The sequence below is a fragment of the Engystomops pustulosus genome, chromosome 1, assembly GCF_040894005.1.
Source record: "Engystomops pustulosus chromosome 1, aEngPut4.maternal, whole genome shotgun sequence".
NCBI lineage: Eukaryota > Metazoa > Chordata > Amphibia > Anura > Leptodactylidae > Engystomops > Engystomops pustulosus.
Window position 1 is genome coordinate 7564528 of NC_092411.1, and position 72089 is coordinate 7636616.

The window sequence follows — 72089 nt, forward strand, 5'->3', positions numbered from 1 at the left end:
TGATTTGAATATCCTCCAGGGATCTCAGTCTTTTAAGGCTAATTCGTTCCTGTGGGGAAAGATTATCATTTGAAACTGAATGAGGTATATTCTCGAACTCTCGTGTGACTGCCTGGACAAAAACATCAAGTGTTGGGCATGATGAAAATGAAGGGAACTTCCTTGATTTAGGTCTAATACTAGTCGGGACTGTGTTGATATTAGATGCCGACGAGGCCTGGTATTCCGGAGAGGAAGGTGGTATTACCTGTATGGGATGGTTCTGCTCTGACATGAGCTCTTCTAGGGTTTGGACTGCTGCGGCGTCCTGTGTGCCTTCCAATTGTAACGGGAGATGGGTATCATCATTATGATTAAAGAAGATACGTTTGAAGAAAAGGTTTCGAGTGAAAAGATGCAGGTCTTTTATTGCTGTGAATAAATGGAAAGGAGAGGAGGGGGCAAAAGTCAAACCTTTTGATAGCACCTCTAGATCTACAGATGACAGTTGGTAAGTAGAAAGATTAATTACCTTCAATCTATTTTGTTGTTCATTTGTTCTATCATATTTCATTCTTGGTTGACGCATCGGACCCATGTCTCTCTTGCGCTTCTGTCTGGGATTATCAGCTTGGAAACGCCCCGAAATATCACTCCTGTTGCTCATGGATGAAGTTGAGGAGATTGAGGAGACCGATGGGGATCGTTCCATACGAACTCCAAATGTATTCCTTTGCCATTTATATGTTTGATTGGTGGACCGATCTTTTTGGTCTCTTTGTAATTTACGTATTTTGAAGTCGTAAATGTCCTTCTCCCATTTGTTGAAAGCAGATTCCATCTCTTCTGAGAACTTCGCAAAATCCTCCACGGAGATGAGTGTCTTCAGTTGTTCTTGTTGAATGTTGATCTCTGAGTCTAATGTACTGATGTTATACGTACCAAGACTGATTAGGAGCTCCAAGAATTTTTTTGAAGCCATGTCGCATGTTGCTTCCCATTGTGTGCGTATGGATTCATCTTCTATTCCAAAAGATGGGAAAACTTGAACTCTCAGACCTCTTGGTATTAATCCTTTAGTCAAGTATTGTTCCAGAAATGCCCGATTCAACCATAGCTTCAATCTGCGATGAGATAGCGATTTAAGTTTGCTCTTACATGTTAAAATGTCGGCTCTTGCATTAGGGCCCATTTCACCCATATCATCCTGAAAAGCCAGTTCCAATTTATTTTTCCATGATTGCTCCCTGGTCTTAAAGTCCATTGTGAACGGTATCTGTGAAGAATGTCACAGTGATAATATGATTATCAAAATATATGTGGCTAGAAAGAAGGGTCAAAGTTTAAAAGTATGTAACAAGGTGACCAAGCACCTATGTCAATATCTGTCAGTGATACGCCAGGAGAGTTGGACTTAATCCCCATGTATAACAATTACAAATCAAACAGCACAAAAATGGGGAACTAAATGAAAGTTCAAGAGCAATAAAATATAAGAATACAAAAAGTTTATTGGTTACAATGTGATTGGATAAAAAACATATATAGAACAATAAAAGGAACACTGGTTACAGGAGACAGAAGATCATACAGACCAGGTATCATGGAATACAGGAACTATATACTGCAGAATGCAGGACATATGAAGGAGACATAGTCAGTGTAAAGCATTATAGCAATAGATGTACCTGCACAAATATCAGTAGTAAAATGGAATCAGCATATGCATCATCAGATGACTAAAATAGTCATTAGTACTTAGCAATTGGCATAGCTGAAAGTTGCCAAAACTGTATCCATAATTACCTGGTCGCTGAATTAGCCCCAACGCGCGTTTCGACCCGCCGGTCTTTCTCAAGGGGTGATGTTAGAAATGCCTGACCCAGAATTTAAACGCTGGCCAACCAATGAAGTGCTTAATGATGATAGCAGTCACCTGTGGAAGTGGCGCATGGCTGTCGGCATGCATCCACGTCACCGGCCGGATCGGGCGCTGACGTCATCGAGGCGGGTCACATGACCGCATCACATGATCACAGCACCACGCCTCCAGGCACGGAAGACATGGACCAGCGGCCGGCCGACATGCGCACTAGGTGAGGAGTGCAGGGTGCAGAGGAAATACCCCCGTGCGGTATTGGTCTATACTCCAACTACAACACCAGATATAATGGGAGGTCTAGTAGGTACTCTCCATCAGAGGATGTACAGGACAATGTTGCAGTCAGCATGCGATTCTCTAAAACGGTGGGAAGCCCAAAGCTGAATCTATACCTCCATCAAAAATAAATAATGAATTAAACATAAAATAGATTATTAGATATCATTGTATAATGATACCCAAGACCAGGCATGTCGGTGGTGTTCGCCAAAAATTGGTCTCAATTCTCTCTGTATAGATATGATATATAGATATGATAATAATACTAAAAGTGGATAAAAGATTTGATTACTATGTATTGTCTCTGGAGTGCTGTGTATTAATGCGAATAGGATTAATTGGATGTGCATCTACGAAATGTGATATAAAGCATTGAGGCATATTTAGTGTGGGGAAGGTGTTCGAGTGAAGTCGAATGCTGTGGATAGTGAGGATAAATGATGAGTGTATGTGTGTGAAGAGAAGAGAATGGATTGGACGAAAACGGTCAGCAGTGATCGTGTGAGGTTGTGCCGTACGTAAAGGCCACATGAAGCCGATTGCAATGTGAAGAGAATGGTGAAGTGTGAATGTAGGAAGTGTGAGGATGAACAAAGATTTGTGAAGCTTAAGGAGGGCATATATAATATCTGTGCCCATGCTGGAGCCAAGTGAGTGAATAAAACTCGGGGGGGAAGGTGAGGAGGTGCAGTGATAAAACCATGACCAAAACGTGTGGGAGTGAGTGCAAGCAGTGACAAACCTGGTGAGGGAGGGTGCAGCAGGTGCAAGCATACTTACATAGTTCGCAAGAATGCAGGATGGATTGTTGGTGGTCAGTACACCTATCTCTGGGATAAAGGTAGCGTGCTTGTAGAGACATCACGTAAACTTAACATGAATCTATAGATATTAAAACTGGGAGGTAATGGTCAACGCATGTTAATCAGCAAGCCTCTCCTAAGGCACTCATTGGGGTCAGATAGCCAACCTGGGCTGGATGGTCTGCCAAACAAAAATTTACAAATACCTGATATTGTGCATAACCTAGAACACTTATATAAAATGGAAAGTTAAAATCAATTAAAAAGTTAGATCATGAACATTCTGAATAGGGTGAAATGGGCCGATGCAGGAAATGCCTCGTTTCGAGCAAATGTTATAGGAATGCAGAGAAGCCAAAATTTTCATTTAAGCCTGCTGGGTGCACTGTATTCAGAGTCCAAATCCATTTGGACTCTGTCTGTAGTAGTTTCTGTTTTAATGCCCCTCCACGCATGTCAAGGTTGACGTGATCAATGCCCCGAATCTGCAAAAGATTTGGATTGCAGGAATGATACTTTTTGAAATGGCGAGGAATCGGTTTCAGTTTGTCACTCTGAGAGAGGTCCATAGTTGTTGCTTTGGAGATATCGTTGACATGTTCCCTGATTCTGACTCGCAACTCCCGAGTCGTCATGCCGATGTAAATTTGAGGGCATGGACAATGTGCAAAATAAATCACACCTCTTGTGTCGCATGTTATTTTGTGCCTAATCTTATACTCGCGTCCACCTTTCAAATTAGAAAAGACCGTTGTTGTTTCCATATTGGGGCAAGCTATACAGCGCCCACATGGTTTACTGCCTGGTTTGGGTGTAGTAGCCCCGAATATCCGTGGTTGAGATTGAGTAGGGGTCAGGTAACTCCTGACCATCAGGTCTCGGAGATTCGGGGCTCTTTTCGGGGCGGTCGCTGGGTATTTAGGCACAATTTGTCTGAGAATTGGGTCAGACCTCAAGACAGGCCAGAATTTCTCTAGGGCATTAATCATCATTTTCCACTGATCATGGTAGGGGGTTATGAACCGTGGTGGCTGAGCAACGGATTTTTGCTGAGATGGTTGTGAATGAAGTAGGGTTGAGCGGTCGGTATGTCTTGCCCGTCTGTAGGCTCTTTTAATGGAACGTCTACTGTACCCTCGATCCAGGAATCTGCGTTGCAGATCAAGAGCTTGCTGTTCGAATTGGGAATCCGTGGAACAAAGCCTCCTAATTCTCAGAAACTGTCCAATCGGGATGGCATTCAGGACCCGCCTCGGGTGTGATGATGAATAATGCAGGTAAGTGTTCACTGAAGTCGCCTTTCTGTAGATGTTCGTATGGATAAATCCATGATGATCTCTAGTTACTGACACATCTAGAAAATTAAGTGAGTTGGTGTTACACTCATAAGTCAGTTTGATGTTACGAGAATTGACATTCAAGCCATCTATGAAGATCTTCAACTCCGTGGGATCACCCCTCCATATGAACAGTATGTCATCGATGTACCGGATCCAGAGAGGGATCCGGCACATCGATGCATCATCAGACAGAAAAAGCTCCCTCTCCCACAGCCCCAGGAACAGGTTGGCATATGAGGGGGCACAAGCTGCCCCCATGGCTGTTCCCTGGAGCTGCAGAAAGAAGGAGCCATTGAATGTAAAGAAATTATGTCCGAGGACAAACTCAAGTAGTGTCAGGATAAATCTCTGTTCAGATTCTGTGTAAACAGTCATCCCTAGAAAGTAGGAGACTGCTTCGATGCCATCCTGGTGCCTGATTGACGTGTATAATGATTCGACGTCACATGTTACAAGGATGTCATCCTGATCAAGCTGGATTCCATCTAACCGCCGGAGGAGATCAGTGGAATCCCTTAAGTAGGATGGGAGATTAGATACCATGGGTTGTAATATGGAATCAATGTATTTACAGATATTATCTGTTAAATTACCTCTTCCCGAAATAATGGGTCTTCCAGGGGGATTTGAGGTGTTCTTATGAATCTTTGGGAGAAGATATAGTGTGGAGATGGTAGGATCTTTCACATAAAGTGCTTCTGCGACTGATCTTGAGATTATATGTTCATCAATAGCTTTTTCCAAGATGTTCAATAATTGAGATCTGAAAGAAGTTAAAGGGTTAAACGTCAATTTTTTATAGCAATTCGTGTCACGCAGTTGTCTCTGGGCCTCCCTGACATACATATCAGTGGGCCACAGTACAATATTGCCCCCTTTATCCGCTGGCTTGATTTGAATATCCTCCAGGGATCTCAGTCTTTTAAGGCTAATTCGTTCCTGTGGGGAAAGATTATCATTTGAAACTGAATGAGGTATATTCTCGAACTCTCGTGTGACTGCCTGGACAAAAACATCAAGTGTTGGGCATGATGAAAATGAAGGGAACTTCCTTGATTTAGGTCTAATACTAGTCGGGACTGTGTTGATATTAGATGCCGACGAGGCCTGGTATTCCGGAGAGGAAGGTGGTATTACCTGTATGGGATGGTTCTGCTCTGACATGAGCTCTTCTAGGGTTTGGACTGCTGCGGCGTCCTGTGTGCCTTCCAATTGTAACGGGAGATGGGTATCATCATTATGATTAAAGAAGATACGTTTGAAGAAAAGGTTTCGAGTGAAAAGATGCAGGTCTTTTATTGCTGTGAATAAATGGAAAGGAGAGGAGGGGGCAAAAGTCAAACCTTTTGATAGCACCTCTAGATCTACAGATGACAGTTGGTAAGTAGAAAGATTAATTACCTTCAATCTATTTTGTTGTTCATTTGTTCTATCATATTTCATTCTTGGTTGACGCATCGGACCCATGTCTCTCTTGCGCTTCTGTCTGGGATTATCAGCTTGGAAACGCCCCGAAATATCACTCCTGTTGCTCATGGATGAAGTTGAGGAGATTGAGGAGACCGATGGGGATCGTTCCATACGAACTCCAAATGTATTCCTTTGCCATTTATATGTTTGATTGGTGGACCGATCTTTTTGGTCTCTTTGTAATTTACGTATTTTGAAGTCGTAAATGTCCTTCTCCCATTTGTTGAAAGCAGATTCCATCTCTTCTGAGAACTTCGCAAAATCCTCCACGGAGATGAGTGTCTTCAGTTGTTCTTGTTGAATGTTGATCTCTGAGTCTAATGTACTGATGTTATACGTACCAAGACTGATTAGGAGCTCCAAGAATTTTTTTGAAGCCATGTCGCATGTTGCTTCCCATTGTGTGCGTATGGATTCATCTTCTATTCCAAAAGATGGGAAAACTTGAACTCTCAGACCTCTTGGTATTAATCCTTTAGTCAAGTATTGTTCCAGAAATGCCCGATTCAACCATAGCTTCAATCTGCGATGAGATAGCGATTTAAGTTTGCTCTTACATGTTAAAATGTCGGCTCTTGCATTAGGGCCCATTTCACCCATATCATCCTGAAAAGCCAGTTCCAATTTATTTTTCCATGATTGCTCCCTGGTCTTAAAGTCCATTGTGAACGGTATCTGTGAAGAATGTCACAGTGATAATATGATTATCAAAATATATGTGGCTAGAAAGAAGGGTCAAAGTTTAAAAGTATGTAACAAGGTGACCAAGCACCTATGTCAATATCTGTCAGTGATACGCCAGGAGAGTTGGACTTAATCCCCATGTATAACAATTACAAATCAAACAGCACAAAAATGGGGAACTAAATGAAAGTTCAAGAGCAATAAAATATAAGAATACAAAAAGTTTATTGGTTACAATGTGATTGGATAAAAAACATATATAGAACAATAAAAGGAACACTGGTTACAGGAGACAGAAGATCATACAGACCAGGTATCATGGAATACAGGAACTATATACTGCAGAATGCAGGACATATGAAGGAGACATAGTCAGTGTAAAGCATTATAGCAATAGATGTACCTGCACAAATATCAGTAGTAAAATGGAATCAGCATATGCATCATCAGATGACTAAAATAGTCATTAGTACTTAGCAATTGGCATAGCTGAAAGTTGCCAAAACTGTATCCATAATTACCTGGTCGCTGAATTAGCCCCAACGCGCGTTTCGACCCGCCGGTCTTTCTCAAGGGGTGATGTTAGAAATGCCTGACCCAGAATTTAAACGCTGGCCAACCAATGAAGTGCTTAATGATGATAGCAGTCACCTGTGGAAGTGGCGCATGGCTGTCGGCATGCATCCACGTCACCGGCCGGATCGGGCGCTGACGTCATCGAGGCGGGTCACATGACCGCATCACATGATCACAGCACCACGCCTCCAGGCACGGAAGACATGGACCAGCGGCCGGCCGACATGCGCACTAGGTGAGGAGTGCAGGGTGCAGAGGAAATACCCCCGTGCGGTATTGGTCTATACTCCAACTACAACACCAGATATAATGGGAGGTCTAGTAGGTACTCTCCATCAGAGGATGTACAGGACAATGTTGCAGTCAGCATGCGATTCTCTAAAACGGTGGGAAGCCCAAAGCTGAATCTATACCTCCATCAAAAATAAATAATGAATTAAACATAAAATAGATTATTAGATATCATTGTATAATGATACCCAAGACCAGGCATGTCGGTGGTGTTCGCCAAAAATTGGTCTCAATTCTCTCTGTATAGATATGATATATAGATATGATAATAATACTAAAAGTGGATAAAAGATTTGATTACTATGTATTGTCTCTGGAGTGCTGTGTATTAATGCGAATAGGATTAATTGGATGTGCATCTACGAAATGTGATATAAAGCATTGAGGCATATTTAGTGTGGGGAAGGTGTTCGAGTGAAGTCGAATGCTGTGGATAGTGAGGATAAATGATGAGTGTATGTGTGTGAAGAGAAGAGAATGGATTGGACGAAAACGGTCAGCAGTGATCGTGTGAGGTTGTGCCGTACGTAAAGGCCACATGAAGCCGATTGCAATGTGAAGAGAATGGTGAAGTGTGAATGTAGGAAGTGTGAGGATGAACAAAGATTTGTGAAGCTTAAGGAGGGCATATATAATATCTGTGCCCATGCTGGAGCCAAGTGAGTGAATAAAACTCGGGGGGGAAGGTGAGGAGGTGCAGTGATAAAACCATGACCAAAACGTGTGGGAGTGAGTGCAAGCAGTGACAAACCTGGTGAGGGAGGGTGCAGCAGGTGCAAGCATACTTACATAGTTCGCAAGAATGCAGGATGGATTGTTGGTGGTCAGTACACCTATCTCTGGGATAAAGGTAGCGTGCTTGTAGAGACATCACGTAAACTTAACATGAATCTATAGATATTAAAACTGGGAGGTAATGGTCAACGCATGTTAATCAGCAAGCCTCTCCTAAGGCACTCATTGGGGTCAGATAGCCAACCTGGGCTGGATGGTCTGCCAAACAAAAATTTACAAATACCTGATATTGTGCATAACCTAGAACACTTATATAAAATGGAAAGTTAAAATCAATTAAAAAGTTAGATCATGAACATTCTGAATAGGGTGAAATGGGCCGATGCAGGAAATGCCTCGTTTCGAGCAAATGTTATAGGAATGCAGAGAAGCCAAAATTTTCATTTAAGCCTGCTGGGTGCACTGTATTCAGAGTCCAAATCCATTTGGACTCTGTCTGTAGTAGTTTCTGTTTTAATGCCCCTCCACGCATGTCAAGGTTGACGTGATCAATGCCCCGAATCTGCAAAAGATTTGGATTGCAGGAATGATACTTTTTGAAATGGCGAGGAATCGGTTTCAGTTTGTCACTCTGAGAGAGGTCCATAGTTGTTGCTTTGGAGATATCGTTGACATGTTCCCTGATTCTGACTCGCAACTCCCGAGTCGTCATGCCGATGTAAATTTGAGGGCATGGACAATGTGCAAAATAAATCACACCTCTTGTGTCGCATGTTATTTTGTGCCTAATCTTATACTCGCGTCCACCTTTCAAATTAGAAAAGACCGTTGTTGTTTCCATATTGGGGCAAGCTATACAGCGCCCACATGGTTTACTGCCTGGTTTGGGTGTAGTAGCCCCGAATATCCGTGGTTGAGATTGAGTAGGGGTCAGGTAACTCCTGACCATCAGGTCTCGGAGATTCGGGGCTCTTTTCGGGGCGGTCGCTGGGTATTTAGGCACAATTTGTCTGAGAATTGGGTCAGACCTCAAGACAGGCCAGAATTTCTCTAGGGCATTAATCATCATTTTCCACTGATCATGGTAGGGGGTTATGAACCGTGGTGGCTGAGCAACGGATTTTTGCTGAGATGGTTGTGAATGAAGTAGGGTTGAGCGGTCGGTATGTCTTGCCCGTCTGTAGGCTCTTTTAATGGAACGTCTACTGTACCCTCGATCCAGGAATCTGCGTTGCAGATCAAGAGCTTGCTGTTCGAATTGGGAATCCGTGGAACAAAGCCTCCTAATTCTCAGAAACTGTCCAATCGGGATGGCATTCAGGACCCGCCTCGGGTGTGATGATGAATAATGCAGGTAAGTGTTCACTGAAGTCGCCTTTCTGTAGATGTTCGTATGGATAAATCCATGATGATCTCTAGTTACTGACACATCTAGAAAATTAAGTGAGTTGGTGTTACACTCATAAGTCAGTTTGATGTTACGAGAATTGACATTCAAGCCATCTATGAAGATCTTCAACTCCGTGGGATCACCCCTCCATATGAACAGTATGTCATCGATGTACCGGATCCAGAGAGGGATCCGGCACATCGATGCATCATCAGACAGAAAAAGCTCCCTCTCCCACAGCCCCAGGAACAGGTTGGCATATGAGGGGGCACAAGCTGCCCCCATGGCTGTTCCCTGGAGCTGCAGAAAGAAGGAGCCATTGAATGTAAAGAAATTATGTCCGAGGACAAACTCAAGTAGTGTCAGGATAAATCTCTGTTCAGATTCTGTGTAAACAGTCATCCCTAGAAAGTAGGAGACTGCTTCGATGCCATCCTGGTGCCTGATTGACGTGTATAATGATTCGACGTCACATGTTACAAGGATGTCATCCTGATCAAGCTGGATTCCATCTAACCGCCGGAGGAGATCAGTGGAATCCCTTAAGTAGGATGGGAGATTAGATACCATGGGTTGTAATATGGAATCAATGTATTTACAGATATTATCTGTTAAATTACCTCTTCCCGAAATAATGGGTCTTCCAGGGGGATTTGAGGTGTTCTTATGAATCTTTGGGAGAAGATATAGTGTGGAGATGGTAGGATCTTTCACATAAAGTGCTTCTGCGACTGATCTTGAGATTATATGTTCATCAATAGCTTTTTCCAAGATGTTCAATAATTGAGATCTGAAAGAAGTTAAAGGGTTAAACGTCAATTTTTTATAGCAATTCGTGTCACGCAGTTGTCTCTGGGCCTCCCTGACATACATATCAGTGGGCCACAGTACAATATTGCCCCCTTTATCCGCTGGCTTGATTTGAATATCCTCCAGGGATCTCAGTCTTTTAAGGCTAATTCGTTCCTGTGGGGAAAGATTATCATTTGAAACTGAATGAGGTATATTCTCGAACTCTCGTGTGACTGCCTGGACAAAAACATCAAGTGTTGGGCATGATGAAAATGAAGGGAACTTCCTTGATTTAGGTCTAATACTAGTCGGGACTGTGTTGATATTAGATGCCGACGAGGCCTGGTATTCCGGAGAGGAAGGTGGTATTACCTGTATGGGATGGTTCTGCTCTGACATGAGCTCTTCTAGGGTTTGGACTGCTGCGGCGTCCTGTGTGCCTTCCAATTGTAACGGGAGATGGGTATCATCATTATGATTAAAGAAGATACGTTTGAAGAAAAGGTTTCGAGTGAAAAGATGCAGGTCTTTTATTGCTGTGAATAAATGGAAAGGAGAGGAGGGGGCAAAAGTCAAACCTTTTGATAGCACCTCTAGATCTACAGATGACAGTTGGTAAGTAGAAAGATTAATTACCTTCAAACGCCCCCTATTTATTGTCCCATGATGCCTAGTGCAGCTGTGCCACAAAGGGGTGAATTGCAACACAAATGTGGTGCGGACACTTCTTAAATACCTGTTCAAGAAGTTTCCATGTAAAATTACGGATCTTAGTAAATGTGTCCCATTGTACTTTGTTTTAGTTGAAAAATTGAAGTGATAAGTTTTGAGTTTCGTTCATGAAAAAAAAAAACATTTGGCAAAAATTCGTAAAAATTTTTGAAGATTGATAGCTAACATTTCCAGAATGTCTGCTTTATGTTGGATGTTTATGCATCCTCTCATTTTTCTAGAATGTTATATTAGAATATAAGATTATAGAACTTTAGGTGCGATTTTTCTCAATTTTATGAAAATCGCCATGACTCGCTTTTTCTTTGACCTCTTGGCTCCGCCAACTTAATTTATGTAAAACTCCACTCTGTTTATTGCAGTCTGTCCTTGACTGTCGGCCCAGGCTTTGACCACATACCGGACCACCTAGGTAGAGCAGATGAGAACCCAATTTGGAGGCTACTAGGACCTAGGGATCTTGCCCAGATGTTGGATGGTGGGCTTCCCATTTTCATTGATGGGCCCACAGATCCCCAGTCCGACACTGGTCCAATGGGACCAATAGTCATCAAGACCAGGAAGCTTGTGTGACAACCTGGAAGCCCACAAGAGATGTTAGTTGTTTCTTTTATCAATTTTTATGTAAAATTGACCCCAAGAACTTTTTGCGATGTGCAAAATACGTCTTTAAATGGAAAATATAATCCCTACATCCTTGATAGCAGATGATGTTCCGCTAAAGATCTTTCCGCACCCTCTACCGTACCTACATCACTGGGTAATCTAACAAAAAATGATTAATGATACCAAAGCTTGAAATTGCAAATCTCCTTAATTGAAAATGGGAAGACTTACAATTTTTTGACACAAATGTCTCTTACAATTTGTACAAGGTGATTATCCAGCAAATGTCCTAAATGCCACTGGAACCGCGAGTGAGAAGAGCCGGTATCCACTGGCTAATGAAAGCCACCATCCGGCCAGGAAAAAGTTGGCTCCTTCCCGTGACTGGATCTGACAAACTGTAACACACAAACCGGCAGCGAAATGAATAATTCCCAGAACTCAATCTTGATGTTGGTCGTGTGGCATCGCCGCAGATGTATTCCATTATTAATGTTTCAAGGCTTCTATGTCTTTGTCTAGAAATCTGTCATATTTTATTATATCAGTCATTTTACTCACTTGCTACTGTAGGTGGTCGATGGCTTTGCATTGTTTATTAAGATTTAGATTTGTAATGTATTCAATTCATCAAAATCCAGGCTTCATATCAAATATATTTATTTTCATTTCACCCTGTCACTAAATAGAATAGCGGAGGCCCAATCGCTCTAGAAACCTGTAAATCAACATATGTTACTCATAGGACAAAGACATTTTCTGTATAATGAAGACATCATTTCATATCTAGCGAAAAAAATTCATATTTATATAATATTTTAAAAAAATTAACTATAAAGATATTAACTTAGAAAAATGTAACAAAGCTGTGATATTTAAATAATATAAAAGCTAAATAAATTAATAAAAACTGTAATAAAATGAAGAATCCAGACACTGAGCTGTAATCTGGCCACAATTTAGTGCATTTTGAGTATTTTTGTATAATTTTTGTATAATTTAGCAAATTTGACATATTGGGGGTCATTTACTACATTTACTCGCGGTTTCCCGACGTGTTACCCGAATATTTCCGATTTGCGCCGATTGTACCTGAATTGCCCCGGGATTTTGGCGCACGCGATCGGATTGTGGCGCATCTATGCGGGCATGCGCGCGATGGAAATCGGGGGGGGGGGGGGCGTGGCCGAACGAAAACCCGACGGATTCGGAAAAACCGCCGCATTTAAGAACGGAAAATGTGTCGCTCGGGACGCGCTTACCTTCACTCAGCCCGAGCTGGTGAACTCCAGCGCGTTCAGATGCTTTTCAGCGCAGCAGCGCCACCTGGTGGACGGTGGAGGAACTACCTTATTAAATCCCGGCCGGACCCAAATCCAGCGCAGAGAACGCGCCGCTGGATCGCGAATGGACCAGGTAAGTAAATCTGCCCCATTTTGTTTTACAATATAACAATAATTGCTCAATGTACAATGAGCTGGAGTAGAAGAGTCGACCATGTTTATAACAAATCTATGGGAAGACTGTACTTAGTAGACTCTCAGTGCACATCGGCAGCAGGTACATGGAGTGGGCTCACAGGCTGAGCCGTTTCCATACAAGGTGGGAGTTTGCTACATATTGCATTATGCTGCAAACACCCACCAGTAACAAACGTGATTGATGCTGGTGACGATCATGGTTGTTACTATTTAAATGCGTCTGACAAAGGTAGTGGAGGCACTGAAATTGCAATGGCGCATGTGCGCCGCCCTCTGGTCTTTTATTACTGCTCCAAAATGACCTCATGGGGTCAGTGACGATCATCTACCATGTCCTGTCATTCTGCCTGATCCCTAAGGGTCGGGCCAGAGTCAGACACTTACATATAAGTAGCAAAACTACCATATACTACAATATATGTGAAGTATGAAATAGAACCACTAGAACCGACATATAAAAATAAATAAAGACAAATCATAAACATGTTACGCATCGCCAAGTCTCAATAGTCCCGATTTATTAAAATATCAAACTCACTGGGGCAGATTTACTTACCCGGGCCATTCGCGATCCAGCGACGCGTTCTCTGAACAGGATTCGGGTCCGGATGGGATTTATGAAGGTAGTTCCTCCGCCGTCCACCAGGTGGCGCTGCTGCGCTGAAAATCATCTGAACGCACCGGAATACACCGAGCTGGACCAGGTGAAGGTAAGCGCTTCACAAGCGACACATTTTCAGTTTTTAAATGCGGCGGTTTTTCCGAATACGTCGGGTTTTAGTTCGGCCACGCCCCCCGATTTCCGTCGCGTGCATGCCAGCGCCGATGCGCCACAATCAGATTGCGTGCGCCAAAATCCCGGGGCAATTCAGGTACAATTGGCGCAAATCGGAAATATTCGGGTAACATGTCGGGAAAACGCGAATCGGGCCCTTAGTAAATGACCCCCATTATCCCCAGCAGTGAACTGAGTAACGGACAATAGCACCAAAGGGGCAGATTTACTTACCCGGTCCGTTCGCGATCCATTCTCTGCGGTGGATTCGGGTCTGGCCGGGATTCACTAAGGTAGTTCCTCCGCCATCCACCAGGTGGCGCTGCTGTGCTGAAGTTCCCAGGAGGCGCGCTGGAATGCCCTGAAATTCACCAGCCAATGCCTAGTGAAGGTAAGTGGAATTTTCGTGACACATTTTTTTTTTAAATGCGGCGGTTTTTCCGAATCCGTCGGGTTTTCGTCCGGCCACGCCCCCTGATTTCCGTTGCGTGCATGCCGGCGCCGATGCGCTACAATCCGATCGCGTGCGCCAAAATCCCGGGGCAATAGAGGGAAAATTGACGCAAATCGGAAATATTCGGGTAACACGTCGGGAAAACGCGAATCGGGCCCCCAAAATGTCCACATTTTCGGCATTTTGCAATTCATAAAAATTGGAATAAAAAGTGATCAAAAAAATATACAGTCTCCAAATGAAAACATCATCACGTATACACATTAAACAGGTCTACATTTTGTAGTATTGGTGTCAGAATATGGCCAAATTAAGATATTTTTTTTACACAAGGTTTATTTTTTTCAAAACACAATACGATGGCGCTTTATTGATCCTACTAAAACCTTTGTACATTTGGTATCCCCATGATTGCACCTAACCAATGAATAAAGTAGAGGTTTTGTTTGCAGCGTACAATGAAAGCCATAAATAGGGAAACCACAAGAAAACCGTCGCAAACACGTTGTTTTTGTATATTTTGCCACAGTGGACCCCCTGGACCACCGCGGGAGATGGTATTAGCCTGGGCCCGGAATCTAAGTGGTACCTGGTCTTCACCAGCGCCCGCCACAAAGCGGGATGGTCTTGCTGCGGCAGGGTGCTACCAGGTCATTCCACGGGTGTGACTAGCCCGCAGTGAGATTGCAGTACAGAAACATGATCCAGGTTCATTGTCAGGAACAGGCACAGAGATGCAAGGTCACAAATCAGGTCCGGGGTCACAACAGGAATACAGGCAGGAAGTTCAGGGAACCAACGCAGGGAACAGGAGGCTTTCACAAAGGCAATAGAGCTCAAAGATCCAGCAGGGAATCCTGGGAACAGCCGGCCTGTTAAGGAAACCCGGAAGTGCCAGTGCCAATGTAGGCAGATCAGTTGATAGGTGGATCTATAGGACGTGCGGACAGACCTTTTAAGGGCTAATCCTCACGTCCCCGCCATTTTTAAATCACTTCTATTCCCCTAGTATGTAAATTTTCTAAAGAGGGTACTGGGGCATGGAGTAGCCGGAGCTGAGGCTACACGGCGCAGCTACTCCACGTCACAGTAGCCTTTTAGATCCTCCTACCCGAAATCTTCGATCCCCAGCTCCGCGTAACTGCGCGCCCTCGTCCAAGAAACCTGCCGCCTGTGCGTTCACTGCTCTGAAGCCGGAGCTTTGCAGACGTGGGACTGCTGTTCTGCGCAAACGCAGGTTCCTTGGATGAGGAAGTGCAGTTACAAGGAGCTGCGTGGCAAAGATTTCGGGTAGGAAGATTGAAGAGGCTACTGGGGTGTGGCGTAGCCGCGCCATGTAAGCCTCAGCTCCGGCTACTCCATGCCACACTGGCCCTTTAGAAAATGTACATATTAGGGGAATAAAAGTTAATAAAAAATTGCGGGGATGTGATGAATAGCCCTTAAAAGGGCTATCCTCGTGTCCAATAGATCCACCTACCACCCAATCTACCTTTATAGGTAGATCCGTAGTGGTAGGTTCCCTTTAAAACACTTTACACATGTTGTATTTAACACGTTAGACTACTAAAGCTAGAATTCACAAGCATTTTTCCTAATTTTGTGTGTTTACAAGAGAAAAATATGTTGTCCTCGTAGCCACATCCCTAAGATCTAACCTTGAGATGGCAAATTAAAATATAAAAAAATTCAATAACAGTGATCCTAAAATTCCGCCCGTCTCGTGTCTCCAAACTCTAAAATTCTTTTATAATATAAAATTGTATCCACATTATTGACCAATGTTTTATGTATTCTGATACAACGTGGCGCTGTCTCGTGGCGCCACTAATGTGATTTACACTACTTCTGTTTCATCCAACGCGTCCTCCGTCACTCCTCTGCATACACAGACGCAATTTTTTTACCCGTCTCATTAAGATCCAAGATCTCAATTTTCACCGGGCTTATCTCCGGCGCACAGAAAACGGTGTCAGATACTGTACTCTTTGGAGCGCTTCAAAGACGATCTCCTTTTATTTTTGTTGATTTTTGTTCAACATAAATGGAACGAGAAAGGGCAGGCGGTTTTCATTAGCATTTAAAATGTTGTCAATTTTTAATGAAAGCCTAACCTCCGAGCCATTAACTTCTCACAAGTAGAGAAAAGGTTTCTTGTGTATTTATTAACACCTTCATATTCCACCGTCATGAATAAGAAGGAGCATTTCACGGCACTGATGACATTTCCATGTAATCACGCGATTCATATAAAATTATCATTTTAAAATTTAAAATTACTAGTGATCTCTACTCAAATGTTAGATTCAGGTAAGGACACAGCCCATTTTGTCCTTAAAGGGGTTGACCACTTTTCATTGCGTCTTTTTTATTTTTTTCTATTTTTATTTATAAGTTTTAATGTACAACTAAATTCACATATTTTACATTACAAAAAAGTATATATTTCACAAAATACAATAACCCACAATACAACAGGGACTGTGCCACATTGTACCTTTTTTTTTTAAATGCGGCGGTTTTTCCGAATCCGTCAGGTTTTTGTACGGCCACGCCCCCCGATTTCCGTCACGTGCATGCCGGCGCCGATGCAACACAATCCGATCGCGTGCAATACAGGGCAATACAGGGAAAATCGGCAAAAAACGGAAAAATTCGAGTAACCCGCCGTAAAAACGTGAATCGGGCCCTTAGTAAATGACCCCCATAATCTGGCTAGGAACAATAATTTTTTTGCTACATGTTTCCCCTTACCCCAACCCACATCCCCTTGTCATGTACCCAAAACACAGATCCCAAAATCCAAAGGGATGTGCATGTCAGAACATCTCTCAATTACCTTTACAATATGACAAACCTGACAAATGGAGTTTCAAAATTTTTTGCTGTAATGGGACCGAGGATTATCCATAAAGCTTCATTACAGACACCTTACAGCTGATCATTGCAGCCTGGGACTATAGTAAAGCACCCAGAGAGGTCACCAGAGGTCACAGAGGGGTCCGTCTGTAACTAGGGGTCATCTGTCAGTCAGGTGTCCTTAAGTAGGGGACCGCCTGTATATTTAATATTGTAACACACTCCCCAACCCCCAATATCCTAGCTGGTAAATCTGCCAACGAAACATCGTCCCATGTCAAAATGTATTTTATTTGTGCCAGTAAAAAGTGAACTTTCATGTCTGGGAGACCATATCCTCCCTTATCATGCGGGAGCATTATAATCTGCAACTTAATTCGAGGTTGTCTACCCCTTCACACCAATTCCCTAAAAATACTCTCCGTAATTCTGAAGATCCTCAATGGAACCCATATTGGGGATGGAGCTAATACATAGAGAATTTTTGGGAGTAACTGCATTTTAATCAAAGCAATTCTACCCATCAAATTGATGGATAGTTTTTTCCAAGTTTTAATCTTACTCCGAATGTAGCCCAATACTAGTGTTATGTTGAGTTTAATATGCCTGTTTATGTCAGCTGTGATCTTTATCCCTAAATAATCTGCATAACTGTCCGCTCCGATAACCTTAATATCTCCGGGTACATATCCATTCAATGGATCCACTGGGAGACATGCAGATTTCTGCCAGTTAATAGTCAACCCAGACCTCTTCCCAAACTCGTCAAAAATTGAGAATACTTTTTCAATGTGTCTTTACCTCATTTGAAAGTTTAAGCCTTTCCCTGTTCTCAGCATGCACCCCTCTGCATACACACACAGCTGCAGTCTCTGCCCCTGCTCCAGGAGATACATGTGATGTCACCTTATCCCTCTTTCCTCACAGTCCACACTGATAGAAATGAGGAGAGGGAGGCAGCAGGAAGAGTCATACTCTCCTGCTTAATCTCCACCTATTCAGCAAAGCTCAAAGATGTAAAGAAAGAAGCAAGAAGAGTCTGCACACAGTACAAAAGTAAGTAGCAGGACTGCTGAATCACTTGATGAACTGTAGAGGTCCCTATTCAGTACTGAAGTAACATGGTTCCATTTTTCATGGTTTTTATCTTTCAGATCACATTAAGCTGAGCTACAAAGTCGGAAAATGGCTTGAGAAGAAGATAACCCATGACTTTTGGTGTAAATTATACCAGATGTATGTAGCCTTTGTAAACAGTGAATAACCACTGACTGTGCTCTTTGGTTTGTAGAGAGAAAATTGATTATGTTCCTACTGTGTCATTTTGCATATTTGTGCACTCACCCCCTTCCCCATTTCATTGTAGAACCTTTTTTCTTTCTACCTTAGGTGGGTTGCTTCCACACAAGATCCTAGCCCTGAATTACAATTTGTCATTGGATTCGATTTCTTAACTTTAAGTTTTTTTAAACTACACATCAAATTTCCAGTATACTGTGTCTGTTATTCATGAAATTAATGCAAAATTTAAAAACAAAAAGTTACTTCCAGGAGCCCGGGCTTGGAGAGTGCGGAGTGCGAACTCTTTCCAAGCTATTGGCAGGCGGCCTGCAGAAATCGAAACACGGAGGCGCTGAGAGGCGCTTAGGTGACGTGAGCCTGAGCACCTCCTGCTAATCTATGTAGTTTTAAAAACCTCTTTTTTTGAATATTGTGCCTTCCCTGAACATAATAAGAATGGCTGCCTGTTCATCTGCCCGATCATCTCGGGGTGTGACAGGAGTACATCGTGGATATGTGGATAGGGTCTAGCTTGTTATGTTGGGACAACCCCGTTAAGTTTCCACCCAATAGCTTTAAGTTAGTTTGGAATTCTTAGAAATAAACTGAAGATTACAAATCACATAATTCCCAGATTAACTGCCCAGATTCCCAGATTAACTGTCATTCCATGTAGGATTTTCTCTTTTTTTCTCTTATTTTTGTGACATTTTTGGCACTTGTGTAAATTTGTTTTTCCACTCACCTACCGAAATTAGCCTTGCAAGAATTTTTCAGTGCTGCGTCTGAAATATCCTGATGTAGACGGATGAAAGACTTTTGTGTGACTTTTTAATAAATAGTTGCAAAACCCCCACATACTCAGCTGCCTGATATATCAACCTCTAAGTCCAAAACCCGGAATAACCAACCAAAAAAGGGCACACACAAATGTCCTGAGTAAAGACAAATTACCCATATTGTTACTAGTGATGAGCAAACTCCGTGAGGTTCAGGCTTATCTGAGTTCTGTTGAACCCGAACTTGAAGATTATGTTCAGAGTTGGGTCCGTTGACCGAACCCAAACCCCCTCGGGGAGCGACAACCTCCTGGAAAATGGCGGCACACACACACCATCTGCATTTAACTGCCCTGGAAGCTTTTCTGAGGACCTTTAAAAAGTTTACACTTGCGTTCAGTGCCGGCACCAATTGTGGGTGTTAAAGGAAACCTACCACCACGAATCTACCTGTAAAGGTAGATCGGGTGGTAGGTGGATCAATAGGACGTGAGGATAGCCCTTTTAAGGGCTAATCCTCACGTCCCCGCAATGTTTTGAACAGTTTTATTGCCCCAATATTCAAATTTCCTTATGCAGCTACTGGGTCGTGGAGTAGCCGCATCTTACGTTACACGGGGCAGCTACTCCACGCCCCGGTAGCCTCTTTTCTTCTCCTAACGAAAATCTTTGGCGCGCAGCTACGAGGAGCTGCGCGCCCTCGTCCGACGAATCTGCTGTCTGCGCATGCGCAGAACAGCAGGCCCCTGCCTGTGCAGCTCCGGCTTCGGAGCAGTGACCGTGCAAGCTACGAGGAGCTGCGCACCGAAGATTTTCGGTAGGAGGAGAAAAGAGGCTACCGGGGCGTGGAGTAGCCGCGGTAGCCGCATAAGGAAATTTGAATATTGGGGCAATAAAACTTTTCAAAACATTGCAGGGACGTGAGGATTAGCCCTTAAAAGGGCTATACTCACATCCTATTGATCCACCTACCACCCGATCTACCTTTATAGGTAGATTCGTGGTGGCAGGTTCCCTTTAACTTCACACACTCAGCTACCTGATATATCAAGTCCAAAACCCAGAATAACCAACCAAAAAAAAGGCACACACAAATGTCCTGAGTAAAGATAAATTACCCATACTGTTACTAGTGATGAGCAGACTCAGAGAGGTTCAGGCTTATCTGAGTTCGGTTGAACCTGAACTTGAAGATTGTAGTCACAGTTGGGTCCGAATCAAACCTCCTGGAAAATGGGAGCGACAACCTCATGGAAAATGGTGGCACACACGCTCCATCTGCATTTAACTGCCCTGGAAGCTTTTCTGAGGACATTTAAAGAGTTTACACTTGCGATCAGCGCCCCCACCAATTGTGGGTGTTAAATGTTCAGTCCGGGCTTGGATATTCCGGATTTGGGTTCGCTCATCACTAATTGTTACTCCTCATCAATACACAATGTAATACAGATTTCTGCAAAGCTTTAACTGAACGTTCCCTCAAGGCCTTGGGTTATGCTCCTGATAATATCCAAAACTGGACTTTAGCATCAGGTCTACCCAAACTATTTAAAGGTTACTACAAGGACACGGATAAAGAGAAAAACGATACATTTCTTGACAAGATAGAATTCATCTCCTCAACAAATACATTAGAGAGCGCTATGTTACTTCCCGAGAAGGATATGAAGGGTGGTTGAGTTTGTTTATCGTGTTCCAGGACCTAAATGAGTTGATGCCCTCTTTTATGAACAATCTGTCACAGGGGCTTCAGTTTTCCTTGAACGGCTCGCCAATCTAAGTTTCGTTAGTTCTACTTTCCTTCCAGGTAGCTCTCAATGTCATTTTAAAGTTACAGCATTTCTCAGAGACCTTTCCATGAGACACACTTCTGCATTTCTTAATGCCATCTCACAAACACTGTCTCTCCAGACGTTTCCTCAAGGCAACTCTAAATTCTGTAATCAGGCGCCTGAAAGCCGTATTTCCCGGCGCCTTTCTCAGTTTGATATTTCAACAACAGACCGAGTGCAAAACGCTTCCCACAGCAGTTTACACAAAAAAATATGGGCAAATCCCGGAGGAGGAATTGAACCTCCAAAACCTCTTCTAAATCCAAACAATTTTTGCATGAAAATGTTTAAACTGGTGATTTATCTCCCGAAAAAGTAAAACACAAGTTCTTTATTGTTTGAAAGAATAAACTCAGAGAGCGGTCAAAAATAAACAACCCTGGGATTTACAACGGCAGAAACTTTCATTCTTAAGATTTTATGATAAATAAAGCATCTACTGAATTATTCAATAAAATAAAGTTTTGCTCTTGCTGGTGCAGTCAATTAGAGATGAGCGAGCATACTCGTCCGAGCTTGATGCTTGTTCGAGCATTAGCGTACTCGCAACTGTATTTCGCCCGCTCGAGAAAATGTCATTTCACGGCGTTTAGATTTTTGGCAGCCAGAAACAGAGCCAATCACAAGCCAGGAGACTCTGCACTCCACCCAGCATGACGTGGTACCCTTACACGTCGATAGCAGTGGTTGGCTGGCCAGATCAGGTGACCCTGGGATAGACTAGCCCCTGCCCGCGCTGCTCGGATCATTCTGTGTCTGGATGCCGCTAGGGAGAGAGCTGCTTCTGGTCAGGGAAAGCGTTAGGGTGTTCTATTAGAATAGTGTTAGGCAGGAGTGATTCTACAAGAACCTTACTGTTAGGCCAGCATGCTGTGTTATCGACTAAATATACCGTCAACCTTTTGTTCACATAGGAAATCATTTCAGCGCTTCTTGCTCACCTCCTTTGGTTCCTCTCTGCTGCCATAACCAGGCCAAATACTGATACGTACAGTGCTACACGTTATCCTCGCCAAAAGGAATTTTTAAAATTGGTTTGAAGCCTGAGTCCATTTGGGGTATGTCGCCATGACACTCTCTAGCCTGCCGCTGCTGCCGCTGCCTCTGCATGCCGTCCCCTATAGTGTCAGGGTCAATTATTGGATGTTTTAGATGCTATCTAGCTTCATTCTGTCACTCTGTCATGGCCATGCTGTTGCCCATAATTTTGGCATAATGGTGCGATTAAGCAGCCTCAGAGGCATCCATGCATGCTGCCCCTGCTGTTTCCTGTCCATTTCCGTGGTGTTTCCATCCTTTTCTGAGGTTCCCAGGTGTTTGGCCAAGCTTCCCTGTGCAGAGCCTTGGTCCCCTTGAAAAATGCTCGAGTCTCCCATTGACTTCAATGGGGCTCGTTATTCGAGACGAGCACTCGAGCATCGGGAAAAGTTCGTCTCGAATAACGATCACCCGAGCATTTTAGTGCTCGCTCATCTCTACAGTCAATGTATCGGGCTCTTGTAATTTGATATTGTTGTTTTAGCGCAGTTTTATGCAGTAATGAATGAATGGAGAGGACACGTCTTTTTTTACTTTCACTGATGAGAATGGATTAAACTGGAAGTTAATTGAAAAGAAGAATGGCAATGACCGTTTCGCGCATGTGGCGCTTCACCGGTTCGCTTGTCAGTCACAAACAAACCAGTGAAAGCGCTATATCAGCGTAACAGCCATCATTTTTGTCTTCATGTGATGTCCTGCACTCCCATCTTCCTCCACTAGGGAACGGACCATTTAAAGCTCTACTATTGTTCAATTGAAGCTCTTAAAAAATGCTGTTGGTTAAATATGCCTCATTGTAATTCCGTATCTCTGATACTGGAGGTAGAAGCTTGGCATATAATTGCATTTATTTGCTGTTTTTGGGTTCAACTTGCCTGAAGCTATAGCTCCCTGTAGCTCTATGACCTGTGAGTATTTAAGAAAATTTCCTTTTATAAGTACAGCTCCAGCTAAGTTGAAGTTAGGACTGCCGAGGGGGTAAATCCTTCTGCTGCCATAAGGTCCGCTGCAGCATTTGACCTTTGGTGAAAACTGCAACTTTTTTGGTGAAACCAGGCTGCAAACAAATATTATAGACTTAAAGGGGTATTCCTCCCATGAAGAAAGGATTATTTAATTTACTCAGGATCACAAAATAACATTCATCTGTAATTCACTGTTATTATCACAAATACAGCATTTCACAGATATAATTCTAGCCTGTCTGTATCAGTCCTGGTATATACAATTTCGGTTGCACTAGGATTTGACCGTAAATTTACTGATTTCTATGGTCGGGCAGGACAAATTTTTCTCATGAATAGCTTCCACTGTCTGCAGAATGCAGTGTGATATCTGCCCCTCCCCCACTTCATTACAAGACCAGCTCACACATGGACACACACAGACACTTCCTGCACAGATTTACTCTACAAGCTACAGGCAAGATAAGATCATTATAGCAGGGGAAGGAGGCATGTAGCAGAACGGACTGTGTGTGTGTTATAGGTGAGTTAGCAGAGAGTCATTTTGTGTTATATGCATCTCATGAATCCCATTATCTTTCATCTCTCATCTGTCTCATCTCTCTTTCTATGTGTCAGATACTAGTAGAATGTTCAGAAGCTAAATAATAAATGTGTATATAAACCCTGTACCCTGATAATCTAAGCACATTGTCAGCACACAGCATCTCATAGCACAGAGGGATCATATAGTGTCTGCTTAGTGAGTCCTCGCTCACACTCTGGAATCTTACACTGACCATCACTGAGAGATAGGAGCTAAAACAGCAGATTAAAATGGTGAAGTAAGGAGTTTAAAATAATCTTTATTGTGTTAACATCACTAGGGGGTAGAAATTTCTGAATTTTCTTTCATGGACAATCCCCTTTAAGTGAAACTTTGCTGCGTCTGTATCTACATACAGGATGAATAATCCTCAGCCTTGTGTTTATACTTCAAGCGTTTATTTTCCGATCTATGTAGAGCAGCGATGGAGCTGCAGGTAACGTCTGGAGCCGGGATCTGCTACAACTTTTATAAAGTAACAGTTGATATAATTAAATCTGATGTGTGTGTATCACCGCAGAGGCGCTGCATAAAAATAAAACTCCTTCCAGGCTTGATACTGGAGGTGCATTACCGGAGCCCATTACATTACCGCTCACTTCTGCAGCAGGTCATTTAGGATTTTTTTTTTTTTCGCGAGATGTCATAAAACGCAATAGACGACCTGACATCTCTGCGGGTGTATTACTCACTAAATGGCATTGCTCAACTTTTCCATATTATCCATTTGTGTAGAATGAATGTGGATGTGAATGTTTGGGACAGTCGTACAGATTTCCTTTTCATGAAATACAAATAAACATGAGCCACTTTTCAATCATGAGCATTGCGCAATAAGAAACGGGGGCAATTTCTCGAATTGCGAGGAAGCGATGCACAGCCCAAGTCTATAAGAAGTGTAGGAATACATGAAGGAGGCCTGTGAAAGAAATGGAATTATGATTATTATTATTATTATTATTATTATTGTGTTGTTATTATTATCTAAATATTGTGTTTATTTTAAGTAAGATGTATTATTGTCATACTGATAGTAATTGTCAGGCTCCAGGAGTAGTGGATCCTCGGAACCACTGCGGACGATGACGTAAGCCAACACCTAGAACCAGAATCTAAGTGGTACCTGCCACAAAGTGGGTTGGACTCGCTGTGGCGAGGTACCACCAGATCGTTCTACAGGTGCGACTTTGTCCGCGGTGGCGGCCAAAGCGAGGTGCAAAGACGTTGAGCAGAATCGTAGTCAGGGACAGGCAGGAGGACAGGATGGGCAGATCGGAATCAGAGTCGGGGATGTAGCAAAAGGTCAAGGCAGACAGAACAGGATCAAGACTTTATAACGAAAGTTAAGTACAGTGGTATCAGCAATGTTCAATATATATGGGCACAGCACAGTACTACTACTCCTATCCTGTATATATGGGCACAGCACAGTGCTACTACTCCTATCCTGTATATATGGGCACAGCACAGTACTACTACTCCTATCCTGTATATATGGGCACAGCACGGTACTACTACTCCTATCCTGTATATATGGGCACAGCACAGTACTACTACTCCTATCCTGTATATATGGGCACAGTACTACTACTCCTATCCTGTATATATGGGCACAGCACAGTACTACTACTCCTATCCTGTATATATGGGCACAGCACAGTACTACTACTCCTATCCTGTATATATGGACACAGCACATTACTACTACTCCTATCCTGTATATATGTGCAGATCACAGTTACTACTACTCCTATCCTGTATATATGTGACAAGCACGGTACTACTACTCCTATCCTGTATATATGGGCAGAGCAGAGTACTACTACTCCTATCCTGTATATATGGGAACAGCACAGTACTACTACTCCTATCCTGTATATATGAGCACAGTACTACTACTCCTATCCTGTATATATGGGCAGAGCAGAGTACTACTACTCCTATCCTGTATATATGGGCACAGTACTACTACTCCTATCCTGTATATACGGGCACAGCACAGTACTACTACTCCTATCCTGTATATATGGGCACAGTACTACTACTCCTATCCTGTACATATAAGCACAGCACTACTACTCCTATCCTGTATATATGGACACAGCACAGTACTGCTACTCGTATCCTGTATATATGGGCACAGCACAGTACTACTACTCCTATCCTGTATATATGGGCACGGCACAGTACTACTACTCCTATCCTGTATATATGGGCACAGTACTACTACTCCTATCCTGTATATATGGGCACTGCACAGTACTACTACTCCTATCCTGTATATATGGGCACAGCACAGTACTACTACTCCTATCCTGTATATATGGGCACAGTACTACTACTCCTATCCTGTATATATGGGCACAGTGCAGTACTACTACTCCTATCCTGTATATATGGGCACAGTACTACTACTCCTTTCCTCCATATACGGGCACAGCACAGTACTACTACTCCTATCCTGTATATATAGGCACAGCACAACTTCTTCTATCCTGTATATATGGTGACAGCACAGTACTACTACTCCTATCCTGTATATATGAGCACAGCACAGTACTACTACTCCTATCCTGTATATATGGGCACAGCACAGTACTACTGCTCCTATCCTGTATATATGAGCACAGCACAGTACTACTACTCCTATCCTGTATATATGGGCACAGTACAGTACTACTACTCCTATCCTGTATATATGGGTACAGCACAGTAGTACTACTCCTACCCTTTATATACATACACAGCAGAGTACTACTACTCCTATCCTGTATATATATGGGCACAGCACAGTACTACTACTCCTATGCTTTATATATGGGCACAGTACTACTACTCCTTTCCTGTATATACGGGCACAGCACAGTACTACTACTCCTATCCTGTATATATGGGCATAGTACTACTACTCCTTTCCTGTATAAACGGGCACAGCACAGTACTACTACTCCTATCCTGTATATATAGGCACAGCACGACTTCTTCTATCCTGTATATATGGTGACAGCTCATCACTACTAATTCTATCCTGTATATGTGAGCACAGCACAGCACTACTACTCCTATCCTGTATATATGGGAAAAGCACAGTACTAATACTCCTATCCTGTATATATGGGCACAGCACTACTACTCCTATCCTGTATATATGGGCACAGCACAGTACTACTACTCCTATCCTGTATATATGTGCACAGCACTACTACTCCTATACTGTATATATGGGCACAGCACAGTACTACTCCTCCTATCCTGTATATATAGGCACAGTACAGTACTACTACTCCTATCCTGTATATATAGGCACAGCAGAGTACTACTACTCCTATCCTGTATATATGAGCACAGCACAGTACTACTACTCCTATTCTGTATATATGGACACAGCACAGTACTACTCCTCCTATCCTGTATATATGGGCACAGCACAGTACTACTACTTCTATCCTGTATATATGAGCAAAGCACAGTACTACTACTCCTATCCTGTATATATGGGCACAGCACAGTACTACTACTCCTATCCTGTATATATGGGCACAGCACAGTACTACTACTCCTATCTTGTATATTTATGGGCACAGCACAGTACTACTACTCCCATCCTGTATATATGGGCATGGCACAGTACTACTACTCCTATCCTGTATATGTGGGCACGGCACAGTACTACTACTCCTATCCTGTATATATGGGCACAGTACTACTACTCCTATCCTGTATATATGGGCACTGCACAGTACTACTACTCCTATCCTGTATATATGGGCACAGCACAGTACTACTACTCCTATCCTGTATATATGGGCACAGTACTACTACTCCTATCCTGTATATATGGGCACAGTGCAGTACTACTACTCCTATCCTGTATATATGGGCACAGTACTACTACTCCTTTCCTCCATATACGGGCACAGCACAGTACTACTACTCCTATCCTGTATATATAGGCACAGCACAACTTCTTCTATCCTGTATATATGGTGACAGCACAGTACTACTACTCCTATCCTGTATATATGAGCACAGCACAGTACTACTACTCCTATCCTGTATATATGGGCACAGCACAGTACTACTGCTCCTATCCTGTATATATGAGCACAGCACAGTACTACTACTCCTATCCTGTATATATGGGCACAGTACAGTACTACTACTCCTATCCTGTATATATGAGTACAGCACAGTAGTACTACTCCTACCCTTTATATACATACACAGCAGAGTACTACTACTCCTATCCTGTATATATATGGGCACAGCACAGTACTACTACTCCTATGCTTTATATATGGGCACAGTACTACTACTCCTTTCCTGTATATACGGGCACAGCACAGTACTACTACTCCTATCCTGTATATATGGGCATAGTACTACTACTCCTTTCCTGTATAAACGGGCACAGCACAGTACTACTACTCCTATCCTGTATATATAGGCACAGCACGACTTCTTCTATCCTGTATATATGGTGACAGCTCATCACTACTAATTCTATCCTGTATATGTGAGCACAGCACAGCACTACTACTCCTATCCTGTATATATGGGAAAAGCACAGTACTAATACTCCTATCCTGTATATATGGGCACAGCACTACTACTCCTATCCTGTATATATGGGCACAGCACAGTACTACTACTCCTATCCTGTATATATGTGCACAGCACTACTACTCCTATACTGTATATATGGGCACAGCACAGTACTACTCCTCCTATCCTGTATATATAGGCACAGTACAGTACTACTACTCCTATCCTGTATATATAGGCACAGCAGAGTACTACTACTCCTATTCTGTATATATGGACACAGCACAGTACTACTCCTCCTATCCTGTATATATGGGCACAGCACAGTACTACTACTTCTATCCTGTATATATGAGCAAAGCACAGCACTACTACTCCTATCCTGTATATATGGGCACAGCACAGTACTACTACTCCTATCTTGTATATTTATGGGCACAGCACAGTACTACTACTCCCATCCTGTATATATGGGCATGGCACAGTACTACTACTTCTGTCCTGTATATAAGGGAACAGCACAGTACTACTATTCCTATCTTGTTTATTTATGGGCACAGCACAGTACTACTACTCCTATCCTGTATATATGGGCATGGCACAGTACTACTACTCCTATTCTGTATATATGGGCCCAGCGCAGTACTACTACTCCTATCCTGTATATATGTGCAGATCACAGTTACTACTACTCCTATCCTGTATATATGGGTACAGCACAGTACTACTACTCCTATCCTGTATATATGGGCACAGCACAGTACTACTACTCCTATCCTGTATATATGGGCACAGCACAGTACTACTACTCCTATCCTGTATATATGGGAACGGCACAGTACTACTACACCTATCCTGTATATATGGGCACAGCACAGTACTACCACTCCTATCCTGTATATATGTGTACAGCACAGTACTACTACTCCTATCCTGTATATATGGGCACAGCACCGTACTACTACTCCTATCCTGTATATATGGACACAGCACAGTACTACTACTCCTATCCTGTATATATGGGCACAGCACAGTACTACTACTCCTATTATGTATATATGGGCACAGCACTGTACTACTACTCCTATCCTGTATATATGGGCACAGCACAGTACTACTACTCCTATCCTGTATATATGGACACAGCACAGTACTACTACTCCTATCCTGTATATATGGACACAGCACAGTACTACTACTCCTATTCTGTATATATGGGCACAGCACAGTACTACTACTCCTATCCTGTATATATGTGACAAGCACAGTACTACTACTCCTATCCTGTATATATGGGCACAGCACAGTACTACTACTACTATCCTGTATATATGGGCACAACACTAGTACTCCTATCGTGTATATATGGGCACAGCACCATACTACTACTCCTATCCTGTATATATGGGCGCAGCACAGTACTACTACTCCTATCCTTTGTATAAGAGCACAGCACAGTACTACTACTCCTATACTGTATATATGGGAACAGCACAGTACTACTACTCCTATCCCGTATATATGGGCACAGCACAGTACTACTACTCCTACCCTTTATATACAGGCACAGCAGAGAACTACTACTCCTATCCTGTATATATGGACACAGCACAGTACTACTATCCTATCCTGTATATATGAGCACAGCACAGTACTACTACTCCTATCCTGTATATATGGGCACAGCACAGTACTACTGCTCCTATCCTGTATATATGGGCACAGCACAGTACTACTACTCCTATCCTGTAAATATGGGCACAGCACAGTACTACTACTCCTATCCTGTATATATGGGCACAGCAGAGTACTACTATTCCTATCTTGTATAAATATGGACACAGCACAGTACTACTACTCCTATCCTGTATATAAGTGCACAGTACTACTACTCCTGTCCTGTATATATGGGCACAGCACAGTACTACTACTTCTATCCTGTATATAAGTGCACAGTACTACTACTCCTGTCCTGTATATATGGGCACAGCACAGTACTACTACTCCTCTCCTGTATATATGGGTACATCACAGTACTACTACTCCTATCCTGTATATATGGGCACAGCACAGTACTACTACTCCTACCCTGTATAGATGGGCACAGCACAGCACTACTACTCCTATCCTGTATATATGGGCACAGCACAGTACTACTACTCCAATCCTGTATATATGGGAACATCACAGTACTACTACTCCTATCCTGTATGTATGGGTACAGCACAGTACTACTACTCCTACCCTTTATATACAGGCACAGCAGAGTACTACTACTACTACCCTTTATATACAGGCACAGCAGAGTACTACTACTCCTATCCTGTATATATGGACACAGCACAGTACTACTACTCCTATCCTGTATATATGGGTACAGCACAGTACTACTACTCCTATCCTGTATATATGGGTACAGCACAGTACTACTACTCCTACCCTTTAAATACAGGAACAGCAGAGTACTACTACTCCTATCCTGTATATATGGACACAGCACAGTACTACTCCTATCCTGTATATATGGGCACAGTGCTACTACTCCTTTCCTGTATATTCGGGCATAGCACAGTACTACTACTCCTTTCCTGTATATACAGGCACAGCACAGTACTACTACTTCTATCCTGTATATATAGGCACTACTTCTTCTATCCTGTATATATGGTGACAGCTCATCACTACTACTCCTATCCTGTATATATGGGCACAGCACAGTACTACTACTCCTATCCTGTATATATAGGCACAGCACAGTACTACTACTCCTATCCTTTATATATGAGCACAGCACAGAATTACTACTCCTATCCTGTCTATATGGGCACAGCACAGTACTACTACTCCTATCCTGTACATATGGGCACAGCACAGTACTACTACTCCTATCCTGTATATATGGGAACAGCACAGTACTACTACTCCTATCCTGTATGTATGGGCACAGTACTACTACTCCTATCCTGTATATATGGGCGCAGCACAGTACTACTACTCCTACCCTGTATATATGGGCACAGCACAGCACTACTGCTCCTATCCTGTATATATGGGCACAGCACAGTACTACTACTCCTATCCTGTATATATGGGAACATCACAGTACTACTACTCCTATCCTGTATGTATGGGTACAGCACAGTACTACTACTCCTACCCTTTATATACAGGCACAGCAGAGTACTACTACTACTACCCTTTATATACAGGCACAGCAGAGTACTACTACTCCTATCCTGTATATATGGACACAGCACAGTACTACTACTCCTATCCTGTATATATGGGTACAGCACAGTACTACTACTTCTATCCTGTATATATGGGTACAGCACAGTACTACTACTCCAACCCTTTAAATACAGGCACAGCAGAGTACTACTACTCCTATCCTGTATATATGGACACAGCACAGTACTACTCCTATCCTGTATATATGGGCACAGTACTACTACTCCTTTCCTGTATATACAGGCACAGCACAGTACAACTACTTCTATCCTGTAAATATAGGCACTACTTCTTCTATCCTGTATATATGGTGACAGCTCATCACTACTACTCCTATCCTGTATATATGGGCACAGCATAGTACTACTACTCCTATCCTGTATATATGGGCACAGCACAGTAATACTACTCCTATCCTGTATATATAGGCACAGCACAGTACTACTACTCCTATCCTTTATATATGAGCACATCACAGAATTACTACTCCTATCCTGTCTATATGGGCACAGCACAGTACTACTACTCCTATCCTGTATATATGGGCACAGCAGAGTACTACTATTCCTATCTTGTATATATATGGGCACAGCACAGTACTACTACTCCTGTCCTGTATATATGTGTACAGCACAGTACTAGTACTCCCATCCTGTATATATGGGTGCAGCACAGTACTACTACTCCTATCCTGTATATATGGGTACAGCACAGTACTACTACTCCTATCCTGTATATATGGGCACAGCACAGTACTACTACTCCTATCCTGTATATATAGGCGCATTACAGTACTACTACTCCTATCCTGTATATATGGGCACAGCACAGTACTACTACTCTTATCCTGTATATATGGGCACAGCACAGTACTACTACTCCTATCCTGTATATATGGTCACAGCACAGTACTACTACTCCTATCCTGTATATATGGGCACAGCACAGTACTACTACTCCTATCCTGTATACTACTACTCCTTTCCTGTATATATGGGCACAGTACTACTACTCCTATCCTGTATATATGGGCGCAGCACAGTACTACTACTCCTACCCTGTATATATGGGCACAGCACAGCACTACTGCTCCTATCCTGTATATATGGGCACAGCACAGTACTACTACTCCTATCCTGTATATATGGGAACATCACAGTACTACTACTCCTATCCTGTATGTATGGGTACAGCACAGTACTACTACTCCTACCCTTTATATACAGGCACAGCAGAGTACTACTACTACTACCCTTTATATACAGGCACAGCAGAGTACTACTACTCCTATCCTGTATATATGGACACAGCACAGTACTACTACTTCTATCCTGTATATATGGACACAGCACAGTACTACTACTCCTATCCTGTATATATGGGTACAGCACAGTACTACTACTTCTATCCTGTATATATGGGTACAGCACAGTACTACTACTACAACCCTTTAAATACAGGCACAGCAGAGTACTACTACTCCTATCCTGTATATATGGACACAGCACAGTACTACTCCTATCCTGTATATATGGGCACAGTACTACTACTCCTTTCCTGTATATTCGGGCATAGCACAGTACTACTACTCCTATCCTGTATATATGGGCACAGTACTACTACTCCTTTCCTGTATATACAGGCACAGCACAGTACTACTACTTCTATCCTGTATATATAGGCACTACTTCTTTTATCCTGTATATATGGTGACAGCTCATCACTACTACTCCTATCCTGTATATATGGGCACAGCATAGTACTACTACTCCTATCTTGTATATATAGGCACAGCACAGTACTACTACTCCTATCCTTTATATATGAGCACATCACAGAATTACTACTCCTATCCTGTCTATATGGGCACAGCACAGTACTACTACTCCTATCCTGTATATATGGGCACAGCAGAGTACTACTATTCCTATCTTGTATATATATGGGCACAGCACAGTACTACTACTCCTGTCCTGTATATATGGGCATGGCATAGTACTACTACTCCTGTCCTGTATATATGTGTACAGCACAGTACTAGTACTCCCATCCTGTATATATGGGTGCAGCACAGTACTACTACTCCTATCCTGTATATATGGGTACAGCACAGTACTACTACTTCTATCCTGTATATATGGGCACAGCACAGTACTACTACTCCTATCCTGTATATATAGGCGCATTACAGTACTACTACTCCTATCCTGTATATATGGGCACAGCACAGTACTACTACTCTTATCCTGTATATATGGGCACAGCACAGTACTACTACTCCTATCCTGTATATATGGTCACAGCACAGTACTACTACTCCTATCCTGTATATATGGGCACAGCACAGTACTACTACTCCTATCCTGTATACTACTACTCCTATCCTGTATATATGGGCACAGTACTACTACTCCTATCCTGTATATATGAGCACAGCACAGTACTACTACTCCTATCCTGTATATATGGGCACAGCACAGTACTACTACTACTATCCTGTACATATAAGCATAGCACAGAACTACTACTCCTATCCTGTATATATGGGCACAGCACAGTACTACTACTCATATCCTGTATATATGGGCACAGCACGGTACTACTACTCCTATCCTGTATATATGGGCACAGCACAGTACTACTACTCCTATCCTGTATATATGGGCACAGCACAGTACTACTACTCCTATCCTGTATACTACTACTCCTATCCTGTATATATGGGCACAGTACTACTACTCCTATCCTGTATATATGAGCACAGCACAGTACTACTACTCCTATCCTGTATATATGGGCACAGCACAGTACTACTACTACTATCCTGTACATATAAGCATAGCACAGTACTACTACTCCTATCCTGTATATATGAGCACAGCACAGTACTACTACTCCTATCCTGTATATATGGGCACAGCACAGTACTACTACTCATATCCTGTATATATGGGCACAGCACGGTACTACTACTCCCATCCTGTATATATGGGCACAGCACAGTACTACTACTCCCATCCTGTATATATGGGCACAGCACGGTACTACTACTCCCATCCTGTATATATGGGCACAGCACAGTACTACTGCTCCTATCCTGTATATATGGGCACAGCACGGTACTACTACTCCCATCCTGTATATATGGGCACAGCACAGCACTACTACTCCTATCCTGTATATATGGGCACAGCACGGTACTACTACTCCCATCCTGTATATATGGGCACAGCACAGTACTGTATATATTTGCTCCGGATGGACAGAATTCCCTGCACATTTCTTACACGGAGAGTGAATGTTTTTGGTTAGAAGTCATTTCCCTGTCGCTGTATTGTCATTTATTGTAGAGTTTTGGAGCAGATTAAGTAACTAAACTTCTGCAACAAACCCACAAAGTCACTTACAGAGAGATGAGAGATTCTACTCCAGATCCCGACAAAGGCGAAGCTCCGAGCCTCCTATAGTGTATAGTGCATGGTACTGCACAGGTAGCGTGCGGCCACTGTGATGGTTGGGGGCCCATGGCCATTATCTCATCGGCTCTCCGTCCAATCCGGTAATAATTAGAGCATGTGTCTTCAGGGTCGGATTAAGGGTGGTGGGGGCCCCTGGGCGCAAACTGGTGGGGGCCCTTCCAACAATGTTTTTGGAAGTATATAGCCTGCCAGCCTTCTGTAGTATATAGCCTGCCATCCCTCTGTAGTATATAGCCTGCCAGACCCTGTAGTATATAGCCTGCCAGACCCTGTAGTATATAGCCTGCAGCCCCCTGTAGTATATAGCTTGACAGCCCCCTGTAGTATACAGCCACAAGCCCCCTGTAGTATATAGCCTGACAGCTCCCTGTAGTATACAGCCTGCCAGACCCTGTAGTTTATATCCTGCAGCCCCCTGTAGTGTACAGCCACCAGCCCCCTGTAGTATACAGCCACCAGCCCCCTGTAGTGTATGGCCTGCCAGCCCCTGTAGTATACAGCCACAAGCCCCCTGTAGAATTTAGCTGCCAGTCCCCTGTAGAAAATGGCCACAAAATAATAAACTTCATACTTACCCTCACCTTCCCTTCCAGTGATCCCATGATGCTGCAGGCTCTTCCTCGCTCTTCAGGCAGCCGCCGGCCACTGAAGACACAGTTGCCATCGCTGGGGGACATCGCCGATGCACTGTTTTGGCAGCAGCATGTAGTGATCGGATGCTGACAGCGTGACATCATCACTCGCCGCCGGCGTCCCATCACAACCTGCTGCCGACAAAACAGTGCATCAGTGAACTCCGCCAGTGATGGCAGCTGTGTCTCACTGACACAGTTGACATCCTAGACCCCTACGTGTGATGGGGGCGGCCACAGGCCGCTGTGCATTGCACACAGAGACAGTCCGCTGAGTCGCTGACTGTCGGAAACTGGTGGGGGCCCCTTAAAAAGTGAAAGTGGTGGGGGCCCCGGGGCTAGAGCCCCAGGAGCCCCTCCTTTAATCCGGCCCTGTGTGTCTTAGTCATTTAAAGGTCATTTAGGTTTTTAAAGGAAAAACCACAGATCTACCTATTAGGTGCCTCTATTGGACGGGAGGATTAGCCCTTTTAAGGCCGTACCTCACGTCCCCGGAATCTTTTTATAACTTTTATTTCCCTAATATGCTAATTTTCTAAAAAGGCTACTGGGGCGGGGAGTAGCCGGAGCTGAGGCTACACGGAGCGGCTACTCCACGCCCCAGTATCGTCTTTGATCCTCCCACCAGATGTCTTAGGCTCGCAGCTCCTCGTAGCCCTCGTTCCCAAAGGACGCAGGCGCGCTGCTGTACTGCTCCGAAGCTCCGGCTACTCCACGCCCCAGTAGCCTTTTAAGAAAATTAGCATATTAGGGAAATAAAAGTTATAAAAAGATACAGGGGGCGTGAGGACTTGCCCTTAAGAGGGCTATCCTCATGTCCAATAGAGGCACCTTCCACCAGATCTACCTTAATATCCGTGGTGGTGGGTTTCCTTTAAAGATCACTCATAGGTTATAGATTATAAGGATCCACATAAAATGGATTACTTAACGTCTATTTTTCATGGCCGATTTTGCACAGGTTCATGTGCAGGTAGCCCAATGTCCCTAGGCCAGGGTAAGGCCACCTCCTGTTAATGGAAATCTACCATCAAAATCCATAATGAGAAACCAGTGACATTACTCATAGATCCTGGCACCGGGACAGTGGTAATATTCTTATATTTCTTATCCATGGCCTCCTTACTTCCTAAAATCTACTTTTAGAATTATGCTAATGAGTCAGAAGGGCTCTATAGAGTGTTATCAGCCCCTCTCTAAGCTGTAGCTTTATAGGCTGTTACACTGTGCAGGAGAACTTCCCCCTCCCATTGTGTAAGCTTAAAACAGGAAGAGGGAGGAGGCATGTGCTGAGGGTATAGATGGAGGAGGGAAGTCCTTATTATGCAGGGGAGAGGGGAAGACAGTGTAACAGCCTGTGGAGCTACAGCATGGAGGAGCTCTGTTAACGCCCCCAGAGCCCTTCTGACTCATTAACATAATTTTAAACCCTGATTTTAGAAGAAAGGAGGCCAAGGATAACAAATATATGAGGGCGGTTCAATAAGTCCCCGTGTTTGACTACAGTGGGCGTTCCTGAGGGAAGTTGGTGTTATCATCGTGTGCTGTCAACTAGCAAATGACGGCAAAACAAATTTCAGACTGATTGATTGGTTAGTTTGGATTTGGCAGCCATCTGAGTAAGACGTGTTTTGTGATTTTCGCTATGATGGAAGAAGAGCGCTATCGTTCGGTAATTCGCTTTTTATTTTTGGATGGGAAAAATGCGAGGAGATGATAGCAAAGTTGGATGCTGTGTATGTGGACACTTCACCATCTATGACCACAGTTAGATATTGGTTCAACAAATTTAAACGTGGGCGAACATCCGTTTTTGATGAGGAGCGACCCGGACGCCCTGCAGACGAGGTTACCGAGGAAATTATTCAAAAAGTCCATGACATGATACTTGCTGATCGCCGAACGAAAGTGCGCGAAGTAGCAGAGGCCGTAGGTGTGTCGCCCGGAACGGCCATTAATATTTTACATGATAAGTTGGCAAAGAAAAAATTGTTGGCCCAATGGGTGCTGCGATTGCTCACGGTGGACAACAAGCGGATGCGGCTGTAACTTGGAAGCAGTGTTTGAAGCAATTTAAGCGAGATCCGAAGGAGTTTTGGCGTCGAGTTGTCACCGTTCATGACACCTGGATTCATCATTACGCACCAGAAACTAAGCAACAATCAAAACAATGGATTTCTACCGGTGAATCTGCTCCAAAGAAGGCAAAGACGGTCCCATTGGCGGAAAAGGTCATGGCGACGATTTCTTTGGATGCGAACGGCTTCATCCACGTGGATTTTTTAGAAAAAGGAAGAACGATCACTGGACAATACTACAGTAAGTTATTGAACCACTTCAACAAAAAATTGAAGGAGACATGGCCGCATTTGGCGAAAAAGAAGGTGCTGTTTCACCACGATAACGCACAAGCACATCCATCCGGAGTTGTCAACGACAAACTGCATAAATTGCGTTATGAATTGCTGCTGCACCCCCCGTATTCACCCGATCTCGCTCCCTGTGACTTTTTCGCAGTGGCTTGCGGGAAAGATTTTTAGCTCAAACGAGGAAGTCATTGCCGAGACAGAGGCGTATTTTGGAGAGTTTCACAAATCTTATTTTTGGAGGGGTTAAAAAAAGGCAGGAACGGGGGGCGTGGCTTAGCTGCTGAGCTGAATGGACGCCTGAGCTCTGAGCTCCGCTAATCCCAGCATAAAGCGACTACAGAAAGCAACTGAGCACGCTTCCAAAGCTCTCCTTTGGGTGCTCACTGATGTCCCAGCCGCCCATGACGAGATACCGGGCAAAAAGAAAGCTGCAAAAGCAGGGTAAACTTGAATTTTACTTTGACAAGGAGCGCGGCAAAGATGGCGCCGACACTCCAACGCACGCGGCCTCGCGGCACTCCGGCAGTACACTCACCTCCTCACCGGCCTCACAAGGTTGTAGTGGCGCAAGCAACAATTCCACTCCGGTCCGACCTTCCCGGGGAGTCCCTCTCAGCACACGTGCACACAAGGTTCCACGGAGAAGAGAAGCAACGGCAAACCGCCATCCCCGGAGACCAGGAGTCCGGCAAAGCAGCGTCAGAAAATTCACCACACGGAGAAACAGCAAGTAAGTGAGGCCCCCCTGCAGCCCCCAGGCACAACCCAAATATCTGAGGCCTTCTCGGGCTTTCACACATCTGACGAGCCAGCATCGGGGAACCTCCTAAGAGAAATGCTCTTAACGCTGGGCGCCACAATGCAGCTCAATCTTACTAGCTTAATAACACCCATACGGGTGGAAATCAAAGAAATGGATGCCAGGGTCTCCCATGTGGAATATAAAATGAGTGACTTTGCCACTACTTTTAATCAATTAGCTGATGCTCACAATGAGTTAACAGAAGAGTTTGAAGCCCTGAAAGCTAAGATCACAGACCTGGAAGACCGCTCCAGGCCCAATAACTTAAAATTCAGGGGTATTCCGGAAGACGTCCAAGCACAAGACCTACTTAACTATATTCAAGGGTTAATGAAAATTCTTCTTCCGGAGTGCACAGCGTCAGACTTGGTCATCGATAGAGCGCACAGGGTCCCGCGCCCACCGTATCTTCCTGACACAACCCCCAGAGACACTCTGGTCCGGATTCATTTCTTTCAGGTCAAAGAGAAAATTATGGCAGCCATCAGGAAAACAGGGACTCTACCGCCTCCGTATCAACAACTTAAAGTGTTTACTGACCTGTCCGCGGCCACACTTCGCCAAAGAAGAGAACTCCTACCAATTACGCTCGCACTGAGGGACCACAAAATCCCATATAGATGGGGATTTCCTGTGAAAATTATCATTCAATGGGAGGGTCTCACCCACACTCTCAACTCAATGGAAGAAGGTCAGCGCCTCCTAAAAGATTGGAATATCACCCTCCACCATCCAGATAATCCAGGCCTCCGCTCAAACATCCCGCCGCAAAACTGGAAGACAGTAACTTCCAAGCGTGCCACCAAGCACTGAACCACAAGAAGCTGGGTTTTGCGGAACATTTGTGTTTCTCCCAGCTCCGGCTATATCCTTTTTCTTCCCCCCCACAAGCGGTCAGCTATATTAGCTCTCCTGTTTCCCCTGTGAAGGGGTGTTGGTTCACTAATTGTGATAATGTTGTTTTTCTTTGCTATTTCTATGTTTGTGTTATGTTATAGGGCATCCTTCTTACTAAATTCCACCAACCATCTCATGGCTGGACGGAAAGGGGTGGAGAGTGGGGAGAGGACCATTGAGCCACACCATACGGTAAGCTTTCATAAAATTCGCCATAGCAACATAGCTACACAATTACACTATACCTATGGTGCTTAAATTTGTCACTTTGAACGTGAAGGGACTTAACAATCCCTGCAAAAGAGCATTTATGTGGAAAGAGGCAATTTCTCTAAAATGTGATGTATTTTGTGCCCAGGAAACCCATTTTCTTGAGAAAGATGCCCAGAGAATTAAACATCCGCTATTTCCACACATATTTCATAGCCACCACAACAAAAAACAACGTGGAGTACTATTAGCTATTAGAGACTCTGTGGCCTTCTCCCTAATCTCATGCAAAACAGACACAACGGGCAGATATATTGGGGCAAATTTACTTACCCGGCCCATTCGCGATCCAGCGGCGCGTTCTCTGCTCTGGATTCGGGGCCGGCCGGGATTTAAGAAGGTAGTTCTTCCGCCGTCCACCAGGTGGCGCTGCTGCGCTGAAAGTCATCTCATCGCGCCGGAATGCACCACCTCGGACCAGGTGAAGGTAAGCGCTCCCTAAGCGACACTTTTTCGGTTTTTAAATGCGGCGGTTTTTCCGAATACGTCGGGTTTTCGTTCGGCCACGCCCCCCGATTTCCGTCACGCGCATGCCGGCGCTGATGCGCCACAATCCGATCGCGTGCGCCACAATCCCGGGGCAATTCAGGTACAATCGGCGCAAATCGGAAATATTCGGGTAACACGTCGGGAAAACGCGAATCGGGCCCTTAGTAAATGACCCCCATTGTGTTAAGATGCTTGATAAATGATGTTGAATATACACTAATAGGGGTATACGCACCTAACAAACGTCCTTTAAGATTCTTCCACAAACTCCTCCGCATAGCAGACACATCCTAAGGCAGCCATGTGGAGACTTCAATTCGGTACCTGATCCGGCAATGGACTCTTCCGCTCCCAATAGAGCACCATCCCAGTCCCTTAACAAAACATTATTTGAACATGACCTATTTGACAGCTGGAGATTGTTACACGACACAGAAAGAGACTTTTCATTCTTTTCCAGCAAACATAATTCGTACTCCCGCATAGATCTATTCTTGACATCTAGATCACTTATCTACCTGACCAAAAATTGCGAGATAGACATCATAAAATGGTCGGACCATGCCGCTGTCTCACTAGTAATTGATGAATCCCACAACCATACTGACTGTCGCATTTGGAGATGTAATGATTATGTCCTTACGAACCCAACCACAGTAGAGAAATTTACTAACGCATTACAGGAATATTTTCACCTTACAAAGAAAGTAGTGAATGACCCCTTCCTAACGTGGAACGGACATAAAGTTTTCATCAGAGGTCTCTTCATGCAACTAGGCAGTAGATTAAGAAGGGAAAGGGAAAAGAAAATGGACACGCTTCTCTCACAAATAAAGAATTTAGAAGCCACTAACAAATCCCAACCCACAGCGACCATCTCAGCCCAATTAGTTGAAAAAAGAACTAAGAAACTGCCTTTTATACATATATGTAACAAACCTCCAGAAAGCAAAAGCCCTCTATTACTCCCAAAACAACAAAGCAGGGAAACTATTAGCCAGTAAAGTCAAACAAACTGAAGCCAGATCCAGGGGACCCCTTAGCCAAAATACGAGACCCCAAAAAAATAGCCAACCAATTCAGGGACTATTGGTTACAACCTGAACTCCGACAAGAACACCCCCCAACCTTCTAGGGAAGATATAAAAAACTTCTTGGCCACGATACAATTGCCATCACTAACAGAGGAAAAGTTGACCCAACTAAACAAAGCACCCACACAAGATGAAATAGAGAAAATAATAAACTCACTCCCTCCTAGGAAAGCCCCAGGGCCTGATGGCTTTACGAACCAATATTTTAAAACCTTCTAGGACACCCTCCTCCCACACTTCGAGGCAGTCTTCTCGGAGGCAGCTAAAGTGGGATCTTTCCCCAAAAACATGTTACAAGCAACCATTGTCACCATCCCCAAACCCGGGAAGCCCCCCACCTCTCCCCAAAACTTTCGCCCGATCTCTCTGCTTAACATAGATCTAAAGATTTATGCAAAGATTTTCGCTTTCCTATTAGCATCTGTTATCCCCTCATTAATAAACCTAGACCAATCGGGATTTGTACAAGGTAGACAAATAACCGATAACTCCAGAAGACTTATAAACATTATCGATCACCTCAACAGAACTGGGGAGGAGGCCGTAGTGGTCACATTGGATGCCGAGAAGGCGTTTGACCGAATTAACTGGTCTTTCGCCTTCTCGGTGTTAGAAAAACTAGGCTTCTCAGGTCTCATCCTACAGGCAATTAAAGCCCTATACTCCTGCCCATGGGCTAAGGTCTTTACCAATAAAACCCTATCTGATGATTTAATATTAACAAATGGAACCAGACAGGGTTGTCCCCTTCCCCCCCTGATATTTATACTATCTATTGAACCCCTTGCCCAACTTTTACGTTCCCATGATGACATCTCAGGGGTCAGAATAGGTGACAGGGAACATTTAATTTCCCTCTATGCAGATGATATTGTCCTAACCCTATCCAACCCTTCCACCTCCCTAGATAATGCCTTAACACAAATCTCAAAATACGGCGCAATCTCATATTACAAGCTAAATATACAAAAATCCCAAATCATGCCCATCAACATCCCTCCGACTTCCATACATACACTAAAAGAAAAATTTCAATTAGACTGGCAAACCCACCAGGTAAAATATCTAGGGATCAACATTACTTCTAAAGTATCCAACCTGTATAAAACAAATTTCCCCAGCTCCTTAAAGGCAATGGAAGACGAACTACAAAAATTTTCAAAAGCAGACTCCTCATGGGTAGGTCGCATGGCCACATTCCAAATGATGACCCTTCCCAAACTCCTATATCTTTTTCGTATCCTTCCTATCTACGCTCTTCTGTCCTTTTTTAGAGAGGCCCAAGCCTTAGTAATGAAATACATTTGGGGAAAGAACAGACCTAGAATAGCAAGATCTATTATGTACTCACCCCGTCTCCTAGGAGGACTGGGTGTCCCCTACTTGTATGACTACTATATCGCCACGCAAATCAAACAATTAAGAGAATGGTGGTTGGGGAAATACACCAAACATTGGACTCACATTGAGAGTCACCTGACCCCAAAGAGAAATCTTCGAGCCCTCTTATTAGATGCCTTGAACCCAAAGCCTGCCCCTCCCCCAGCTTCTACCATGATCTCAACTTCTATAGCCATATGGAAGAAGTTCCATCAAGGATGCAAAAAGGAGTCCTTATCCTTAGAAAAAGTATACCCTCTGGTTGCTCTAGAAAATCTTACACATGACCTAAACTTGTCACCTTGGACAGAGAAGGGCGTTGTCTCTGTGGGTGATCTCTTACAGGGGGACTCCTTGATACCCTTTTCCGAAATTGTCCAAAAATATAACATATCCCACAAAGATTACAAATACCTCAGAATCAGGCATGCACTACAGCAACACAGAATATACAGAGTAGAAGCCAATAGACGCATACTTGAATTATGGGCCTACCCAGAAACTCCCCAATCGGAACTTCGAACCATTTATAGAGCCTTAGGGTCTAAAGACACCCTTAATAAATCGACTCCTTTACTAACCTGGGAAAAGGAATTAGGGGCTACTTTTACTCCACTAGAGTGGAAAAGAGCATTCCGGCTCATAAACTCGACTTTTAAATGCATGTCCTTTTACGAAGCAGCCATGAAAACAACCTTGAGGTGGTATCTTACCCCTGAGAGACTGAGTGTAATGTTTCCGGGTACATCGCATTCATGCTGGAGAAAATGTGGAGGTAGAGGATCCCTATATCATATTCTGTGGCAATGCCCTCTCATAACGGGATACTGGAAGAGAGTCTTTTCCCTACTGAATACCATTATAAATATTCCTACAACTCCTTCCCCAGCTCAAGCCCTTCTTTTCCTAGACCTAGATCAACTCCCCACAAAACATAGGCCCATTACAGCCTTTTTGTTTATATCAGCCAAACTGGTCCTCTCCAGATATTGGAAATCTGTGACCATCCCTCAGATGGAGGAGGTAGTATCACTAATGCACCAAACCTGCATATTTGAACAAATGTGGGCGAAAAAGAGTCATACCCTTAAAACTTTTGAGAGAGACCGGTGCAAATGGCTAGAATTGCATCCAAACCGCTCCCGCCCACCCTGAAGTGAGGATGCCTGAGCAGCACCCCCCCTCCTCCCCCCCTACTGAATCCCTTCACGATACCCAAAGGTTGCCCCTCCCTGCAACAACCCCCCCCCCCCCCTACATCCCCGGCCAAAGAATCCTGATCATATACAAAGTTAGTGTCTTAAGAATGGATGCCTTTTCCAACCAAGTTTATTTAGTTCATTTAGTTGCACTTGGGTGATACTTGAGGATGTAAACTGGAATCAATTCCGAATCATACCCAACAAGACGGTTCTAGAAACATTTCTCCCTTTTAACTTATGTAAATCAACAACGCCTTTGTCTTGTTTGTATGTTATATCCCTAATACAGCAATGTCATACTTGAAGTTAAACAGACAGTAACATTAGGATGGTTATATATACCCTTCTGACTGTAATATGTGAAATGTCAACATCGCAATACCTGTCTTGTTATGATTTTATCTTAGATTGACTTTGTACGTGTTCAAATTTTAAAAATTCTTCAATAAAAATTATTGGAATTAAAAAAAGGCAGGAACGTTGGGAGAAATGAATCTTTCCAAAAGGGGACTATGTTAAAAAATACAAAAATTTAGGAAAAAATGATGTCTTCATTTCTAACACGGGTACTTATCTTACCGCCCTTGTAAGAAGATTACTAAAGTCACGGCACCTGGGTAAGTGTCCCTGAAGTGTCCCAGAAATAGCATGATGGATTTTGATGGTAGATTTTTCTTACGCCCCGGGTTACAGAATAGTTCAGGGGGATGGAGCAAACTAAATGGGACAGATTTACTTACACGGTCCATTCGCGATCCAGCGGCGCGTTCTCTGCAGTGGATTCGGGTCTTCCGGCGATTCACTAAGGCAGTTCCTCCGACGTCCACCAGGTGTTGCTGCTGCGCTGAAGTCCGCCGAGGTCCGCCGGAGTTCACGATCCATTACTGGGTGCAGGTAAGCGCGTGTCCAGCGACACTTTTTTTTTTTTAAATGCGGTGGTTTCTCTGAATCCGTCGGGTTTTCGTTCGGCCATGCCCCCCGATTTACGTTGCGTGCATGCCGATGCGCCACAATCCGATCGTGTGCGCCAATTCAGGAAAAATTCTGGAAAAATCGGTGCAAATCGGAAATATTCGGGTAGGATGTCTGGAAAACGCGAATCGGGCCCTTAGTAAATGACCCCCTATGTGTTCAAAAGTGTCCAGTTTTGTCGTTGTTATTGCAGTTACAATGTTCCGATGAAAGAAATTGTCATCTCCGACCCGATGGCAAAAAAGTTTTATCGTTTCCTCCATCGTCTTTTGTCTTTCCCATAACAAAGCTTTTTTTTTGGGGATGGGGGAACAAAGTCAAATAAACATCTTATTTCACAAGATTGATCTCCGTAAACTTCTGGGTCCAATTGTTGCCGCTTTGCAGGAAGCATAATTCTTTATGATTGTATCATAGAAACGCAGCTAAAAAACCCAGAGTTCTGCACATTAGAACAATTGCACAGTTAATCGTCGTGAGCATAAAACAGCACGCGAACAAACGCGACAAGACAAATGTGGCGCCATAAACATGCAGAACGTCAGACACTTCCACCGGCAGATGCTTAAGTTGTCACCGGTTGAGCTTCGCCTGGTGACAATAAAACAACATTTCAAACAGGAAGTCGCCATTTTTATTATGATGTTTGACAAATGGATCCACCCGGCTGCTTTTAGGTTGATTTGCATTCACCTCTTGGCGAGATACAGAACCAGACAGATTGATAGTAATACAGGTTTCCCAGATGATTGCTTACGATGTTTCCTTTTTAAACCCCCCCCCCCCTCTCCGTCTTCTCTCTTTTTGAGCGTGTGTGGCGCAGCATGTGTCTGCCATCGGATAAGTAATGTAACAAAGGAAGAAGGAAAGGACACTCAAGGTTCTTGTGAATGTGCCGGAATCATTAGTATCCGATTATTGGAACTTGTGAGATGGATCATTGACATGTCCAGTGGTTATACTGTAGATTTACTCGTCTTTATCAATTCATAAAAAAACCTTGCAAAAGTGAAGTCTGAACAAAGCCGGACCAGAACTTCCCCAGAAACGCATTCACAACCACGCGCGGAGGATTATCTGCGGACAAAGCTATCGCTAACATAATAATAAAAATTCTTTATTTATATAGCGCACACATATGCTGCAGCGCTGCACAAAGCAAGACACAATCTAAACAACCTACCAGTATGTTTTGGAGTGTTGGAGGAAACCGGAGGACCCGGAGGAAACCCATGCAAACACGGAGAGAACATACAAACTCTTTGCAGATATCACAGATATCTGTGATATCTCCAGACAACAGAAGCCATTAAGGGTTAACATGTAGAGATGAGCGAACATACTCGTCCGAGCTTGATGCTCGTTCGAGCATTAGCGTACTCGAAACTGCTCGTTGCTCGGACGAATACTTCGCCCGCTCGAGAAAATGGCAGCTCCCGCCGTTTTGCTTTTTGGCGGCCAGAAACAGAGCCAATCACAAGCCAGGAGACTCTGCACTCCACCCAGCATGACGTGGTACCCTTAAGGGCTGATCTTTACAGAAAGATGGTGAGGGAGTACCTAGCTGACCATACCATCGTCCTAAATGATCACACAGCTCCCTACAACTACTGGGTTTCAAAGCTGGACATGTGGCACGAACTGGCGCTGTACGCCTTGGAGGTTCTTGCCTGCCCTGCAGCTAGCGTCTTGTCCGAGCGGGTTTTCAGTGCAGCTGGTGGCATCATCACCGATAAGCGTACACGCCTGTCGACTGACAGCGCTGACAGGCTGACGCTTATCAAGATGAATAAAGCCTGGATTTCTCCTAATTTCCAATCTCCACCAGGTGAAGGAAGCTCAACCTGAATAATTTATCCACTCCTCCTCCTCCTCATTTTCCTCCTTCTCCTCCTCTTTGTACAGTAAAGCAGAGGAAACTGGCTATTTTTTGACAGGGCCCACTGGCTCTAGGTATAGTACTTTATGCATTTAATTTTTCTGGAGGGCCACCGACCCGGTCCTCTGTTTTAAACAATTTTTGGGAGTGCCACATACAGGCACTCAATCTATTTCATTTTTCTGGAGGGCCACCTACCTGCTCCTCTGGTTTGAAAACTTTTTTGGACTGCCACATACAGGCACTCAATCTATTTCATTTTTCTGGAGGGCCACCTACCTGCTCCTCTGGTTTGAAGACTTTTTTGGACTGCCACATACAGGCACTCAATCTATTTCATTTTTCTGGAGGGCCACCTACCTGCTCCTCTGGTTTGAAAACTTTTTTGGACTGCCACATACAGGCACTATCCAAATTAAATTGTCTCCATAGCATCCTCCACACGTTGTCTCCATTGCTACCTCCAAAAGTCGTCCATATAGCTGCCTCCATACATCGTCCCCTTATCAAACGAGGTGTGTCAGGCAGAAATTTGGGTTGTTTTCATGGATTCCACATCAAAGTTGTTAACTTTGTCGCCACCCTGCTGTGTTATCCACAAAATATACTGGCAAACTTTTATCATTTACCAATATTATTTCAACGCTTCTTGCGCATCTGTTTACATTCCCCTCACCCGCCATATCCTAAACTTATAAGAACGCTACTACACTTGATCTTATACAAAAGGTTCTCTTAGAAGTGCTGTTTGGGGAGTAGCCTAGAGACAGGGGCTTGGATTGGCGAAAGCTCGCCTGGCAGCGGAGCGCCAGCTCCATGCGCATCATGCGCTTCTTGCGCATCTGTTTACATTCCCCTCACCCGCCATATCCCAAACTTATAAGAACGCTACTACACTTAACTTGGTGCAGGCTGGGACCGAGTCTGACCCTGGGGCTGGTCATATACTGCCGACGCAGAGGATTGCGGGGCCTACCTCGGTCCAGGTCTCAAAGGCCTACTATACCTCCTCCTCCTCCCACCCCTCCTCCACCTCCTCCTCCTCCGAATTACCATCCGTGGCCATGGCGCCATCAGTCGGTAGCTCTAGGCACAGCAGCAGTGCCGTCGCTAAGCGACAGCAGGCGGTGCTCAAACTGCTGAGCCTAGGCGATAAAAGGCACACCGACCAAGAGCTATTACAGGGCATTCCACATCAAACTTGTTAACTTTGTCGCCACCGTGCTGTGTAATCCACAAAATATACTGGCAAACTTTTATCATTTACTGATATTATTTCAGCGCTTCTTGCGCAGATGTTTACATTCCCCTCACCCGCCATATCCCAAACTTATAAGAACGCTACTACACTTGATCTTATACAAAAGGTTCTTAGAAGTGCTGTTTGGGGAGTAGCCTAGAGACAGGGGCTTGGATTGGCGAAAGCTCGCCTGGCAGCGGAGCGCCAGCTCCATGCCAAGATCCAACTAACATAGTTTTAACTGCAGCACCTTTAATCTACTACTAGTTCACTGCCTCCATACATGGTCCCCTTATCAAACGAGCTGTGTCAGGCAGAATTTTGGGTTGTTTTCATGGCTTCCATGTTAACTTTGTCGCCACCCTGCTGTGTAATCCACAAAATATACTGGCAAACTTTTATCATGTACCGATATTATTTCAGCGCTTCTTGCTCACCTCCTTTGGTTCCTCTCTGCCACCCATTGGTTTGAAGCCTGAGTCCATTTAGGGTATGTCGCCATGCCACTCGCTAGCCTGCCGCTGCTGCCGCTGCCTCTGCATGCCGTCCCCTATAGTGTCAGGGTCAATTATTGCATGTTTTACATGCTATCTAGCTTCATTCGGTCACTCTGTCATGGCCATGCTGTTGCCCATAATTTTGGCATAATGGTGTGATTAAGCAGCCTCAGAGGCATCCATGCATGCTGCCCCTGCTGTTTCCTGTCCATTTCCGTGGTGTTTCCATGCTTTTCTGAGGTTCCCAGGTGTTTGGCCAAGCTTCCCTGTGCAGAGCCTTGGTCCCCTTGAAAAATGCTCGAGTCTCCCATTGACTTCAATGGGGCTCGTTATTCGAGACGAGCACTCGAGCATCGGGAAAAGTTCGTCTCGAATAACGAGTACCCGAGCATTTTAGTGCTCGCTCATCTCTATTAACATGCAGTGCCATAGAGTCATGTCAAAGGGAACCTGTCTGCAGATTTCACCCCATTAAACTACTAACATCCCCCGGTCGGGTATAATAATTCTTTATAATAATTCCTTTATTTATATAGCGCACACAGATTCCGCAGCGCTGCACAAAGCATGGCAAATCAGTCCCTGTCCCCATGGGGCTCACAATCTAAACAACCTACCAGTATGTTTTGGAGTGTGGGAGGAAACCAGAGGACCCGGAGGAAACCCACGCAAACATGGAGAGAACATGCAAACTCTTTGCAGATGTTGACCTGGATGGGACTTGAACACAAGTGTGACATATCCTTTCAAGTAGAGATGAGTTATATTTTGCTTGAGATGAGTCAAGCTTAGAGGCTGTAGGCTGAGTGTCAGTTCCGATGTCCCTATGTTCTGTCCTGTACTACCTAGATCCATGTTTTTGCTGTCATGTAAAAAGTAAAAAGGGGGTGGGGAAGTCCTACTCTGCTCATTGTAACAGCCTGTGAAGCTAGAGCACTTAGGGACTCTGTAAACACCCCCCAGAGCCCTACTGAATTATAAACATAATGTTAGAAGTTGGTTTTAGAAGGAAGGAGGCTATGGAAAACAAATATAAGCAGATCCCACAGTCCCAGTTCCTGGATCTATGAGTAATGTCCCTGGTTTATCAGGATGGATTCTGGTGGTAATATTTTCTGGGAAAGTATGCAAAGTTTTCCAGGATAGTGTACCGGTTTGGTTTTAATCCCGCATCATGTTATTAGGCTTCCTGAAGGTCATGCTTGATGTCAAGGTAACTGCCAGGGTAGCTAAAAGAGGCGTGGTTTTCCTTATCCCATCCTGGAAAACTTTGCATAATTTCCCTAGCTACACTGATGCAGAAACATATCTTGTTTAATCTCTTAACTGAATATTTTTGCTGAAAAAACTGTTATAAAATTATGATAATGAGGCTCTGTTACTCATGTGGCTGCCCCGGGACCTTCTTCTCTTACCCTAAGTATGCTCCAGCCTTGTCCTGCCCAGCACAAGCTGAGAATATGTCATCACTGTGTTGTCCCTGACAGGCAGAAGTAATCAATTGCTGCACCACCCCCAGCTGCTGTGTATGAGTCATCCAGCTGACAGGTTGATTAGTCCTGTCTGGACAGTTCAGGAAGCTCCGTGTAATGTGTTTATGTAGGCACTCAGCTTTCCTAAGGTCCTGAATTTTATAACTGTTTTTTGAGCAGAACCACTCGGATCTGGGATTATACAAGATATGTTTCTGCATCAGTGTAGCTACAGCATTAGCAAGGTATGTTCGGTTCACAATGCATAAAAACAAATGTTAAATTTCCTTTAACAGTAGAGTTGGGCAGACCCAAAATCAGTGAGAAGTTGAGGTTTTAGTCTTGGTTCGGCCCAGCAGCCTCACCAATAACACCGGCTCCGGTCCTGGTAGCGATCACTGGTGTTAAGTCTATAAACGTCTGTAGAATTTAAATCATTGTAGCAAATTAAGAAACCGTCTTTTTGGGGAGGGTCATAGCTGCCCTATGCTCTATGTCAGTGATGGCTAACCTATGACACGCGTGTCAGTGCTGACACACGTAGCCATTTTCACTGACACGCGGCTGCCTGAGAGTTAAGTTTCATCCTACATGACCAGGTGCAGTAGCCAGGAGGCTGAGAGATTGCACTGAGCTTCCAGCACCCTCCTCCTCCTCCTCCCCGGGCCAACTTCTCCCCATGTGTGAGCTGTGCCTAGTGTCTCCAGTCAGCACAGGTATCAGCATGGGGCACAGCAGGAGAGGTGACCCGGCCATACACCCAGGAGGCTCCTCTGCAGCTCCTGATAGTTGTGGTGGGGGGAGGATGGCAGCAAGTCAGAGGTCACATCGCTGCTGCCTTGTGTGATGTCCCAGCAGCTCCCACCTCTACACTGACCATGTCCACAGCAGGGGCAAGGGAGGACAACCACTCTCATCATATAGTAAGTAAGGTCAGTGCACTGTATGATAGAAGACAGTCATCAGGGCTTGTGTGTCAGTTTTGTGACGTACAAGCCCTGAAATAATCGCAACGCCTTGCAAATCGCCAGACATTGCGATTATTTTGCTCCTCACACCTTCTCCATGCCAAGAGGGCATAAGGGAGATGCAGACAGCGGCACCTGCGCCCTTGCTATAACCTGTGAAGTTTCATGACTGAAAGTTCACAGGTTACTAAGCATTTCCACACTGATTGTAACCGATTTATTACAATGTGTGATTTGCACATAGTAATAGATGATTGGGAAAATCCCCATATACTGCCATACTGTAGAATGGCAGTACATGGTAGGATCAATCAGACAACCTACAGTTAAAGTACCCTAGAAGTTAAATAGTATACAGATTTATTATTTAAACTATAAATATCACAAAATTATATTTTTTTGTCATGGTGACACACCACCCGAGTTATGCTCGTTTTTTTGGCGAATTTTGACACACCAAGCTCAAAAGGTTGCCCATCACTGCTCTATGTCATAAGGAGCAACGATCCATACAGTACTATGGCACTACATGGTAGGATCAATCAGACAACCTAGAGTTAATGTACCCTTCAAAGAGAATGCGCCGCTGGATCGCGAATGGACCGGGTAAGTAAATCTGCCCCATTAGGTATTTCTGCTTCCGAAAATGCCCGATCTTTCAAAATATGACAATGGTTTTTCACGTTCTTGAACCCCGTAATGGAAAATAGCACCCAAAGTTGAAAGTGGCCCTTTTTTGACATTTTTAAAAATATTAAAAATTCTATAAAAAGTGATCAAAAGGCCGTACATTCCTAACAATGGTAGCAATAAAAACCTCATCAAAAGTCGCAAAAATGACACCACCCACAGCTCCGTACACCAACGTATGAAAAAGTAATTAGCGCCAGAAGATGGCAAAATAAAATAAACACATTTATTTTTTTATATATATTTTTTTTTGTTTTAATTCTTGTAAATGTATGAAAACATTATAAAACCTACACAAGTTTGGTGTCCCTGTGATCGTACTGACCCAAAAAATAAAGTAGTGTCATTCGGGGCGCAGAGTGAAAGGCATAAAATCCAAGCCCACAAGAATATGGCGCAAATGCGTTTTTTCACCAATTTCATTGCATTTGGAATTTTTTTCCCGCTTCCCAGTACACAACACGGAATATTCAATATCATCACTATGAAGTGAAATTTGTTACACAGAAAACAAGCCATCACAGAACTCTTTACGTGCAAAAATAAAAAAGTTATCGAATTTTGATGGTTAGGATTGAAAAATGAAAACACAAAAACGAAAAAGGGCCTCAACGTTAAAGGGTTAATGGGGGTCATTTACTAAGGGCCCGAATCGTCGGGTTTCCAGAATTTTTCCGATTTGCGCTGAATTGCCCCGGGTTTTTGGCGCACGCGATAGGATTGTGATGCATCGGCACCAGCTTGCACGCAACAGAAATCAGGGGCGAGGCTGTTGGAAAACAAACAAACAAATTCGGAAAAACCGCAGAATTTTTTTTTAAAAAAGTGTCGCTTGACACGCGCTTACCTGCACCCAGCAATGGATGATGAACTCCAGTGAACTCCACCGGACTTCAGCACAGCAGCGACACCTGGTGGACATCGGGCGCACAACAAGCAGAACCCCAATCCTCGACAGAAAACGCACCGCTTGATCGCGACAGGACCGGGTAAGTAAATCTGCCCCAATATGCGCAAAACAAACTTTGTCTCAAGGTTTGGCTGAACAAAGCGAATCCGAATCTGAACTGGTCCCCTCATCACTGATCTTGTATGATTTTTTAAATACTTTTTTAAAAATACTAAGTAGTAACGCTATGGTCACAACAAAAAGCCAAAAAACGGGACGAAAAAGTCTCGAGTACAAATACAAACCCCCGATTCTGCCTTCAAACTTTAACTAAACAGACAATAAAACAGGCAAAATCCCACGGACCTGGAACGGCAAATGAAGTGAGTAAAATGTTATGGATTTTTTCCCATGCTGAGCGCGCCCAGCGTCGTCCATCTTCCCGCCTAACGCGACTCCCCCCGTCCCGCTATCAGCGAGACTAATAGGGCGAATGAAAATTTGATGAAAAATGGGAAATCTGCATTTAGTTTGGATTGTGTAAAGTGAAAATGAATAAAAAGCCGATGTGCGAGGCATTAACGGCCGACGGGAGGAGACGGCGTCCGATGGCGGGAATTTTTTCTCGAAAAAAAGGAGCCGTAATTATGATATCTGAACGTCATTATCGTTAGGCTGATGGATTATTGGGATGGTGGGTGAACAAGGCGACGCATCCTCGGAGTGTTCATGCATTGCAGTTGTAATCGGGAAGCGAAAGTCAGATGTTTTCGGCAGCTTGCGGTATTAATCACGCGGACGCGGCTCGGATGTGGTCGCTTATTATCTCTCTTTGCAAGGTCAAAGCTTTAAACTAACATTCATACTAGAAAGTGAAGTATCTCCAAATAATGAATCATCTTCCAAGTACCGATAGCAAAAAATGTTTCCCTCTAGTTGAAATGGATTACGGATTCACCTCCTAATAAAGATGTTATTCCGGCGCAGGCGGAGGATTAGATTTTTCTTTCTGTGTTCAGATAACACAACAAAAACAAAATGTTTGTTGGGAAGAGAAGAAACAATTCAAGTTAAAACGTAGATGGTAGAAAACTGGTTTATTTGAAGGAATCAAAGACTTCTCAAAAATACCAAGTGCAAGACTTAAAGGACATCTACCACCAGGATGAAGGATTGTAAACCAAGCACACTGACATACTGGTGTGTGCCAACTCCGGCAGAAGCTGCTCTTCTTGCAGCTTCTTATGCCTTTGTTTTTAAAATTTATGCAGATGAGCCTTCAGGGCTCCAAGCTCCATTGACATCTATAGAGTCTGGAGCCCCGGAGGCTCATTTGCATAACTTGTGAAACCTTTTTATTGTAAAAACAAGTTCCTAAGAAGCTAAAAGAAAAGCAGAACCTACCAGAGGGGGGCACTCACCAGTATGTCAGTATGCTTGCTTTACAAGTCTTTATTCTGGTGGTAGATTTCCTCTAAAGGGATCGTCCACTTTTGGCAAATAAATGTTATTGTTTGCATAATAAAAAGTTATGCAATTTCCCAATATACTTTCTTCATCAAATGCTCAAGGTTTTCTAGATCTCTGCCTTCTGCCTTGAGAATGAAGCTTAACTTATTAACTTCCAGTGTCTAAAATTCTATTTATGTCATGTGATGTCACACAAGTGCACGGCTCAAAAGGATCGCATTGAGCAATCAGAGCTTTGTCTTAGAAGGAGCCACGGATCTGTGTGACATCACATGACCACGAGTCACGCTGAGTGGCTGGAGGAGGAGCATCAATATAGATGCTTCTATTGTGGGCTCCTGGGACCAATCTTCTGGTGTCATTTTCAAGTTAAGAAACTCAACTTTCAAAATGAATTTGACTGTACCACACCGATCACCCACAGGAGTACATAAACTTGTATCACAGTTGCTAATAACAAGTATAGAGATTCCTGCCACACAGTTTATCTTTCCTGACAACATACTTAGGATCACAGTGCAACTGCAGCTACCAGAGATGGTTCTGTCTGGTCACGTGGCAAGCAATTAAAGGGCATCTACCACCAGGATGTAGGATTGTGAACCAAGCGCTTTTACATATTAGTGTGTACCCCTTGTGGCAGGAAACATTCCTCTTTTAGCTACGTTTTTACAAAAAAAAAGTAGAAAATTATGAAAATGAACCAGAGGGTCTCCAGGCACTGACAGCTATGGAAGCCAGAACCCATCAGATTAATTTGCATAATTTTAAAATTATTCCACAATTTTCAATCATATCAGCCAACAGAGGCCACCAATACAGTTGAAAGAAAGAGTATTAATTTATATAAATACATGAATGGTCCATACAAAAAATATGGTGAAAAGTTGTTTCAGATTAAATCAAATCAAAAGACGAGGGGGCACTGCCGCCGTCTGGAGAAAACAAGGTTTAATCACCAGAGGGGACAGGGCTTTTTTACTATGAAAACTGACAATCTGTGGAATAGCCTGCCTCAGGAGCTGGTCACAGCAGAGACAGCAGAGAGCTCAGGTGCTGGTCACAGCAGGGACAGCAGAGAGCTTAGGCCCTGGGGACAGCAGAGAGCTCAGGCGCTGGTCACAGCAGGGACAGCAGAGAGCTCAGGTGCTGATCACAGCAGGGACAGCAGAGAGCTCAGGTGCTGGTCACAGCAGGGACAGCAGAGAGCTCAGGCGCTGGTCACAGCAGGGACAGCAGAGAGCTCAGGTGCTGATCACAGCAGGGACAGCAGAGAGCTCAGGTGCTGGTCACAGCAGGGACAGCAGAGAGCTCAGGAGGAGAGCACAGCAGGGACAGCAGAGTGCTCAGGCACTGGTCACCACAGGGACAGCAGAGAGCTCAGGCACTGGTCACAGCAGGGACAGCAGAGAGCTCAGGTGCTGATCACAGCAGGGACAGCAGAGAGCTCAGGTGCTGGTCACAGCAGGGACAGCAGAGAGCTCAGGAGGAGAGCACAGCAGGGACAGCAGAGTGCTCAGGCACTGGTCACCACAGGGACAGCAGAGAGCTCAGGCACTGGTCACAGCAGGGACAGCAGAGAGCTCAGGCACTGGTCACAGCAGGGACAGCAGGGGCTTAGGCGCTGGTCACAGCAGGGACAGCAGAGAGCTCAGGCGCTGGTCACAGCAGGGACAGCAGAGAGCTCAGGCACTGGTCACAGCAGGGACAGCAGAGAGCTCAGGTGCTGGTAACAGCAGGGACAGCAGAGAGCTCGGGAGGAGAGCACAGCAGGGACAGCAGAGAGCTCAGGCGCTGGTCACAACGGGGACAGCAGAGAGCTCAGGTGCTAGTCACAGCAGGGACAGCAGAGAGCTCAGGCCCTGGGGACAGAAGAGAGCTCAGGCCCTGGGGACAGCAGAGAGCTCAGGTGCTGGTCACAGCAGGGACAGCAGAGAGCTCAGGCCCTGGGGACAGAAGAGAGCTCAGGCCCTGGGGACAGCAGAGAGCTCAGGCGCTGGTCACAGCAGGGACAGCAGAGAGCTCAGGCGCTGGTCACAGCAGGGACAGCAGAGAGCTCAGGCACTGGTAACCACAGGGACAGCAGAGAGCTCAGGCACCGGTCACAGCAGGGACAGCAGAGAGCTCAGGCACTGGTCACAGCAGGGACAGCAGAGAGCTCAGGAGGAGAGCACAGCAGGGACAGCAGAGAGCTCAGGAGGAGAGCACAGCAGGGACAGCAGAGAGCTCAGGCGCTGGTCACCACAGGGACAGCAGAGAGCTCAGGCACCGGTCACAGCAGGGACAGCAGAGAGCTCAGGCGCTGGTCACAGCAGGGACAGCAGAGAGCTCAGGCCATGGGGACAGAAGAGAGCTCAGGCCCTGGGGACAGCAGAGAGCTCAGGTGCTGGTCACAGCAGGGACAGCAGAGAGCTCAGGTGCTGGTCACAGCAGGGACAGCAGAGAGCTCAGGCGCTGGTCACAGCAGGGACAGCAGAGAGCTCAGGTGCTGGTCACAGCAGGGACATGCAGAGAGCTCAGGAGGAGAGCACAGCAGGGACAGCAGAGAGCTTCAAGAAGGGTCTAGATGCCTTTTTACACCTAAATAACATTGCTGGTTATGTTACATAGAATTGTTTCCCCCAAATCCCTTGCTCATCCAATCCCTTCCTTGGTTGAACTTGATGGACAAGTGTCTTTTATCAACCATATAAACTCTAATACTATGATACTAAAATCAGACTGTAGCTTCTCTCCAGGGTCCTTCTACAGGAAGAATCTTGGGGTCTGCAGAAGGACCCCCAAAATAATGCAGACATTTCCACACCTTCTTACTCTTCTGCAGTCCCAAGCCAGTATGCGTCACTTTAAAATAGTGCCGAGATCAGCATTATGGGACGGCAGGAAGGTCCTGCCTGCTGAACTCTGTGCTGGGGTGATGACCTGGGTGCCCAAAGGAGGGGGCTTCCTCTGGCATCAGGTTCGCCACCATTGTTATAGTGGGTGCAGGAGGACAAAGACCAGAGATCTTGTGTGTTTAGAAGATGCAGATCTTTGGATGATATTGTCGTAACTGATTATACTAAGTATAAATTGAATGTTGTGGAGGTAATTTACTAAAACACAAATTATCTGTTACTGTTGACGCAAAATATTGTTTTCTTTTACTACAGTTTTTAGCTCCATCCAAATAGAATTCCTCATTTACTATGACAATACATATTATTGTCTGTTATTATTTATACTATTTAATTGTCCATTGTCATCCTGTCTTTATGTCTCTTCATACAGTATATTAATTATTAAAAAAAAAAATCTCAACTTTTGCCATTATCCTATTATGATACATTGTTACGGAACTTAGAATGGTTTCCTTTGATGTATTTATTGTATCATATTAATCCGATGATATTTTATTTATACGATGATCCATCATCCATCCAAACAAAGGGATTAATTGCGGCTTCTGATGAGAATTTCTGTAATTTTATTGATATAATTAGTCCCTGCGCATGCAGATAGATCTGATTTATACTGTATATCATATCGGAGCTTGTATTAGAAATAAATCTGCTCGGGGGGGGGAGACGAATTGAAAACCAATATGTTGGAGAAGCTGCTGGATGAGACAAAAAATACACAATAAATCTCCTAATTATCTGCCTCTTTCTTGTAATACATGCTGATTGGCTCATTGCCCGGCTTGTTAAATTGTATGTATAAAAGATAAGCGCGCTGATTATATTGATCATGGAGACATAAATCTCTGATGGCTGAAAAGAGTCACGAATCCCCAATATTTATTGTCCAAAATGTTCTATTCATTTGTGGTTGTGCATAAAAGCCGCAGTAATCGTCATAAGAGACACGACGTTTAACAATATGATACATTTATAATTGGAGCTCTCAGGTTTAATGAGATATATCCTTAAACTCCCCAAAAAAGAGACAAGGAACTAAACAATGACATGGAAAATAAATTGTAACAATAGATAAATATTGTATAAATAGATAAATAGACAATGGATTAGAAGACATTTTTTAAGAGTTTCAGAAGCAACAACAAACTAAAAGATTACATACAGTATATTACAGACGACCCCTAGTTACAAACAGACCTCTGGATGTAGATAAGTTACTGTGCTTTACCCTTAGGCTACAATAATAAGCTGTAACAGGTATCACAGGTGTCTGTAATGAAGCTTTAGTGTTAATTCTGGTTCTTATGACAACCCAACATTTTTAAAATCCAATTGTCACAAAGACCAAAAGAAATTTTGACCACAGACCACAGAATATGGACTACTGGACACGGACCACAGGATACGGACCACTGGACATGGACCACAGAATACGGACCACTGGACACGGACCACAGGATATGGACCACCGGACACGAACCACAAGATACGTCTGGAAACACACAGGAACACGGAGGTGTCTGAGAATGCACAGGAAACGGGACCTCGGGAAACACACAGGAACAGGACCTCGGGAAACACACGGGAACGGGACCTCGGGATACATACAGGAAGCTCACTTCAGTTCGCAGACTTGAAGGTGTGGAGTGAAGGGAGCCGATGGAAATGATGCTGGCCCTTTAAGTTCAGAGAAGTCAGCGTGTGCGCCCTAGCAGCGGAAGAGCGCAGCCTGGAAGGCAGGAGGCGTGCGGCCTGCATGCCGGGACCCAGAGCACAGCCAGGAGCCAGGAGAGGTAAGTGCGGGCAGGGGGACTGGGACAGGCAGCCAGTGGAGCATGGGTGTACTCAAGATCCGCGTCATGGATTGCCTATCAACCCAGCTTGGGTCTGTCACCTCATCATCCTCCGATCCCTCAGTCTGCTCCCCCTCGGACTTCCTGCCCTGACAACAACTTCAACACTGTCTGACAACCGTGTCTCCTCATCGTCCAACACCTCTTTACACACTTCTTCCACTACAATGTCATCATGACCCACAGACTGCGACCCGTGGAAAACCTGGGCATCGGGAAAGAGCTCAGCAGCAACTGGACAAGTGGTTTGTGACTGTGGGAAGGGTCCAGAAAACAGTTCCTCAGAGTATGCCGACTCAAATGCCAAATTTTCCGGGGAGGGGGCAGACTGGGGGGAAGGAGGCTGAGGTGCAGGAGCTGGAGGAGTGCTGATTTCGGTGACATGGGTGGACTGCCTGGAAGACTGACTGGTGGACAAATTAGTTGAAGCATTGTCCGCAATCCACGACATCACCTCTTCGCACTGTTCTGGCCTCAACAGTGCTCTACCACGAGTCCCAGTAACTTGAGACATGAAGCTACGGAGTGTAGCTCTGCGGCGTTCCCCTGCTCCCTCATCAGCAGGTGGTGTCTAACCCTGCCCAGGACCACGGCCTCTGACCCCTGCAGTAATTGGATGCCCACGCCCTCATCCCCTACCCCTAGCCCTCGGGTTCAACATTTTGAAAATTAAAGCAAAAAAAAAAAAAAAAATCTATATAAATATATATATAAAACGTTATTGTAGCCCTAAGAAGGGCTGTTGGGTTCTTGTAGAATCACTCCTGCCTAATACTATTCTAATAGAACACCCTAACGCTTTCCCTGACCAGCAGCAGCTCTCTCCCTAGCGGCATCCAGACACAGAATGATCCGAGCAGCGCAGGCACGGGCTAGTCTATCCCAGGGTCACCTGATCTGGCCAGCCAACCACTGCTATCGACGTGTAAGGGTACCACGTCATGCTGGGTGGAGTGCAGAGTCTCCTGGCTTGTGATTGGCTCTGTTTCTGGCCGCCAAAAAGCAAAACGGCGGGAGCTGCCATTTTCTCGAGCGGGCGAAGTATTTGTCCGAGCAACGAGCAGTTTCGAGTACGCTAATGCTCCAACCAGCATCAAGCTCGGACGAGTGTGTTCGCTCATCTGTAGGTCTAACATTCTTTTGGTGCAGAGGATTAAACTTTGATCAACTTCATCCATAGTCAAACGTCCTCTTAGTTTCAGCATTCAGCAAGCATATGAAAAATTTAAAAATAAAAACATTTTCATTAAACATATAGCAATACTTCACACAAACAATTGAAAGGAAGTGCTGATTTTTTTTTCCTTTATTCATCACTTCCTTTCCATTTGTTTTTTTTTGTTTGTTTTTTTTTTATTCATCATTTCCTTTCAATTGTTTGTATATAAACCCACCATTATCAGTTTGTGTTCAAAAAGCTGAGAAAGAGCCCTGCACGGAAATGAGAAAGTGAGAATACCCCTTTAAGATTTGTTTTTGTCCAGTGTTGGGCGTTTATTAATAATGAATAATAAATAAATTCCAAAAAGGCTGCTCTATTAAGATGCTTATTAAAAAATTTCACTGGTAATTATTTTTTATTTATTTCGGTTTTTTTTATATTTTTTCTTAGATTTTCATCTAATTCATTCATTTATTAGAACTCAAGAAGACTTGAAACTAAAGATCCAATTAATAACGGTCGACATCTAAACCCAACCATAAATTTTCCACCAGAAAAAAAAAAACTTGAAGAGCTGAAAACTCTTTCATTTCCACTTCTCCGATGAACACAGTGTAAAGCTCATTACCGAGTCAAGTGGCATTTTTCACTCACCCTCCTTATCCATGGGACACTTGTTATTTTTTTCCCATAAAATTTAACTTTTTTTTTTCTTATTTTTTTTAACGATCAGGAAAATAATGAAATCTTTTGTTCGGTGTCATTTCAAATTATGTAAAGCAATAAATGTGTCATATCGTAGGCTGGGATACATCTATAACAGGAAGATTTTATTTCTTTTAATTAGTTCATGTTGATCGTAACAGGAAATAACGAGTGTTCTTTCTTTTACAACTTTTGAAATGAGTGATGCCCTCGAAACTCGAGAGAAGGTAAACAGAATGTTATGTAATGCTAATGTGTTTCTGCTTCTTTACATATTTTATGGCGTCTAAGTTTGATTGGAAACTTCTTCAGCGTGAATTTATGGAGTGGCAAGAAGAAAAAAAAAAAAAATCACAAACCAATTAAAGAACTAGAAATAGTTTCCAACCGACACAATGGAGATAGATAGGTTACAACGTAATAATCTCAGGCCAGCTTGTCACAACTCACGACAATGCTTACATATCTAGAGGTATAATGAGCTCAAGGTTCAACACCTTTTAGTGTGTAGGTTTATGAATAAAACAAGAATTGTCTGCTGTTTGTATTCGGTATTGTTATTGATAGATACAGAACATGAGATAAACAAATAGAAGGATAAAATAGATGATAGATAGAGATGAAGATAAATAGATAGATTGATCAATTGATCACACATAGGAAAAAAATTCGAGAGTAGGAAAAAAAAGTCAAGAAAAACCGAAGAGTTAAATAAAAAAAATAAAAGGAAGACAATGGGGTTCAGGCTAGGCCAGTTTTGTGGAGTAATGTATTTACTCGACACAAAAAACTGGAAAAAAAACCTATTGACTTGAGTATAAGCCTAGAGCGGGAAATGCATTGGTCACAGCTTCCGCAGTATATAGCCTGCAAGATTAGGCCCCCAGTATAAAGCTAGCATACCCCTAGTACATAGCCAGCGCCTGCCCCCTAATATATAGCCAGTAGCCCCCTGCCCCCAGTATATAGCCAGCAACACATGTCCCCCAGTATATAGCCAGCAGCCCCCTAGTATATAGCCAGCCGCTGCCCCCTAGTATATAGCCAGCCCCTAGTATATATCCAGCAGCCACCTAGTACATGGCTAGATAGCCAGCACTCCCTCATATATAGCCAGTCTCTTCCCACTTGTATGTGACCAGCAGCCCCCTTGTATATAGCCAGCAGTCCCCTGCATCCAGTATGTAGCCAGCAGCCCCTTTGTATATAGCAATTTCCTGTCCCCAGTATATAGCCTGTGCCTGCACCCCCAGTATATGGCCAGTGCCTGCCCCCTTGTATATAGCCAGCAGCCCCCTGCCCAGCCTAAAAAAAACCCTCAGAAACCTTTGTACTCACCTTTCTAATTAAGAACATTGTGGCCCCCAGTAAATTGAGGAAGGTAGAGACGGACCTGGATACAAAGAACATGAGGAAAGGGGTAAGAAAGTGTGGACACCCTAAGTGCCTCTGTTGTGCGAACATCAATGCTGGGGCAAAAACCTTGACATCAAAATCTACTGGTGAAAGATTCATGATTAAACAAAGAACTGTCGAGTGGCTCAGATTTCATCATATATGTGTGATAGACTGTAGATGCGGCCTCCAGTATGTGGGGAGAACAGTACAATCCCTCCGTGTTCATTTAAACGGACATAGACACAGAGGAAAAAAATTGTTTTTTGCAACATAACCTCTCTAAACCTCTACTTTTGGAAAAAGGATGTTTTTTTGATTCCCTAACTGTAACCCCCCCTAGAACAGATCCCCATGTCCCAACACTATAGGATAAAAACCCTAGATAAAAAGAAGAGAATCTTTTTGGATCTATAAATTAAAGGAAACCTACCACTTATAGTGGCAGGTTTCCGATGGAAATACCGGGCACCAGCTCAGGGTGAGTTGGTGCCGGAGCTTATTTTAGTTAGTGTTTTAAACCGCGGTATCGCGGTTTAAAACACTTTTTAAACTTTATAGCCGGCGCAGGCAGGTACGCGCTCGGCGCTTACCGTGCGCGCGGCTACATAGGAAGTGAATGAGAGCCGCGCGCACGGTAAGCGCCGAGCGCGTATCTCCCTGCTCCGGCTATAAAGTTTAAAAAGTGTTTTAAACCGCGATACCGCGGTTTAAAACACTAACTAAAATAAGCTCCGGCACCAGCTCACCCTGACCTCACCCTGAGCTGGTGCCCGGTATTCCCATCGTAAACCTGCCACTACAAGTGGTAGGTTTCCTTTAAATACCCTGACACCGAATGGTCTGAATAAAAAATTGGAAACAATATAAGCTAAAGGTCTGAATGAAAAATTATACACAATATGAGCTTTGGAAATATAGTGGCTATTCGGAGGGACTACATATAATTATAGTTGATCAACTACTATGCATAATGATGATTTGTTTACATCACAGCCTTTTCTGGTTACCGGATGAGTATACAAAAGATGCCATTTAGCACCATATGTTTTCTGCCAGACAAAGGCCCGATTCCTGGGCCGAAACGTGTTGCACATTGAATAAAATATGCTTTTAAAGGAACCATATCCAGAGCAGTCCATCCACAAGCGCCGGCACCAATTTCTTCCACACGAACACTGGGGCTTCTTTGTTGCAGGGACCTGACGATGGAACTGGAGCTGAAGAAGAAGAGGACCTGCGGAGGGCGTCGGAAAGGTGAGTACCGAGTTATTTTCACAGACACTAGTATAAGCCGCATTACGGTATTTCAGCACATTTTTTGTGCTGAAAAACTCGGCTTATGCTTGAGTATTTATGGGAGGTTATTGTAAATTAGGTTAATCGGGCATCATTTTTTAAAAATGTGCTGTGTGGGGCAAAAGGGACCAAAAGTGCATGCCAAACAATATATTCAGTATTTCAATGTATCATACATATACAAAGTATATGCAATAAATTGATTGTTGAATAAAAAAAAAAAAGCTAGTGGGAGTAATAAAAATAAAAAATATAGTTTAAAACAAACAAAATAACTCATTTAATTAAAAATACAGGCGAATGTAACAAATTGTAAACAAAAAAGAAAAAAAAACCTTGTCCTTCTTGATTAAGGACACTTTAGTGCACAGGTGTTAACATCAACATGTTTCAAATAAAATAATAAATTGTTTTTGACCCCTTTCTATTTTTGTCTCTGCACCATAAATTAGGCGTTTTTTAAAAAATATTTGGTTAAATGATCGAAAATCATTAAAATCTATAATTTTCTTTTGTGCCCATTATAATTATATTTAACAGACACATATAATTCACTCTCTCTTGATAAAAAGAAAAAAAATATAGGTTTAACCTCTTCATTACTGTTATGACCAAAAACCAAGGCCACTATATTTATTCACAGTGTTCCTTCTGCCATTACCTGGGGTATCACCATAAATTTATTTTAGCAATTGTAGGACAGAGAGAAATGACTAGAGATGACTCGGTTGTCGAGGGTCCGGCCGCGTGACCTTGACATGTTGTCGAATTGGCTGCAACAGAAAATTGCAACATGGCTATGGTTAGAGGGACACTACCTGACCAATCATAGGCATGGCTAGTTGCTAGGGGTATCAATTTGCTGGATCGGCTGTTTGCCCATCAATCTGGCAATATTTCAGGGTCAGTCGGCCAAACCTGAGTGCTAAAACTGAGCCCGACCATTGGGCCGGCTAATCTTTAGAAACGACCCATTGTGCTTTTTATCACTTCAGCAGGACTGATGAAAAGTCATGCACAGCTTCTTAAGAAAAGCAAAGCAGTACACAGTAAAATTCCCAATGGAATAGGTAGACGGGACACCAGACGCAGAGGGAGACTGCTCAGTGCTCAGCCAGGAAAAAGGTATATTTTGGGATACACTGAAAAATAATCCAAGGGGCCCACAGAGAGGTCCAGTCAGCAGTAGTGGTTGGAAGCAATTAGCTTTTCCATTCGCTGGATTTTGAAAATCTACAGCCTTTACATGTGAGGCCAAGTATCATAGATTGTGCTTTCAGAATTTTAGTAATTTAAAGGAAACCTACCACCACAGATCTATTAAGGTAGATCCGGTAGAAGGTTCCTCTAATGTATAGTAGTATTGCCCTTTTTAGGGGAAATTCTTTTGTGGCCCATAACTTTTATAAGTTTTAATTCCCGAAATATGCAAATTTCCTAAAGAGGCTACTCTACGCCCCAGTAGCCTATTGTGTTCTACCAAGGCACTCGTCTGCAAAGCTGAGTTCTGTGCATGCGCAGAACACAGGTTGCTGGCTGCACAGTCTCGGCTCTGAACCCAGCTTCTCAGATGAGTGTGTGCAGCTACAAGGAGCTGCGCACTGAAGATTAATTGGTAGGCGGAATGGAAGAAGCTACTGGGGCGTGGAGTAGCCATGCTGTGTAGCCTCAGCTCCAGCCACTCCATGCCCCAGTAGCCTCTATAGGAAATTTGAACATTGGGGGAATTAAAATTTATAAAAGTTATGGGCCACAAAAGAATTACCGTATATACTTGTGTATAAGCCGAGTTTTTCAGCACAAAAAATGTGCTGAAAAACCTCACCTCGGCTTATACACGAGTCAATTAAAAAAAAAAAATCCTCACCCTCCGGCACCCGGATCCTCGGCGGCGGCGGCTCCCGGTCCTCAGCGGAGGCTCCCAGTCCTCGGCGGCGGCTCCGGCTTCATTCTGTTTTCTTCACTAGCCAGTCCTCGGCGGCTGCTGCCAGTCCTAGGCGGCGGCTTCTCTTTTCTTTCTTCAGTAGCCGGCAGTCGCGTCCATCCGATCTGCCGGCGGGCGCGCACTATGATGCAGCGGTGTCGCCGCTGATGACGTCATTGGCGGCGACACCGCCGCATCACAGTGCGCGCCCGTTGGCAGATCGCATGGACGCGACTGCCGGCTACTGAAGAAAGAAAAGAGAAGCCGCCGCCTAGGACTGGGAGCAGCCGCCGAGGACTGGGAGCCATGCCGAGTATCAAAGGTGAGTATCGTCGGAGGGTGAGTATTAAGTTTATTTTTTTTTATTAGCTTGGCATACTGGGGGGCAGGCTGTATACCACTTGGGGCATGCTGTATACCACTTTGGGCACGCTGTATACCACTTGGGGCAGGGCAGGCTGTATACTACACCCTCGGCTTTTACTCGAGTCAATATGTTTTCCCAGGTTTGGTGGTAAAATTAGGGGTCTCGGCTTATACTCGGGTCGGCTTATACTCGGGTATATACGGTAGCCCAAAAAAGGGCTCTACTACTATACATTAGAGGAACCCACCACCAGATCTACCTTAATAGGTAAATCCATGGTGGTAGGTTTCCTTTAAAATTAAATCACAAAATGTTGTGTCCTTTGGAGGTGTCAACCAGTCATAGTTCATCTTGATTTGCATCTAAAGTTTGATAAAAGTGAAAAAAAAAGCATCCACTGAAAACTTTTTCTAATAGAGAGAAAACCTCCAACTCCTTCAAAGACAAACCTGACTCATGTCGAGGATCTTCTGAAAGTTTGGTAAACAACAAGCGCCACCAAACATAAGACAGTTTGTTCCATCCTTTAAGCATGATAGTTGTCTCCTATTTATTTTAAGGAGGGAATAAATTGAGATAGTTCACAACCATCTGTAGCACTTACGTATATTGAGCCATTGTGAGATATTACATAGCGCTTCTCCATACTGTCTTAAGATTTTTATTATGCTAATAAAGGAAGGAAAACAAACTTAATAGGTGTTATTAGTAAAGCTTATCGGCTGAGCTGTCTACCCGGAGCACTTAAAGTGGAATTATAAATTCAATTTGTAAGGGACCTATTTATTCAACCAAACTTTGTAGATTTCTTGTTATTATCCCTGTTGTTAAACTTTTCAGCTTTCGATACGTAAAAAGTGGAAATTTAGCAAATTTCATGGAAGCAAAATAATTACCTAACTGTCGTTATAGAATAAATATGAAATAAAGTGGAATTAGTCAATAGCTTTAACGAGTGGCGATGAGGAGACAAGTTCAGGTTTGGGATCGGCAAATTGGGCCAAACTTTGAACAAAACTTAGGTTTAGGTACTGCAACGGCCATTGGTAACACTCACAACCGGTGCCGGCACCGATCGTGGGTGTTAATCCTTTAAATAATGACAGCATATATTGTATGCAGGTGCTGAGATAATGCTGGAAAATACTGAAGCCTTTGCCCTTTCACTTTAGTGCTCAGACCTCAGTATCCTGTGGATATTTCATCATGAGCAACGTAACTACGGAGGCCCACAGTGGTCACACTAACAATAGGGGTCCAAAAGCATTAGGACACACAACTGCTATAGAACACCTTGATGTCTCGCTACTTACACTTATTATGAATCCTTCAAGTTTGCTCTGTGCACTGAGATTTATGATACAAACTTCCAGATATATCCACTTTGCCTCTTAAGATTCTTAATCTTTAATTTAAAGGACATCTCCCACCAGGATGAAGGATTGTAGACCAAGCTCACTGACATCCTGGTGTGTGCCCCCCTGTGACAAGGATCTGATATTCTTCGGACCTGGGGTAGTTTTGCCGGGCACCTTGTTCCTTTTGATGTATCCAGCGGGTCAAGGGTGGGCGTGGCCTGTATCATGGGGATCTATGTGTGTGGAAGGGGTTGAAATTATTGATTTACTATTGATCGTGTATAAGTGAGAGGGCCTTATAACAGTGTAAAATATTTTTCTTCAGTCTGTTAACAGCTTTACAATCATTTCTGGGTAATTTTAAGTTTACATTATATACTGGGGCACATTTACCTACTCGGTCCTGTTGCGATCCAGCGGCACGTTCTCCGTCGAGTATTTAGGTCTTCCGGCGATTCACTAAGGTAGTGCACCCGATGTCCACCAGGTGTCGCTGCTGCGCCGAGGTCCGCCAGAGTTCGCTGGAGTGCACCATCCTATCCTGGGTGCAGGTAAGTGCGTGTCAAGCGACACATTTTTTGTTTTAAATACCGCGGTTTTTCCGAATCCTTTGTTTTTTTTCTGATGGCCACGCCCCCCGATTTCCGTCACATGCATGCCGGTGCCGATGCTCCACAATCCGATCACGTGCTCCAAAAACCCGGGGCAATTCGGCGGCAAACCGATAATTTTCGGGAAACCCAATGAAAAAGAGCGATTCGGGCCCTTAGTAAATGACCCCCACTGTCTTCAATATTCTTTTAATATTTTTTTGCAAAAAATAAAATAATTACAATGAAAGAACAAAGGAAGCACAAAACGTGATGTATCTACATGGAATAAATTCAAAGAAGTTTTGTCTGGTGATACATAGATAGGAAGGTTTGTTTCCCATTTCAACTCGTGTTTCCCATTTCAAAAAAAATGTTTTTTTTGTGGTTTTAAAACTATTACAATAGGAAATAATTAAGAAATAGCAGAATACAAATGATTTCTTTTTCTTGTTGACATTTGTCATCATATTTCACTGTCAGATACAGAAATTGTTAAACTCACGAGAACCATCGTCCTTGTATGCAAAGACTTTACAATCAAATTTTCTTTTTTTTATATATTTTTTTACTACTATAATAGGAGAAAAGCAAACAATCTCCATGCAGATCTCTGCTTACATCTAGGGATCAGTCTTATATTCCTTGGATGAGCTTCCTTTCCATAATAGGTTTTCTTCCCCAAATTTTTCATTATACTGCAGGTGTATGCAATAGAAAAAGTATCTTTTATATTCAATTCTCTACTTCTCAACATCTCCTTCTGGGCTTCTCCTGTGCTCCATCCCACTAGAAGAACTCATACACCATTAATCTTGTTTTGTCTAATTAGGGATGAGTCGACTCGTTAAGGTTCCGATTCTGCCAGAACCAGTCGGTACCAACTGGGGTAGATTAGGTTTGCCATGGGCCCTGCGATGTAGGAATATTATGGCCCCTATAAGTCTGGAATCCCTTCCTACATCTGGTCCTAGAATCAGCTTCCTGGGGAATGGAGGACGTGTCCCTTCTGCTGCTTTCAATGATCGTGTTGAGGACTTTTGGAGGACTTTCAAAGGTCCTAAAATGGCTTGTACATGTGTAATGAGAGTAGGAACAGATGCATGAAGATGTCATGGATGAAGGTTGATCTGGGCTACCTACCGCCCCAAACCACATAATCCACTACTGAGTACCAAACCGAAAAGTTAACCACCACTGGTAGCACCCACAATTGGAGATGGAACCATTCGCGGGTGTTTCTATTCAAATGCTGATGGGGCTTGCATTCCATCATTTTCCAAATAACGTGATGGGGAGCAACAATCCTCAGGAAATAGCAGCACACACACTGCCTGCTTCTAACTAGCGCCTCGAGCACTTAAAGGACATCTTCCACCAGATTACTTGTGGTAGAGTATCCTAATTATTCTACTCGTTCCGTCTAGGGGGTGGGGGAACTGTTTTTTACAAGTTTTCGGGCATCTTCAATAACAAAATATTAACTTTGTAAAACACCTGGAGGCGCTTAGGCTGATGGTGCCCAAGTGCCTCTCGGCTTCCCCAGCTTTTAATTTATGCACCCCCAGCTGCAAGCCTCCTTCTGCCACCAGCCAGGGGAAATTGTAGAGGGAACACGCCCCGCTCTCCTCCAAATCCCCCCCCCCGTTCTGACCTCACCAGCCGGATCTTAATTCCCCAGCCAGGAGCAGGCGGAGGGTTGCATAAATTAAAATCCGGGGAAGCCAAGAGGCGCTCCCGCGCTGTCGGCCTGACCCCCTGTGGACAAAGTTATTATTTTGTTATTGTAGATGCCTAAAAATTTGTAAAAAAACAGCCCTCCCATTCCCTAGACGGAACAAGCAGCCTAACTAGAAAACTCTACCACAAGTAATCTGGTGATAGATGTCCTTTAAATGCCTCGGGCTGGCACCGATCACGGATGTTAACAGTTGGGAATGAGCAAAACACTGAACCTGAACTTCTTGCTTAAAATTGCACGTTCGGGTCCGTCTGTCCCCTATTAAATAAAAAGCTAATTCTTCAAAGATGTCAAAGTCACATAACTTGTCCTTCACCAACAAAAACAAGGACACAATAGCACAATAGCTTTCTGCACACCCAATAAAATGAAGCCACTTATAAATCACTTTTATTAGTTCATGGCTGCACAACAAACACATTAAAATTAGAGATGAGCGAACATACTCGTCCGAGCTTGATGCTCGGTCGAGCATTAGCGTACTCGAAACTGCTCGTTGCTCGTATTTCGCCAGCTCGAGAAAATGGCAGCTCCCGCCGTTTTGCTTTTTGGCGGCCAGAAACAGAGCCAATCACAAGCCAGGAGACTCTGCACTCCACCCAGCATGATGTGGTACCCTTACACGTCGATAGCAGTGGTTGGCTGGCCAGATCAGGTGACCCTGGGATAGACTAGCCCCTGCCCCCGCTGCTCGGATCATTCTCTGTCTGGATGCCGCTAGGGAGAGAGCTGCTGCTGGTCAGGGAAAGCGTTAGGGTGTTCTATTAGAATAGTGTTAGGCAGGAGTGATTCTACAAGAACCCAACAGCCCTTCTTAGGGCTACAATAACGTTTTATTTTACTTTTTTTTGTTTGCCTGTGGCTGGGCTTGCTGGCATTAGTAGTGCAGCTAGTACCATATTGTGAGGAATTTGCAGGGGGACTTGCTACCGTTGTGTTTAGCTCTTAGTGACAAACATATCCACCTCAAACACCGAAGTGGGACAATTTATTAGGGGTTTGATTAGAATTAGGCAGAGTCTGCTGATTTATTTTTTTTTACCTTTATTTCTCTTTATACCTCAAAGTCATATTGCAAAGCAGTGTGCTTTCACTGTAGGCTAGAAAATAGCTATAGGAGAACCCCAACGGCTTACTTAGGCCTACGATAGCGTTATATTTTCCTGTCTTTTGTTTGCTTGTGGCTGGGCTTGCTGGCACTAGTAGTGCAGCTAGTACCGTATTGTGAGGAATTTGCAGGGAGACTTGCTACCATTGTCTGCTGATTTATTTTTTTTTACCTTTATTTCTTTTTATAGCTCAAAGTCATCAGGCATAGCACAAAATCCAGTTGTGTGCTGTTAGTGTAGGGTAGAAACTAGCCATAGCAATAGGATAGCATCGTTTTGTTTAAAAAAAATAAATAAAAAACACACAAAAGAAAAATTTAAAGTTTACACTTTAATTTGGAAAATGTTTAACCCGAGGGCTAGGGGTAGAGGACGAGGGCGTGGACATCGGCGTCCAACTACTGCAGGGGTCAGAGGCCGTGGTCCTGGGCGGGGTGAGACACCACCTGCTGATGAGGGAGCAGGGGAACGACGCAGAGCTACACTCCCTAGGTTCATCATGTCTCAAGTTACTGGGACTCGTGGTAGAGCACTGTTGAGGCCAGAACAGTGTGAAGAGGTGATGTCGTGGATTGCGGACAATGCTTCTAGCCATTTGTCTACCAGTCAGTCTTCCACGCAGTCCACCCATGTCACCGAAATCAGCACTCCTCCAGCTCCTCCACCTCAGCCTCCTTCCCCCCAGTCTGCCCCCTCCCAGCAAAATTTGGCATTTGAACCGGCATACTCTGAGGAACTGTTTTCTGGACCCTTCCCACAGTCACAAACCACTTGTCCGATTGCTGCTGAGCAATTTTCCGATGCCCAGGTTTTCCACCGGTCGCAGTCTGTGGGTGATGATGACATTATTTACGTAGTGGAAGAAGTGTGTAAAGAGGTGTCGGACGATGAGGAGACACGGTTGTCAGACAGTGGGGAAGTTGTTGTCAGGGCAGGAAGTCCGAGGGGGGAGCAGACTGAGGGATCGGAGGATGATGAGGTGACAGACCCAAGCTGGGTTGATAGGCCGGGTGAACACAGTGCTTCTGAGATGGAGGTGAGGTTGGAAGAGGCAGTGGTGGGGCCAGACGGAGAGGCAGGGCCAGAGCTGGTGCAACAGCGCCAAATGTTGCCCGTAGTCAAGCTCCCGTGGCGAGGGCTAGATTTTCAGAAGTCTGGAGGTTCTTTAAAGAAACACTGGATGACCGACGGACTGTGGTGTGCAACCTTTGCCAAACCAGGATCAGCAGGGGTTCCACCACTACTAGCTTAACTACCACCAGTATGCGCAGGCATATGAATTCTAAACACCCCACTCAATGGCAACAAGCCCGTTCACCTCCGGCCGGGCACACCACTGCTCCTTCCCCTGTGTCATCTGCTAGTCAGCCCCCTGCCCAGGACCACGGCCCAAACACCTCCCGTGCGAAAACCCCATCTTCACCTCCACGATCCTCCACAGCATCCACCAGCATTCAGCTCTCCATACCCCAGACGCTGGAGCGCAAAAGGAAGTATAGCGCAACCCACCCACACGCCCAAGCCCTCAACGTCCACATCTCCAAGTTGCTTAGCCTGGAGATGCTGCCCTATAGGCTGGTAGAGACCGAGGCCTTTCGAAACCTCAT